Source organism: Oryctolagus cuniculus, chromosome 11 (assembly GCF_964237555.1).
Source record: "Oryctolagus cuniculus chromosome 11, mOryCun1.1, whole genome shotgun sequence".
In the NCBI taxonomy this organism is placed as follows: Eukaryota; Metazoa; Chordata; class Mammalia; order Lagomorpha; family Leporidae; genus Oryctolagus; species Oryctolagus cuniculus.
This window is the reverse complement of record NC_091442.1, coordinates 48,314,784-48,386,872: the sequence shown is the minus strand read 5'-3', so window position 1 is coordinate 48,386,872 and position 72,089 is coordinate 48,314,784. Positions and strand designations below refer to the sequence as shown.

General features: G+C 45.0%; 2 protein-coding genes, 1 non-coding gene and 1 pseudogene across 3 annotated transcripts; 2 read left to right on the top strand and 2 right to left on the bottom strand.

Annotated features, from left to right (window-relative positions):
• Nucleotides 1–24,391: 24,391 nt before the first annotated feature.
• On the bottom strand, nt 24,392–24,497 carry LOC138844499 (U6 spliceosomal RNA). Its single transcript, XR_011380376.1, has one exon. It is a non-coding gene; the product is annotated as a U6 spliceosomal RNA (small nuclear RNA).
• Nucleotides 24,498–31,761: 7,264 nt separating this feature from the next.
• LOC138843118 (uncharacterized) lies at nt 31,762–35,631 on the top strand. The gene is made up of 6 exons (XM_070053177.1): nt 31,762–31,995; nt 32,226–32,599; nt 33,190–33,237; nt 33,640–33,839; nt 34,103–34,427; nt 35,040–35,631. The coding sequence occupies exons 1-6, from the start codon at nt 31,762–31,764 to the stop codon at nt 35,089–35,091; spliced, it is 1,233 nt and encodes a 410-aa protein (XP_069909278.1). The 3' UTR covers nt 35,092–35,631.
• A 16,696-nt stretch (nt 35,632–52,327) lies between these two features.
• LOC138844210 (ral guanine nucleotide dissociation stimulator-like) lies at nt 52,328–54,633 on the top strand. The gene is made up of 4 exons (XM_070051444.1): nt 52,328–52,545; nt 52,776–53,149; nt 53,740–53,787; nt 54,196–54,633. Exons 1-4 carry the CDS (start codon nt 52,408–52,410, stop codon nt 54,434–54,436), a joined length of 801 nt encoding a protein of 266 aa, XP_069907545.1. The 5' UTR covers nt 52,328–52,407; the 3' UTR covers nt 54,437–54,633.
• Nucleotides 54,634–71,445: 16,812 nt separating this feature from the next.
• Nucleotides 71,446–72,089, bottom strand: part of LOC138844209 (folliculin-interacting protein 2-like) — a 5,353-nt pseudogene continuing 4,709 nt past the window's right edge.

Sequence of the window (72,089 nt, the reverse complement as noted above, 5' to 3'; positions counted from 1 at the left end):
GGGTGACAGCAGAAGATGGCTCAAGTACTTGGGTTCCTGACATGGGAGACTTGGATTGAGATTCAGGCCCATTCCTTTGGCTTCGCCCAGTCCTGGGGCTTTAGAGGCCCTCAGGGAGTAAATCAGCAGTTGGAAGGTATCTCTATCTATCTCCATCTCTGTCTCTCTGCCTCTCAAATAAAATGAAAATAAATAAAAATTTCAATGTAAAAACATGCAGTTTATTTATCTCAGTAAAGCTGTAAAACAAAATCTGTTATCCAGGAAAAAGAGAAAAATTGCTTTTCTCGACATTTTAAATGCTTGTGAAGAATACAATATTTGAAAATACCTCATAAAGGTGTAAACATTATCCTTGACAGCTGCAAGGTAAACATTTCATTTGGGAGGAAACTTTTGTTTAAAAACAAATATTTCATTTTACAACATACCAAATTAAAGATTGCCTTTATAAAATACTCTGTGATTTTTAATTGCATATTTCAAAGAATACATGATTTAACATATTTATGGAAAGTCGACAACTATTTTTCTATTTTTCTGGTTTTTTGAAATAGTCCTTTTTTAAAAGAATTTATTTTATTTCTTGATTTGAAAGGTGGAGCAAAAGAGGGAAAGAGGGAGAAAAAGAGAGAGATATGCCCTCCATCTAATGATTCACTCACCAAATTGCCACAACAGCCAGGTCTGAGCCAGACTGAAACCAGGAGCCGGGAACCCCATCTGGGTCTCCCACAAATGTGGTAAGGAGCCCAAACACTTGGGCCATCTTTGCTTCTCTTCTGCATTATTAGGAAGCTGGACTAGAAATGGAGTAGGCAAGACTCCACATGACATGTTTTTTGTTTGTTTTGTTTTGTTTTTGACAGGCAGAGTGGACAGTGAGAGAGAGAGACAGAGAGAGAGAGAGAGAAAGGTCTTCCTTTGCCTTTGGTTCACCCTCCAATGGCCGCCACGGCTAGTGCACCGCGCTCATCTGAAGGCAGGAGCCAGGTACTTATCCTGGTCTCTCATGTGGTGCAGGACCCAAGCATTTGGGCCATCCTCCACTGCACTCCCGGGCCATAGCAGAGAGCTGGCCTGGAAGAGGGGCAACTGGGACAGAATCTGGCACCCCGACCGGGACTAGAACCTGGTGTGCCAGCGCCGCAGGCGGAGGATTAGCCTAGTGAGCTGTGGCACCGGCCTCACATGACAGTTTACTACAATGTCACCACAACGCTGCCTCTGCCTCTTTTTTTTTTTTTAACATGTAGGGGAAAATAGGCATCAGTTACCGCAGAAATGTAGGATTAAAATCATCCTGCAATAAATTCTCCATTAAAAAAATTCCTACAACTTAAAAGGAAACTTCTCTGAAACTTTATATTTACTGATAAGATTTCTCTATTCAATTTATTTGCAAGCCAAAAAGACAAACAGAAGACAGACACCATTATATACTGGTTGACTCTGCAAATGTATGTAACAGCCTGGGCTGGGCCAGGCCAAAGCCAGGAGCAGGCAGCCAGGAGCTAGAAGGCTAATCCAGTTCTTCCACGTGGGTGGAAGGAACCCAACTACTTGAGCCATGCCATCACCAGCTGCCTCTCAGGGTGTGCATTAACAAGAATTTGGAATCAGGAGCAGAGCATAAGTTGGAACCCAGGCACCGCCATAAGAAATAAGAGTGTCCCAAGTGGCATCTTAACTGCTGTACCTAATGCACACCCCTATATTTCAAAACACACAATGTATGTAATCACTGTTTATTAAATATAACAAAACCAGAAAATCAAAGACACTTCTTCAGAACCAGTCTTATAAATCACAGTTAAATGTGAAAATCAGATGCTACTATCCAGAATAGTATGGGAAAACTCCTGGCTAGTCACTCTATCCATCCGGTAATTCTGAAAATTCAATTTTTAATGTACATGAAATTAAATTTCATTTATTAACCTAAAAACAGTATCATAATGACCAAATATAATGTCTTAATCTGTTTAGCTTTTCTACATTAATTTGACCTATTTTTTTATTTAAGTTTCTCATTACAAGTTGTAAAAGATCTAAATAAGAAATGCTATTTAGAAATTCCTCTGCTATCATTATCATGTTACTACTTCAGTATCAACAACAACACCACCACTGCCAGGGATAGAAAAGGAATCCATGAGGAAAAAAACAATATATGGATATTGAACACATCAATGAGAATTCTCAGAACAGTGAAAAATCTCTTCTTACTAATAAATAAAAGTTAACATCTGAATAGTCTGTACAAATGCCTGGAATTTATGTTTACAACAATCAATACTTTCCTTCTGTAAGGGTGTTTCCAATAAACATTGTGTAGGTTTCCTGGAGAATTTCATTAAAAACAAAAAAGGGAGCCAGTGTTATTGTACAGTAGGTTAAACCACTCTATGGGACACTGCCAGCTCATATCGGAGTGCCAGTTCAGGTCCTGGATGCTGTTTCCAATCCAGCTTCCTGCTAATGTGCCTGAGAAGGCAGTGGAGGATGACCAAGTCTTTGGGCCCCTGTACACACAGAAGAAGCTCCTGGCTCCTGACTTTGGATCAGCTCAGCTCCAGCTGTTGCAGCCATCTGGGGAGTGAACCGGTAGATGGAAGACCTTTCTCTCTGTGTCCCTACCTCTTTCTGTAACTCTTTCAAATAAATAAAATTTTAAAAAAAACACCAAAAATTACTGTAAATCGTGTTTTCAGCTTAAATAATTCCCGATGAAGAATGCTTCTTTGTCTTGATTGAGATGACTGCCCAAGACTGTGAACATACTAAACACCACTGCATTTCAATACACTTTAAATGATAAATTTTATATAATGTGAATTTCATGTATAAAAATGCTCCTATGCATAACTCAGGATCATGTAGCTAATTAAAAACTATGAATCCAGTTTTTCCAATATTCCTGGAGGGAACGTGTGTTCCTAATTGTTGCTGGTATACAGCTGGGGGCCCAACATGGGAGAGGACACAACTATGAGAATCACAAGAGAAAGCACAGTGCAGGCTCAGTCGTGGCAGAAGTCTGCATTCCCCTGGACTTCCAGCTGTGAAATCACTTCGAGATTGCACCAAGCCTGGGTGTAACAAAGAACGCAGACAGGTTACTAAATTCAATCTGCTTCAAGCTAATAACATTGAATGCTGGAATATACTGTTATACTAAATAAAGTGCAACTTTTTAATTCTTCTAAGCCCCTTGGAAATCTGGTCTCATCCTTACAGTTCACTGTTCTCCTGTAATTACTGTCTGATTCATGTGAAGTGTTCTACTGAATCTCCCCTAAATGTCTCATTTACTTGCAGTCCTTTGGTTTTGTCCTGTTACTTCTCTGTGCCTACAAAGCCGTCTACTTCAGCTATCGAAATATTAATTATGCTGCAAGACCTAATTCAAATTCCATCTCCTCCATTTATCACTCTCTTACAATTTCATTTATAAAGACTCTTTCTGGCTACAGTGAATTAACTGGTCCTTGAGGTACCCACTTAATACAAGTACACTGTGTTATTTTTATATTCTTAAAATATTCTCTCTGCTGTAAATTTATTTACCATATCAAGGTTAAGCCTTGGCCTGCAGCACCAGCACCCCATATGGGCATCGGTTCTAGTCCCAGCTGCTGCTCTTCTGATGCAGCTCTTTGCTATGGCCTGGAAAGCAACAGCAGATGGCCCAAGTGCTTGGCTTTGGCATGGACCTACTCAGGCTACTGTGGCCATCTGTGGAGTGAAACAGAAGACAGATCTCTCTCTCTCTCCCTCCTTCCCATTTCCCAACCTTTCCCCCCCCACACATATTCTCTCTCTCTCTCTTTCTCTCTCTGCTACTGCTCTCTGCATTTCAACTAAAGCAAATAACTCTTTTTTAAAAAAGGATGTTTAAAAATAGTTGGTTTAAGACACCATACTGACAAAACAACACTAACAGAAAAGCTACTTTCCAGTCACTGACCAGCCTTAAGTTAGCAAATTAAAATAATATGAAATACATTTATTTTTAGGTCATAAACTCATGTAACGAGTTTTTTTAAGCTCTGCTTCTTGGCTGGCCATGTGATATTTCCTCCATATACACTCTATCATTGTCATCCATCACCCTTACAAAAGCCAAACCAATAGGGACACCACCTTTGGACCTAAGCCTCCAAAACTGTGAGTTAAATAAGCATTTCTTTTTAAAATTGTTTACAGATAATGATGCAGGATAACAAAGTGAGAAACTGGAGGGAGAGAGCAAGATCACATTAACATGTTATGAATGCACAAACTGACAGTAATCCTTTACATTTAAAAACTGCTTCATGAATTTTAAAAATAACAATTCAGTATTCCATTCTGCAGAACTAAAAAGCAAGCTTTCATTTGCTAACACAACAAAGATCTGGGGACAGAGGTAAGATGGAAGAAGATGCCTGAAGTGGACCCTGTCCATTCAAGCATATAATCCAAATGAATAATTTACCAGCACACTTTCATCTTCAATGCCACTAAGAACTGAATTCTTTTTTTTTTTTTTTACAGGCAGAGTGGACAGTGAGAGAGAGAGAGAGAGAGAGAGAGAGAAAGGTCTTCCTTTGCCATTGGTTCACCCTCTAATGGCCACCACGGCCGGCGCATTGCGCTGTTCCAAAGCCAGGAGCCAGGTGCTTCTCCTGGTCTCCGATGCGGGTGCAGGGCCCCAGGACCTGGGCCATCCTCCACTGCACTCCCGGGCCCCAGCAGAGAGCTGGCATGGAAGAGGGGCAACTGGCACAGAATCCGGCACCCCGACCAGGACTAGAACCCAGCGTGCTGGCGCCGCTAGGTGGAGGATTAGCCTATTGAGCCGCGGCGCTGGCCAGAACTGAATTCTAAGGAGCTCAGGGAGACTCTGACACAGCTGTTAACCAACTAAAATAAGCAGAGACCCTAAACCAAAATCTTTCAACAAAACCTGCTTCAAAAGATTGGGGAGGTTACTGGGAGACTGAAAAAGAAAAGCAATAGTCAGTCATTGTTCTTAACTATCTCTATTCACTCGGTTTCAGAAAATCAGACAGCTGTATTAAGTTAGCTCAATCGGAGCCATACTGAGCTAACATTAGCTATGTATCAAGAGGAATGCATTACAGTAAGAGACAACAGGGAAACCAGCAAGCATTAGGTCTTTGCATTTTAATTCAAATAATTTTAAAAAGTATGTTCTACTGAGGAGACAACGCAAAAAAATTCTTCACCAGTTCACATATACCTTCTAATTTTTTTTTGACAGGCAGAGTGGACAGTGAGAGAGAGAGAGAGAGAGAGAGACAGAAAGGAAGGTCTTCCTTTTTTTGCCGTTGGTTCATCCGCCAATGGCCGCCACAGCACCGCGCTGATCCGATGGCAGGAGCCAGGTACTTATCCTGGTCTCCCATGGGGTACAGGGCCCAAGCACTTTGGCCATCTTCCACTGCACTCCCTGGCCACAGCAGAGAGCTGGCCTGGAAGAGGGGCAACCAGGACAGAATCCGGCGCCCAGACCGGGACTAGAACCCGGTGTGCCGGCGCCGCAGGTGGAGGATTAGCCTAGTGAGCCGGGGCGCCAGCCCACATATACCTTCTAAATCTATACCTATTTAATTTATCTGTAAAAAAAGGCACACCAAACATGTAAACCACAAAAAGAAGCTGTTTGGTATCTTGCAAAATACATATAGTATTCTCAGTAGTTTATAAAATATGATTTCTCAGCAGGACAACACTATGCCACAAAAATACATAATCTCCAAACTAGGATCTCATATCATCTGCTTCCCTGCTTCGTTTGAAGAATGCTATGTATATCACTTCAGACAGACTTTTACAAAACTATGACGACAGCAATGTAAAAACAACAATAAGCAGTATGTAAAATCATTTACCCAGCAGGTAAAGTTCTGTATCTAAAGATGAAAGATGAGGATAATTAAAAAACTTACATGTGTAGAAACACACACACACACACACACACACACACACACACACGAAGCATGCTAGGTTAATTTATTCCTTCTTTTCATTACTTTGGGTTCAAGGCAGATTTGAAGTAAAGATTCATTTTTATTCCTACTCATTGCTGTGCTCAGTAAATAAGCTGTGTGCCTGTTTTAGGTACTAGATATAAAACAGTACAAGAAAGACAAAATTCATGGTCTCAAGAGACTTAGAGAGAGAGAATTTAAAAATCAATTTTTTTTTGACAGGCAGAGTGGACAGTGAGAGAGAGAGAGAGAGAGAGAGAGAGAGAGAAAGGTCTTCCTTTGCCGTTGGTTCACCCTCCAATGGCCGCCGTGGCCAGTGTGTTGTGGCCAGTGCACGGCGCTGATCCGATGGCAGGAGCCAGGTACTTCTCCTGGTCTCCCATGGGGTGCAGGGCCCAAGGACCTGGGCCATCCTCCACTGCACTCCCTGGCCACAGAAGAGAGCTGGCCTGGAAGAGGGGCAACCGGGACAGAATCTGGCGCCCCGACCGGGACTAGAACCCGGTGTGCCGGCGCCGCAAGGCGGAGGATTAGCCTAGTGAGCCGCGGCGCTGGCCTAAAAATCAATTTTTTAAAACCACAAGATACCAGAAAGTAATCAAGGTTATACGAAGAAATAAATAAAACAGTGTGATTTAACATAAAATAACTGAGTGGCTACATTAGACTGAGTATTCAGTAGGCCACTTAAAAGTCAACAGCCATGGGGCCAGCCCTGTGGCTTAGTGGGCAAAGCTGCCATCTGCAACACCAATAACCCATATGTATACTGGTTCAAGTCCCAGCTGCTCCCCTTCCAATCCAGCTTCCTGCTAATGAATCTGGGAAAGCAGCAGAGGATGGCCCAAGTGTTTGGGCCCCTGTACCCTTGTGAGAGACCCAGAGGAGGCTCCTGGCTCCTGCCTTGGGTCCAGCTCAGCACTTGCCATTACCGCCATTTGGAGAGTGAACCAGCAGATGGAAGATCTATCTCTCTGTCTTTCCCTCTCTTTCTCTGTGGATCTATAAAATAAATATTTGGGGGAAAAATTTTCCAAATATAAATAGTAACACAAAATATGGTTTATATAAAAATTTTCTATTCATATACATTAAAGGAGATTAAACAGATAAGAAAAGGCAAACAATAAGTCTTTGAGTATTATCTACCTTATTTCTGAATATAGGCACTCCCTAGTTATATCAGGACACTTACTTTAAATAAAAATAAAGACTTCTGTACAAGGTGACAGAGTTGGATTTGGCTCCCCAAACATATACAGACATTTAAACCCCAAGTCTTATGTTAATCAGTTAATGCATTGATCTTCATGGCTGATGACCTTCACGGCTTATTTCACCCCTAACCAGGGTGTCGGAGGTGGACCTCGTGGGAGCCCTTTCAGTCACTGCAGGCTTGCCTTTGGAAGGCCTTGGAAGGGTTGATTATATCAACTGAGCTGTTTCCTGACTCTGCTTTCCTGGCTTGCCATGGAATCGTCCTTCCACTATCCTGCAGCCTCATCATTTGCTTGCACCCGTTGGTACACCTAATGTTGTACTGTGAACCTCCCCCAACCTATCTTAAGCCAAAATAAACCCTTTTCCTAAGAATTTTATCTCAAGTATTTGTTGCAACAATAAATAGCTAACTAATAAATGCAAAACTAATTCATGAAATTCACTCTTGAAGGATGAATGAAAATAATCATGGGTCTCAATGTGTTCTGGTAATAAGAATCAACTTAAACATTCCTAATTTCTCAATACATTGAAATTACTTAGTTTTATTGATTTACTACTAATTGAAAGTCCATTTTATCCATGAGCAAAAAGGTACCATCTTGAAATGTCCTACTAAGTTTAAAAAAAAAAAAACTAACTTGTGTAAAAAAAATTGTTGGGGCCAGCACTGTGGTGTAACAGGTTAAGCCACCACCTGCAAGGCTGGCATACCAAATATGGGCAACATTTCAAGTTCCTGGCTACTCCACTTCTGATCCAGCTCCCTTCTAATGAGCCTGGGAAAGTAGCAGAAGCAGACCTGGAAGATGCTCCTGGCTCCTAGTTTCAGCCTGACCCAGCCCTGGCCGTTGCAGCCATTTGGGGAGTAAACCAGCAGCTGAAGACCTCTTTTTCTCCCCCTCTCTTTCTCTATAACTCTTCCCTTCAAATAAATAAAATAGACTTTTTACATTGTCTATGTTCAACTTATCAATAAAAAAACTTGTACATATTGTGACTTTTATCTAATGTTTTTATTTTTTATTTTTCATTCCATTTGAAAGGCAGACAGAAATACAGCTCTCACATCTGCTGATTCACTTTACAACATCCAGGGCTCCAAGGATCGGCCAAGCCAAAAGCCAATGCTAAGGTACAACCAGGAAGTTAAAGGTTAGGCAAGCTGGCACTCTGGAACTCTTGTACCTCCTCAATGTAACCCTATCTCTTTAACTATTGGTTGGATATACCCACGCTCCAGGGATGCACCTGTGACATCCAGGAACAGGGCACATGCTCAGATTCCACACCAGTTGTACATTTGATTGGGAAACCACCACCTTCCTTATAAAAAGAGGCAGCAGGCAGGAGAGAGTTCTCTTTCCACAACGGCCATTCTTGGACAGACTACTTTCACTTTCACTTAAAGGTACTATTCTCAGGGTTCTTTGCTCTCTCTTTCTCTCCCTCTCTCTTTCTCTCCTGTTCATGGGCAACGATTTGGCCCACTCATGTTGGGTATTTTTCTGTGTGGGGTGGCCCACATGTTAATTCCTTCACTGTTAAATAATTCTGTTCCTATCTGCACAGGATATAAGTCTCTGCTTACAATTTTTTATCACTGTGGGAAACAAAAACTTGGATTGGAAATTAACATGCATTACCCACATCACCAAGAGTCCAAAATTCAATCTGGATTACCCACATGGGTGGCAGGGACCCAGTGATTTGAGCCACCATGTAATGCCTCTCCGGGTGTACATTAGCAGGAAGCTAGATCAGAAACAGAGGTACCTGCACTTAAACCATGCACTCCTGACATGGGATGCTGACGTACGAAGTGGTGGTTGAACCCACTGAAGCAAAACACTTATGTTTAATTTTCTGTTCATCATTGAATAGCCGGTAAGTTTACAGAGTTCTTAAGATCATTAATACGTTGATTATTTTATTACTAAAAGGAGAAGTTTCTTGTTTGCACTCAGATTATCTAGAGGTATTTATTTATTTGTTTGAAAGGCAGCGTTACAGAGAGGCAAAAGCACACAGAGAAAGACAGAGTGATCGATCTTCCAGCCACTGGTTTACTACCCAAATGGCCGCAACAGCCAGAGTTGGGCTGATAGGTAGCTAGGAGCCAGGAGTTTCTTCTGGGTCTCCCACGTGGGTGCAGGGGCCCAAGGACTTGGACCATCTTCCACTGCTTTCACAGGCACATAGCAGGGATTCGGATCAGAAGTGAAACAGCTAGGACTTGAACCAGCACCCATATGAGACTACCACTATTATTTAAGTACTATACCACAGCGCCGGCCCCAAGGTATTTTTTTTTTGAATGTTTATTGTACTGAACTGAATCTAAGTGACAACTATAAAAATTTATTTAAATTAATTAAGTGGTTATCATGTAACATCATTATTAGAATTTTTAAAAATATTTTTCTTCATTTGCTACTATTGATGCACCATGCTAAAATAAGTGTCTTCTTCATATTTCACACACTTGAAATGGATTCTCTGGACCTCTGCCACCCACATGGGAGACCAAGTTGGAGTTCTAGTCTTCTGGCATCAGAGCGTCCTAGACCTGGCTGTTTGCACTCATTTGGAGAGTGTATAAGTGGAAGGAAAGCTTCTCTTGCTTGCTCTCTCTCTCTCTCACTCTCTCTCATCCTTCAAATAAATACTTCTCAAAAAATCTTAAAATTTAAAACAAACATATGTGGCATTTGGTTCACTCCCCAAACGCCTTCAAAAGTCAGGGGGTAGGGCCAGGACAAAATCAGGAACCAGGAACTCCATCTGGGTAATGCACATGAGTGGAAGAGGCCCAAGCACTTGAACCATCAGCTGCTGCCTCCAAAGGTGTGCATTCGCAGGGAGCTGCATGCTTTATTATTATTTTGTGCTTATTTTCCCCAAAGAAACCATTTATTTAATGAGTACAAATTTTATAAGTACAAATTCAGGAATATAGTGATTCATCCCAACTCCACTCCCACCCCACCTCTTCCCCTCTCTCCCATTCCCAATATCATTCTCCATTAAGACATGAAAAAAAAAACTGTTCCTCAACAGGGAAGACAAGGGCTGTTCAAGTCATTGCTTCTCAAAGTTTCAATTTCACTTCTACAGATTTCCTTTTAGGCACTCTATTAGTTATGACAAATCAAGGAGAACATATGATATTTATCCCTTTGGGACTGGCTTATTTCAGAAAATATGTTTTCCAGATTCATCCATTTTCTTGCAAATGATGATTTCCTTTTTTATGGTTGTGTAGTATTCCATGGAGTACATATCCCATAATTTCTTTATCCAGTCTTCTGTTGACAGGCATTTAGGTTGCTTCCATGTCTTAGCTATTGTGAATTGAGCTGCCATAAACATGGGGGTGCAGATAACTGTTTTATTTGCTGATTTCATTTCCCTTGGGTAAATTCCTAAGAGTGGGATGGCTGGGTCATGTGGTAGGTCTATATTCAGATTTCTGAGGTATCTCCAAACTGTTTTTCCCCAGTGATTTTTTTTGACAGGCAAAGTTAGACAGTGAGAGAGTGAGACAGAGAGAAAGGTCTTCCTTCCATTGGCTCACCCCCCAGATGTCTGCTATGGCTGGTGCGCTGCGCCTATCCGAAGCCAGGAGCCAGGTACTTCCTCCTGGTCTCCCATGTGGATGCAGGCCCCAAGCACTTGGGCTATCCTCCACTGCCTTCCCGGGCCACAGCAGAGAGCTGGACTGGAAGAGAAGCAACTGGAACAGAATCCGGAGCCCCAACCGAGACTAGAACCTGGGGTGCTGGCGCTGCAGGCGGAGGATTAGCCTAGTGAGCCACAGCACTGGCCATTTCCATCGTGATTTTACCAGTTTATCTTTCCCACCAACAGTGGATTAGAGTATCCTTTTCCCCACATCCTCGCCAGCATCTGTTGTTTATTGATTTCTGTATGAAAGCCATTCAAACTGGGATGAGGTGAAACCTCATTGTGGTTTTAATTTGTATCTTCCTGATGGCTAGTGATCCTGAACATTTTTTCATGTGCCTCCTGGCCATTTGTATTTACTCTTTTAAAAAATGTCTGTTTAAGTCCTTTGTTCTGCTTCATACTCCTGCATGTGGAAATCCAGTTTTCCCACCACTAGGTGTTAAAAGAGACTATCCTTGATCCAGAAATTGGTTTTAGCTTCATGGTCAAATATAAGTTGCTTGTAGATGTGTGGACTGATTTCTGGTGTTTCTATTCTGCTCCATTGGTCTATCCATCTGTTTTGTACCAGTACCAGGCTGTTTTGATTATAACTGCCTTGTACCATGGCTTGAAATCTGGTATTGTGATGCCTCCGGCTTTGTTTGTGTTGTCTAAGATTGCTTGAGATATTCGAGGTCTCCTGTGCCTCCACATGAATTTCAGTATCATCTTTGCTAGATATGAGAAGAACATCTTTGGTATTTTGATTGGTATCACACTGAATCAGTAGACTGCTTTCAGAAGAACAGACATTTTGATGATATTGATTCTTCCAATCCATGAACATGGAAACATTTTTCATTTTTTTTGTATCTTCTTCTATTTCTTTCTTTAATGTTTTTAATTCTCATTGTAGAGATCTTTGACATCCTTGGTTAAATTTCTTCCAAGCTATTTGATTTTTTTGTAGTTATTGTGAATGATACTGATCTTAGAAGTTCTTTTTCAGCCATGGCATTGACTGTGTATACAACAGCTGTTGATTTTTGTGTTTTGATTTTACATCCTGCTACTTTACCAACCTCTTCTATGAGTTCCAATTGTCTCTTGATGGAGTTTTTTTGGATCCCCTATATATAGAATCATGACATCTGCAATTAGGGATACTTTGACTTCCTCATTCCCAATTCAAATCCCTTTTATTTCTTTTTCTTGTCTAACAGCTCTAGCAAAAACTTCCAGGGCTCTATTGAATAGCAAAGGTAAGAGTGGGCATCCTTGTCTGGTTCCAGATCTCAATGGGAATGCTTCCAACTTTTTGCCATTCAATAGGATGCTGGCTGTGGGTTTGTCATATAAATTGCCTTGACTGTGTTGAGGAATGTTCCTTCTGAAACCAGTTGCTTAGAGTTTGCATCATGAAAGGGTGTTGTATTTTATCAAATGCTTTCTCTGCATCTATTGAGATAATCATATGGTTTTTGTTCTTCAGTTTGTTAATGTGATGTATCACATTGATTGATTTGTGACTGTGGAATCATCCTGGCATACTAGGGATAAATCCTATGTGGTCCGGGTGAATGATCTTTCTGATGTGTTGTTGGATTTGATTGGCCAGAATTTTGTTGAGGATTTTTACATCTATGTTCACCAGAGAAATTGGTCTGTAGTCCCCTTTGTTGTATAATTTTCAGGTCTAGGAATTAAGGTGATGCTGGCTTTACAGAAAGAATTTGGGAAGATTTCTTCTCTTTCAATTGTTTTGAACAACCCCAGAAATGTCTCTTGCCAGGTAACCAAGGAGCCCTGATCATGTGGAGCCTCCCACAGTGTCCCAGCCACACCCTGAGTCCTCCCACACAACCTCAGTGTGTTTTCACAGTCCTGGAACACAAACCTCCCACAGTCATGAGCATTCAGCCCCTTGTCTGTTCTCTCTACCAGACTCAGGAGTCTGCACTTAGCTGGTTGCAGATACAAGCTAGCACAGCTGTTACATATGACCAAAATGGCACCTTCTCTCTGTCACCTTGTTATAGGACTCTTTTGCAGGATGATTGGAGAGAGAGAAAATATGAACACCCTTTGTTTTTTCTACTCTAGTTTGGTGGGTACACTATCCCCCATGGGGATACAAGCCAGATTCTCTCTAGGATCCCCCCGCAGCTTTGTCACCAGTGGCTTGGGCTGCTGCAGTCTGGTCTCACCTTGCTCTCCAACGCTGGTGCCAAGGCTCTTGGCTGGTGGGTACCAAAGCTGTACGTGTGATTGCCCTCCATGTAATCCACTGCATTCCTCCTTAGAGGCTCCTCTGCTCTTTTCTCCCTAACTCTTCCCTGAGACTGCACTCTTCCCTCTTTCGTTAAACTATCTTCTCCTAGACTCCAGCAGCAAGCTCCCTCCTTACTCTGCCATCTTAATCCACTCCCCCATAACGCGGAGCTGAATGTTTAATGGAATAATTCTACCTTGGTAAAAGTTCACTGGTTTGTGGGTTTTTTCTTTTTTTAGTGTTGTTTGTTTTTTGAGAAACTTAACTGTCCTCTTTTCCCAGGATACTTCTGAAATGTGATATATAGTATTCATACACTATAATTAATTGGCCCATTTTATTTTTTAGTTGTGAATTAATTTCAAGGGAAGCTTCAAACTTCATTTTTTTTAACTTTTATTTAATGAATATAGATTTCCAAAGTACAGCTTATGGACTACATTGGCTTCCCCTCCCCCCCCGATGACTTTCCTCCCACTCGCAACCCTCCCCTTTCCCGCTCTCTCTCCCCTTCCATTCATATCAAGATTCATTTTCAATTTTCTATATATACAGAAGATCAGTTTAGTATACATTAAGTAAAGATTTCAACAGTTTGCACCCACTTAGAAACACAAAGTGAACTGAAATTAATCACTTGGACTAGTGAGATGGCATTGGTACATGCCACCTTGATGGGATTGAATTGGAGTCCCCTGGTATGTTTCTAACTCTACCATTTGGGGCAAGTCAGCTTGAGCATGTCCCAAATCGTACATCTCTTCCCTCTCTTATTCCCACTCTTATGTTTAACAGGGATCACATTTCAGTTAAATTTCAACACTTAAGAATAACTGTGTATTAATTACAGAATTAAACCAGTCATATTAAGTAGAACAGACAAAAAAAAACTACTAAGAGGGATAATGTATTAAGTTGTTCATTAACAGTCAGGGTGTAGTCCAAGTGATCAATTTCAGTTCACAATTGATCATAATGAAAGGACTAAGAGTCAAAGGGAGCACATAAACAAGTATAGTACCTGCTAATACTAACCGATAGAATAAATAAAGGGGAGAGTGATCCAACATGGGAAGCGAGATACTCAGCAGACTCATTGAATGGCGGATCATACAGAATTTCAAAAGAACTTCCAGCCTCAGAGGCAATATTCCCTCAGGAATAACTGGTAAAGAAAGCTGAGATAACAGAAAAGGTAAGATCAATAAAGATAATTGAAGAGATAACAACTGCCCCCAGGTCACTGCTTTAAGATGGTCAAACTGTGCGCACGCACACATAAACATTCTTAGATGGGTGCACACACACGCCCACACACACAAACATGCTCCACTGAATTCTAAAGAAATGACAAATAGAAAGGAAAAGCTATGCTAAGCAAGGAAGGAAGGGAGAAAATAAAAATACGTCAGAGGGGCGGGGCCGCGGCTCACTAGGCTAATCCTCCGCCTTGCGGCGCCGGCACACCAGGTTCTAGTCCCGGTCGGGGCGCCAGATTCTGTCCCGGTTGCCCCTCTTCCAGGCCAGCTCTCTGCTGTGGCCAGGGAGTGCAGTGGAGGATGGCCCAAGTGCTTGGGCCCTGCATCCCATGGGAGACCAAGATAAGTACCTGGCTCCTGCCATCGGATCAGCGTGGTGCTCCGGCTGCAGCAAGCCGGCCGTGGCGGCCATTGGAGGGTGAACCAACGGCAAAGGAAGACCTTTCTCTCTGTCTCTCTCTCTCACTGTCCACTCTGCCTGTCAAAAAAAAAAATCTGACTTTTGAATAAATAAATAAATAAATCTTTAAAAAAATACATCAGAGGAAGAAAGCAAGTCGCAGAAAGAAATCTGACTGTATCAGTATGTGTGATTCACAGTCTTCAAGTGACAGTAACACATAATAAAAGATGTATTATAGGATAAATGCAAGCTAGACAAAGGAAAACTATGAATTTAAATATAAAATAATTGGGGCCAGCGCTGTGGCACAGTGGGTTAACGTCCTGGCCTGAAGCACCGGCATCCCCTATGGGCACCGGTTCTAGTCCCAGCTGCTCCACTTCCCTTCCAGCTCTCTGCTGTGGCCTGGGAAAGCAGAAGATGGCCCAAGTCCTTGGTCCCCTGCACCCACATGGGAGCCCTGGAAGAAGCTCCTGGCTCCTGGCTTCGGATCGGCGCAGCTCAGTCTGTTGTGGCCAATTGGGGAGAGTATCACCAGATGGAAGACCTCTCTCTCTCTCTCTTTCTGCCTCTCCTCTCTCTGTGTTACTCTTTCAAATAAATAAATACATCTTTAAAAAATTCTTTATATACATAATAATTGTAATACATATTATCTACTATGGCACAGTGCTAGCCCTCATGTAACATATATTATCAAAAGCAAGAAAGACCCATATAATATGGCAGGTATTCATAACAGTTTTATACTGTGCAGTTTAAAATATCTTTCCTTAAAAAGTGGTTTTCTGTGACTAAACTTAGGAGTTAATTCATCTTGCCTTCCACAGAAGGTGCCTGGTCCTGAGCTGAATACAGCATATCCTTGAAAGCCTATTTAAAAAGAAAGAAAAGCAATACATATAATCCTAAGTAAACTTTATATTGATGGTATTTGAAGTTAAACAATTCCATTTTAATATCCAATGACCACGTATTGCATCCTACATTGAAAATTTAATGAAATACTTTAGCTTTAAGAAGCTAAAATCCAAATATACTTTCACATCAATCCAGTACCATCTAAGATGGGAGCTATAGGGCAGTCAATTGGCACGGTGGTTAAGCAGCTGCTAGGGACACACACAACCCATATATAAGTGCCTGGTTCGATACTCACTCTGCTTTCAACCCAGCCTCCTGCTAATATGCAGAAGGTGACAGCTCTGGTGATTAGGTCCTTGCCACCCAAATGACAGACCCAGATAGAGTTCTGGGCTCCTAGTTTCAGTCTGGCCCAGCACAGGCTCTTGCAGGCCTTTAAGGAATGAGCTAGAAGAGGGGATAACTCTCTTTCAAATAAATAAAAATAAATTATAAATTTTTAAATGGGGGATAATCTGTATACTTTAAAAATTAAAGGGCACTTGGAAAAGGATGAGATATCATAAACTCTTGACTAATAGAAAAATGGTGCAAGCAAATGAGAACAAAGTTCTAGAGAAATTTCAACGGCACTTTTAAAAATTCACAGAAAAGGAAATTGAAAATAAATTCATTTTCATGCAAAAAATTGAGAACCATGCATAGTTTTGTCATAATATGCATTTCCATGACCTTTTTGGAAGTATAATCCTATATCAGAATCCTGCATTTACAAAAATGAAGAACTGAATATATGATTTAAGTATAGTTTTACCATTATAGTGACATATATAGATAACATAAAATTCACATCTTAATTATTTGTAGGTGTATGTAGTTTCTGTAGTGTTAAGTACTTTCACACTGTGCAAGCAAGTTCCAAAAATCTTTTGCATCTTGAATACAAACACAGGTTAAGTTATATCTCATTCAGTATGCTTAGAAAGTGTTTCACATTTGAGTTATTCAGATTTTTTCGTATATTTTCAGACTTTAACAGCTGCGTAACCCTAAACTAAAAATCCAAAATCCAAATGTCCCAAAATCTAAAACATCATGATGATCATCATGTAGAAGTACTGTGGATTTTAGATTTTCAGATTAGGGATACTCTATCTGTACTTCTCAACAGACATCTGGAAAGTGTAAGAGTTTAAGATGAAAAAGAATCCAAATTTTATTTCTCCCTCACCTAACCCACATAGATTAGCTAATAACACATATTTAGGTCATTTGGATTGTTGGAGTCTGATTATCAATAAGCAGTTGGAGACAGGATGAGAACAATTCTTCATATCAATAAAAATAACACCCCTACCTCCTAAAGAAAAGGATTCAACCTATGTATTTAAGAGGCAAAGAGAGAGAGAACAGGCTTCCACACACTGACTCACTCCCAAAATGACAGCAACAGCCAGGGCAGTGCAGGGCACAGAAGTCAGAAGCCAGGAGGCAGAAATAAAACCTAGCTTTATCACATAGGTGCAGGAACCTAACCACTTGAGTCATCACTGTTGCCTCCAGGAACTGCATTGGCAGGAAGCTGGAGGTGGGAATTGAATGTAGGCTCTCTGATGTGGGATGCAGATGTCTTAACTACTCACTGCTCCTCAACTCAATTTTTTTAAGATTTATTTTATTTATTTGAAAGACAGAGTTACAGAGAGAGGTAGAGACAGAGAGATAGAGAGGTCTTCCACCCACTGGTTCACTCCTCAGATGGCCGCAACAGCCAGAGCTGGGCCAGTCTGAAGCCAGGAGCCAAGAGCTTCTTTTGGGTCTCCCCCATGGGTGCGGGGGCCCAAGGACTTGGGCCATCTTCCACTGCTATCCCAGGCCACAGCAGAGAGCTGGATCAGAAGAGGAGCAGCCAGGACTAGAACCGGAGCCCATATGGGATGCCGGCACTGCAGGCTGTGGCTTTAACCCACTGCGCCACAGAGCCAGCCCCTCCTCAACTAATTTTAATCCTAGTTAACGGGGTTGGCACTGTGGTGTAGTGGGTAAAGCTGGCGCCTGCAGTGCCAGCATCCCATATGGGCACCAGTTCGAGTCCTGGCTGCTCTCATTCTGATCCAGCTCTCTGCTATGACCTGGGAAAGCAGTAGAAGATGGCCCAAGTCGTTGGGTCGCTACACCCACGTGGGAAACCCGGAAGAAGCTCCTGGCTTTGGATCAGCAAGAATCTAGGGACCCTAAGGTAATTAAAGACGGACTGTATTCAGAATGGTAGTTTCTTGATTAAGTTGATTCAATACAATCAACAAACACATGTAGGCTTTCGAAGTGTTTATATGTTGTGGTATGTGTGTGTGCATCTGTGTGTGCATGTGGGTACGTGTCTAATGAAGTCTGCAGTGCTGCTCCTGGGTCTGCCATGCTCGAGGCCGCTCAGATGTGTCCCCCCCAGGGTGCCCCAGTAGAGGCCCATGTTCCCCATCACCGGGAGGAAGTGGGGTCCCAAGGGCCCGGGTTCCCCAGCTGGCGCCATAGCAGCAGACGGGATACCAAAGGGCTGCGCAGTACCGCCTGCCGTCGTCAGGTGCCGCCCCTGTGCCTGAGTGAAGGTGGGAAAGTTGCTTTTAGAGAGTACTCCCAGTCTCATCAAGGTTACACAAAGAGTTCTCTAGAGCACTGCTGCCCCACCCCAGCCATAGGCATCAGAGGGTAGAGGCACCTGCCTTGATGTTTGCTGATTTTCCTCTAAACCCCTGAGCCTGGATGAGGAAGTGGTCATGGGAGTTCCAATGCATCTTACAGGGTGGGATCTCCATTCCTCCTTGAAATTTAGTAGACCTTGGTACCTGGAAGCCAGCCAACTCGTGTCCAGGGGTGTGACATTTGTGCAAGGGCGCTGGAGACCAAGGTCTCACACACACGCAATCAGAGGCTTCTGGTGTCAGTATTCATGAATTATCCTCGGGGAAAGGAGATGGGGATCGACACATCAGAACTCTGCCTTTGTACAGGGGCATGTCTATATAGTTCTGATCTGGTTTACAATCATGTTTATTATTTGGATTTATCTGCTGTCTTTCTTTTATGTAGAATTACTATGAATTAACCTTGAGGTCAATGCAGAGTTCACCACTTAGGAAAAAGAAAAACATTCTAAGGTGAAGGAAAAGTAAAATAAAACTTTTCACTAGTAAGCTTATCTTTAATGGCAGTTTTTCAAGAAGAAAGAACAATAAATGTGTCAATAATCACCATAAATAGAAATAATCTAAATGCCAATTAAAAGGGATTGGCAGAGTAGATGTAAAAATATCCAACTACAGACACACAAAACTTACTTTCTAACAACTACATTGGTAGATTTAAAGTACTTAGTGGGAAAAATACAATCCAGTAATTTTTAAAAAGAGTGATGGCAACAATAATATTGGATAAAATTACTTTGGGAAGAGGCATAATTAGAAATGAAGAAGGACATCTATAATGATAAGCGGATCAAATCCATCAAGAACAACAAACAAATCTAACTATTAACCCATCAAGTAACATTTTGCAAATACATGGATCAAAACTGCTTGAGCTGAATAGACAAATGTACAGTTACAGTTTCTGTCTTCAACAGTCTCAACTTCAGCAAGTGGTAGGACAGCAAGGCAAAATATCAGGAAGAATGTCGCAGATATGAATAATATAATCAACGCAGAGGATGCAAGTGATATATAAAAATACCGTACCCAACAACAAGTCCAACGGAGCCTGGCATCCAGCTGACAGACACCTCCTGCCCTTTACACAGCTGAACACCTCTGTGAGGCCACATGGTCATGTAAGTCACTCAAGGTGGGCTGGGAACAGATGAACGGACAGGTGACGCTATGACTCAGTAAGAAATACATGAGTACAGTTTCACCACATAAAGAGTACGGCATGTTCCGAGAAATGCCTCGGTAGGTGATTTTACTGCCGTTCCCACATCATAGAGTCTACAAACACAAACCTAGGTGATGCGGCACTGCACAGGTTACCTGGACAGCACATTGCTATACCCAGCACTGCAGGCAGTTGTCAAACACGGTAGGTATTTGTGCATCTAAACATAGACAGGCCCCATACAGATAGGATACAAACATAGCACCTGCACAGGGCACCTACTGTGATTGGAGCTTGCAAGGTTTTAAGCTGCTTTCTGTGAGCCAGTGAGTGAGGAGTGAGCTTGAAGTTCTCAGCACCAAAGTACACTACTCTACTCTTCTTCACACTGCACACTCAGGCCACACTGAATGAGCTCAACATTTGTTCTTCAATAATAAATAAACATATAGTACTCCATAGATTTGTACAAATTGTGTATGTCTGTTAAATTGTTTTAAAATAAAAGTGTTTTTAAAATAGAGACAAACACACTCAGTTCTTCCAGTGGGTGGTTGATTAGTTCTGAGGGATGATGACTAATGATAATAACAATAATAATAAAGTAACAGCCAGTGCCGCGGCCTACTAGGCTAATCCTCCACCTGTGGCACCGGCACTCCAGGTTCTAGTCCCGGTTGGGGCACCAGATTCTGTCCCGGATGCTCCTCTTTCAGTCCAGCTCTCTGCTCTGGTTCGGGAAGGCAGTGGAGGATGGCCCAAGTGCTTGGGCCCTGCACCCGCATGGGAGACCAGGAGGAAGCACCTGGCTCCTGGCTTTGGATCGGCGCAATGCGCCAGCCGTAGTGGGCATTTGAGGGGTGAACCAATGGAAGGAAGACCTTTCTCTCTCCCTCTCTCTCACTGTCTAACTCTGCCTGTCAAAATATAAATAAATAAATAACAGCTTATTGCAACTTCTTTACATTCTGAACTTTCTAATTTTTAAAGACATTTGATTCTTCTAGTAACTCTTAGCTTAAAACAGACACAACTGTATTAAAATTTTTGTTATTTCATTTTTTCTATTTAAAAATTTTCTTTTTGACATTGTAAACTTTGTTACAAGTGAAGAAACAGTCACACACACACACACACACACACACACCCGTCTCAGCATCCTGGAGGCCATGCACTTGCACACCAGAGCTCATATCCCTTGCCCTCCCTCAGCACCTTGAACTTCCAGCCTGCATGAACTGCACAGTCAGCATCCCCAGGCAGATGCCCTCTCCTGTCCTCCTGAGCACCACTGAGCCTGTCTGATCCTGGGATGCTCTCGACCTGCAGCCTCGCCTGGAGGCCACAGAGATCCTGCACTGGGGTTGAGCACCCTTCCCTCAGGGGCCGCTGGGAACCACTCAGGCTGGCCAGGATGTTGGGACAGAGTGGCCCATGGTACAGCAGCAATACAATGTCACAGCTGGGATGGGTTACACGGGGGTCACTCATGGGCCACACTCACAGTTGTCTGCTGCTGCCCAGAGCACTGAGATGCACTGGAGCTCATCAATGGTCCTGAGTCAAGGGCCTTCAGCTGCCACCTGTCACCTGACACCTGCCCCCGACATAGCCAAGGCCATGGACAGCAACACATCCCCTGCAAGCTGCAGCTTCTAGAATATGAGTAACTTCACAGGCATTCCACACTCTTTTTCCCACACTGGCATTTGCTCTGAGATCCACCTGGGCAGTCAGTGTCACTTCTCACTGCGCTTACCCATGAAGGAGCACTTTTCTTCCACATGCAGAGGCTTAAACCACAGGGCCAGCCACAGTTACTGCCTTTTTTATATATGGCTTTTCTTTCTTCTTGATGAGATTTGCCTCTAGGATCACCAAATTAATAGATGGTTAAAAAAATTATACATCCCTTCACTGAAAGATCTTTGAATGCACACATAAAGTCATGCATAATTATGGTATACCATGTGATGTTCCAATATGTCTGTATGTTTTATAACAGACAAAGCAAATGGGGTACCCATGAGATGCTACTCATCCATTACAAACAGGGGGAAATTTTTTTTGACAGGCAGTTAGATAATGAGAGAGAGAGAGAGACAGAGAGAAAGGTCTTCCTTTACCATTGGTTCACCCTCCAAATGGCCACTATGGCCGGCGCGCTGTGCCAATCCGAAGCCAGGAGCCAGGTGCTTCCTCCTGGTCTCCCATGCGAGTGCAGGGCCCAAGAACTTGGGCCATCCTCCACTGCCTTTCTTGGCCAGAGCAGAGAGCCTGACCGGAAGAGGAGCAACCAGGACAGAACCTAGCACCCCAACCGGGACTAGAACCGGAGTGCCCATGACGCAGGCAGAGGATTAGCCTAGTGAGCCGTGGTGCCGGCCTGGAAATCTTGTCATAGGTATCAGCGTGCATGGATGTGGTCATTATTTCCTGTGAAGTAAACTAGACTTAGAAATGCAAGTGTTGCATGATTTCACTCATATGTGACGGCTAAAAAATGCATGACTATGCAAAAGCTAAAAATATAAGGATGATGTACAGAGGCTGAGCAGGAAAGAGGCAGGGAGGGATGGAGATGGGTTGATTCCTGGGTACTCAATTGTAGCTGGGGAGGTGTAAGTGCTTGGTTTCTGTTGCACAATAGAGTGACTACAGAGAATCTCATCCATTGTTATTTCCTTTCTCCTGGTTTCCCCCCAAATTGCATAATGTTTTATTCTTAACATCCTTAGCTATAAAGTATGGACATTTGTTGATTATTTATTTTGTCTGTACATTTATAAACAATCTATGATTAACTCAATTTCAATAGAGTATTCTAATGACCTATATATAAAATTTTATTTCTCATTTGATTCATAAGTTTCATACAAGTATTTTTAAAAATCTTGTAATATTTCGCAAGTTTTTTTTCACATTCATTTTTTGTATCATTGTAGATTGATATGGAGAGTGAGAAGTGCTTTGGATATACAAGTTTGTGGAGATTCTATTTGATTTTGCTAAGTGATTTATATTTTCAAGTGTTTCCTGTAACAAAAGGGAATTAAATTACCTTTACTCCTACTTCCATTCTCTGTGTCTTCATTGGCTACAACTTTGCTGGGTCCCTAACTGATGTGGACAGCTCCAATGCTGAATCCCATGAATCCCTTTCTCAGTCAATTGTGATAGTTTATTTTCTATATTCGATGCAGTTTTAACTAATATGTACATGTTCAGATGTTATAATACCACTGTGATATTTTCAGTTTTCTATTAAATTTTTCTAGCTTGAATTTCATTTCTTTGAAAACACTGCCTTCTTTCTTATTTTTGAAGATATTATTTATTTATACAAGAGGCAGAGTTATAGACAGGAGAGCGAGAGAGACAGAGAGAGAGAGAAAGAGAGAGAGAAAGATTTAGAGAGAGATATTTTCCATCTACTAGCTTACTCCCCACATGGCCGCAATGGCCAGAGCTGGGCTGATCCAAATCCAGGAGCCTGGAGCTTCCTCCCGGTCTCTCACATGGGTGCAGGGGTCAAGCACTTGCAGTGTCTTCCACGGCCTTCACAGGCAATAGCAGAGAGCTGTATCAGAAGAGGAGCAACTGGGACTAGAACCAGTGCCCATATGAAATGCCAGCACTGCAGGCTGAGGCTTAGTCTACTATGCCACAGAGCTGGTCCTGTCTTACCTTTTTGATATGTACATTTATGTTTTCTTTGTCAGACTATGTTGAAGGTTTTTATTTAATGAATATGAATTTCGTACATACAGATTTTAGGGATATAGTGTTTCTTCCCCCCATTCCCACCTCCCACCCCCTCTCCCATTCCATTTTCCATTAAGATTCATTTTTAATTGACTTTATATACTGAAGACCAACTCTATACTAAGTAGAGATTTCAATTATATGCACCCACACGGACACACAAAGTATCAAGAACAGTTTGAAGGCAAGTTTTACCATTGATTCTCAAAGTACACCTCATTAAGGACAGAGGTCCAACACGGGGAGCAAGTGTTGTTGATTTAACAAATGGCACTCTTATTTATGACGTCAGTGATCACCCAAGGCTCACCATGAGCTGAAAAGGCTATGGAAGTCTTAGGAGTCCACAAACTCCATCCATTTTTAGACAAGACCCTATGCAGAGTGGAACTTCTCTCCTCCCTTCAGAGGAAAGTACATCCTTCTTTGATGGCTCTTTCTTTCCACTGGGGTCTCACTCACAGAGATCTTTGATGAAGAACCGTGTTTGCCACTATGTCTTGGCTTTCCATGCCTGAAATGCTCTCATAGTATTTTCAGTCAGACCTGAATGCCTTAGGGGCTGATTCTGAGGTCAGAGTGCTGTTTAGGGTGTTTGTCATTCTATGAGTCTGCTGTGTGCACTGCTTCCCATGTTGGAACTTTCTCTCCTTTGTAATTCTATCTATTGTTATTACCAGGCACTTGGTCTTATTTATGTGATCCCTTTGACTTAGGGTCTAACTATATGACCAATCCCATACTTAATATGATCACTTTATCCCATAAGATGGGATTAGTGCCAGGAATTTGGAGCCCCATGGCAAGTTTTTAGCTTCACCCTTAGGGTAAGTCTGTGGGAATGTGTGAGGATCTGTATGGCTCCTCACCCTTTCTTTCCTACACTGTTTATAACTGGGATCTATTTTCAATCTATGATTAATTATACGTTAAGTAAGGAGTTCAACCAATGGTATTAAGCAGAGAAAAAATAGAACAAAAAATAAGTAAATAAAATGAAATAATTAACTGTTAAACAAAAGTCAAGATAAGGGCTGTTTAAGTAATTGCGTCTCATAATGTCCGTTTCAAAACTATGGAACGTTTCACAAATTTGCATGTCATCCTTGGGCACGGGCCATGCTAATCTTCTCTGAATTGTCCAGTTTTAGCAGATGTGCTGCTGAAGTGAGCATTCTCTCTAACTTTTTAAATGCACTTTAGATACCAGGGTACTTCAAGAAGCTTGCAGAAAGTAATAGAAGTAAAATGTAAGCTTATTTTGCCAGAAAAATACTGAAATGTATGCAGAGTTTTTTGTCATAATATTCATGTTCAAGAGCATTGTTAAGACCATATTTATGCATGGATATTTCTTGGCACCAAAATGAACTTACCCATTTTTTTAAAGATTCATTTATATATTTAAAGGCAGAGTGAGTGACCTCCCCAGATGGCCACAATGGCTGGACCTGGGCAAATCTGAAGCCAGGAGCTTCTTCTGGGTCTCCCACATGGGCATCAGCAGGGAACTGGATGGCAAGTGGAGCAGCCAGGTCTCGAACCAATGCCCACATGGCAAGCAAGAATCACAAGCTGCAGCTGTACCTGCTACGCCACAGTCTTGGTCACATGAACCTGTCTTTTAATGCTGCTTTCCAAAACGTTCTCAAGTGCCCTAAAATATATATATATATATATATATATACACACACACACACACACACACACACACACACTTATATACTGACCTGGTCATCTTTCTATGGGGATAGATATCCTGTGTGATCATCTCTCCCCCACAAGAATCAAAGCTCTGAAATACAATTTCAGCCATATGCGTAAGTCTTGGCTTGAGTCCTGGGTTGCTGGCTTCTTTTCCGTTTGGAGAAGGGGCTTGGTATCGTCCTTCCTCTAATGGAATTGCTCCAGACATCCAAAGCTTACTCCTGGGGATCTCTGTGTACACACACAGAATCCTGTGAGTCTGCACACTCAGATGTGCTGTTTCAAAGTGCAGGGGCTCCTGCTTCCTTGGCTTGCAGCTCCTCTTCCTCACCCTTCCTTTCTGAAGTTCGCCCTATTTGTCTATACTTTATGCATTCTCCAGAGGCTTCCCTGAGCCCCTCCCCAGCAGCAGTTTTCCGTCTGTGGTTCTGGGCATGCTCTTAACCATGAAAGGGCTTCTCGCAACAAGCTCTTCTTTGTTTGCTTGTTTAAAATATCTTTTCTCAAACAGTATTTTATACTTTATGTTCTGTGTGGGTGCAAACTGATGAAATCTTTATTTAATACATACTAAATTGATCTTCTGTATATAAAGATAATTGAAAATGAATCTTGATGTGAATGGAATTGGAGAGGGAGCGGGAGATGGGAGGGGTGTGGGTGGGAGGGAAATTATGGGGGGGAAGCCATTGTAATCCATAAACTGTACTTTGGAAATTATATTTACAAATAAAAGTTTTAAAAAACTCTTTTCTTTTCTCAAAGCTAATAAGTGCTTTACAGGAAACTTAAAAACACAAGACACGAAGAAAAAAGTCATCTGCAATCACAAGCAGTTGAGTTTAACATGTCCGTTTGGGTCCCGTGCATGCACACACAACACCCACATTTATGTGACTGAGATACAGAATGTACCCATCATGCTTTTTGACATTTCAAGAATATTTACCAATTCCAAATGCCAAAAATGTATGAGGATTTTAATAACTAAGAATATACTACATCAACTCAATCTTTTAGGAAAAACTGTAATTGATTTTCTTGGAAACAACACTTTTGTAAAAGACAAAAATAGCAACAGGCCTCTAAATACAAGTTTTCGCCAAGTTGCAATTAAGATGCTGCATTCCCTTCCTGCCCTACACTGACACCCACAGCAACGTGTTCTGTGTGTTCTGTTTCTAAGAGAATTGTTCTAAGAGAATTCATGACCACATTGGTATTATAAAAATATTATAAAGAAAGCATGTTTGCATTCACTTTCTTAATGTATTCCTACAGAAATTTAAAAAAATGCACATTCATCAATGGTTACAATCAAAATGCAAATAGGGAACCTCTCACTTTGAACTTCTTTCTGCCTCTCTGGTGCCAGCCCAGGGAGGAAGTTCTGATGCACACTGACTCCTCAGAGGTGGTTTAATGATTCCAGATCCAGGATGCATCTATTCTATCACTTATCACAAAAAGATACAAACTGCCTAATTCACCAGCACTACTTTTATCATACATTGCCCCCTCAACACGTGTTATGTATAAGGTGTAGCTGTTGTAAAGAATGAACCATGCCCACAATAACCATGGGTACTTACCAAAAAATGCACATAGACACCTACTGGTCTAATCTAAAAGCATCTTCTACATATGAAGGTACTGGTGACGATCCCTTCCCTTCACCGTCCCCAAACACCATTGCAGTGACTATGCCCAGGACTGTGATATCTCCCTCCCAGAGGAGGGCTAGCAAGGTCACTGCCAGAAGATATCCTTCCTAAAAACTACCAAGAGGGGTGTCTGTACAGGCATTATTTTATTACCTCTACTTTGAAAATACTTTGGAGGCTGGCGCCGCGGCTCAATAGCCTAATCCTCTGCCTGCAGCGTCAGCACACCGGGTTCTAGTCCCAGCTGGGGCGCCGGATTCTGTACCGGTTGCCCCTCTTCCAGGACAGCTCTCTGCTGTGCCTCGGGAGTGCAGTGGAGGATGGCCCAAGTCCTTGGGCCCTGCACACCATGGGAGACCAGGAGAAGCACCTGGCTCCTGCCTTCGGATCAGCGCACCGGCCGCGGCGGCCATTGGAGGGTGAACCAACAGCAAAGGAAGACCTTTTCTCTGTCTCTCTCTCTCACTGTCCACTCTGCCTGTTAAAAAAAAAAAGAAAAAAGAAAATACTCTGGGCATTAGTTCATATTTATCTTTACTACACAGCAATATCAACTAAAATGCACCTAAATGACAACAGATAGAAAATCGGAACAATCTAACAGAAAGGTAATCCTTCTATGCTACTTCGTCATGACCCCACCCCCAATGTCCACCACCCAGTGACTTTAGCATTCTCTCCAAGACATCAAGTTCAATGCCATTCCCAAAATGTAACCACTCCTATGAAATAACAAACTACTTAACCAGGTGTTACTTTTAAACACCTAGAGACCAGATGTTTCCAGTAAGAACCTCAGTTTCCCACTAAACACACAAGAGCCCCTCAAATACCCACACACGTAACAAAGGCTCTAAAGGGAGTGTCTTCTCAACAAGGACATTCTGGGCTAGGAAACCTTTCCCTTTCCAACTATACCAACCCAGTGGACAGGTAGAAGCACCTGTAATGCTTACAGGGAATGTTAACAATATCACTTCCATAAGTGGCTGTTAGAACAGTCTTTCCTATGAGTTTTAACACAAAGCAAACTCCACGTACTCCTTTATTAACGCTACATTTGTCATACACCAGCAACCCATTTAACATCTAGAAGACTAGATGTTTTAAAGTGGGACTTGTTTGCCCTTTACGTATACCTCATGTACACAGCATGACAAACAGCCTGGACAATGGTTCACCTTGTCCCACTGCACACACTCTGGGGAAAAGCCCTGTAGACTTTCACCCGCTGCTTCCTCCCTGAAGCAGCACAAACACCACAGTGTGTACTGCTCAGACCAGGAGTTCATCATTCCACTTCCAAGAGACAGTATTCCGTATGAACTTAACAACAGGATACCCTCCAAATGTATTATTTACCACCTCTAATTCCAACATACTTTTGCATCTAGAATTAGATGCTTCAAAGAAGGACTTAAATGTGTCCTACACATACACAGCAGTGTTGAATAAACTACACACAGGGAACTGCTCATATCAGAAGGTGTCTTCTAAATAGGAGCATTCACGGAGGTCGAGAGAAGTCTTCACTTCTTCCACTCCTTCCCCCTCACACCCACAGGCAGACGTGGGCAAACGTGTCACCGCAATGTGAAGTGACAATTTCACTTCCAAAAGTCCTTTTCAGAAGACAGTTTTTGTATAAATTTTAACACAAAAATACCAAATGTGTTAGTCTATTAACTCTACTTTTGTCATACATTGGCAACCTCTTTAATATCTACAGACCAGATCTTGTAAAATTAGGACTCTTTGTCCCATACATACACAAAATATAAAAAACAGCAAAGTTAAGTCAAATGCATGTAACATATAGGGAAGTACCAAGCTCTAATTTTTAAGCACACAGTAGCAAAAACACGATTTGTAATCTCTTCCCACCCACCTCCCTCAACCCAACCAACAGTACAACAGAGCGTACTGTTCACAAAACTTGCTCATCAATTCCACTTCCACACGTTCCCTACCACTTTTTTTTTTTTAAAAGCTATTTAGGAAAGTGCTAACCTACTGTTCCTACTTTAAATACACCAAGCACTTCTAAACATCTCGATCACTAGATAGTTCATATGCAGATTTTCAAAAAGCTCATGGAAAATACTTGTTACACAAAAAGCCTTATAGGCTTTGATACTTTAGCACCAAAATAAACATCTTTTTGACTTCATTTTCCATGAACTTTCTGAAGTACCCACGGGTAAGGGCCTGCCCACTAAGAACACAACATCGTTAAAACAAAATTAAACGAAAGTAAACAATGGCTATGATCTCAGGTATCTTCTAAATATGATTATTTTGGTCTGCAACTTCTCCAACAGCCTTCTCCCTGGCCACACTGGCGACCAGCAGCACCCAGCCCACCCGCTCCAGCCCATGGTCACTCACCGCTCCACTGCTGTCATCATCCGGGGCTCTGCTCCCTTCCTGGTCATTCCGCTCACCTCCCTTCACCAAGGCCTCAGTCTGGTCCATCTTCCGGGGCCTGCTGAGGTGTCGGCCAGCTGGGACACTGTGCTCACCCCGGGCCCCACATCCGCGAGGCCCCAAGGCCGGAGGACCAGGCCGCACTTGGACAGTAGAGCCCGCCACACCTGCTGGGCCCTGGAGCTGCCAATGGCCTCCGGCCCGGCTGTACAGCGTCCCTTGCGTAGGCTCCTTGGGGTTGGTCCAGAAGCCCTGGCCATGGGCAGTGTAAGGGTGGGGGCTCTGGGAGGTGCACTGCATGCATTAAATCACTGAGCTTGGGGCAGGTGTAATTCACCCTGCTTCAGTGCCTGGGCCAGGGCAGTGCAGCAGGCACAGCGAGGGCTCCGGGTGTCCACAGTTGCAGAGGACATAGTTCGTCCCAGGACCGCCAGCCCACCCACAGGTCCTGGGCCAGAAGGACAGGAGGTCCCCAGGGTGGCAAACTGCATCCTGCTTCTCTGCCAGAATGCTTTTCTTTTTTTTTGTACATTTTTATTCCACCCAGGTTGTTGTCATCCACACGGCTGCTCTACAACATTGTCTTGTGCCTGGACAAGTCTTCGGGATGCAATGTTCTGGTTTCTATCATGTGCTGATTCTTTTCTCAACAACAGACTCCTGCCAAAGGGGACCCGCCATCTACAAAGTTCTAGATGGACACCAGCAAGAGGGAGAATCTGCATCCAGAATCGTGGCTCACGAACGTGACCATCGCCTGGGATCCACCAGGGATTTAAAAGCCTCACTGCACATTTCGACATGGTAGGTAAAGAGAATTATTTTTCAGATGTAATTTATTGATTTGAAAGGTGGAATTAGAGAGAGGGAGAGAAAGAGGGCGACACAGAGATAGAGAGATCTTCCATCTGCTACTTCACTCCCCAAATGGCAATGGTTGGGCTTGGTCAGATTGAAGTCAGGAGCCTGGAATTCCATGGAAGTCTCCCAATTGGGTGGCAGGGGCTCAAGCACTTGATCCATCTTCTGCTGCTTTCTCAGGCACATTAGAAGGAAGCTTGACCAGAAGCAGAGCAGCTGGGACTGGAACTGGTGCCCATATGGGATGCTAGTGTTGCAGGCAGCAGCTTAACCCCCTACACAGAAGTGCCAGCTCCATGGTAAAGAGAATTTGAATGTCCTCCATTCAATAAAATAACCTATGTGTGAAGTGCTGGATATGCTAAGTATCCCGACTTAGCATATATTCATGACACACTGTACACATCTAACACCACATTGCATCTGGTAAGGATGTGCACTTACGATGCATCAACTGTTAAAGGCACACAGTAAAATAGCAATATGATAATGACATTGTGTGCCTAAGAGTCATTCCCAGAATAGCTTACGTAACTCTGCCTTTCAAGTAAATAAATAAATCTTATCAAAAAAGTATCTGCCCTTCAGAATCTACTTTGAAAGGAATAATTCAAGGAAAAAAATTTCTGTAGTTTTTTAAAATACATTTTTCAACTGAAAAGCCAAAGTGCCTCCATTTTAAAACAATAAAAAAAAGGCAGCCTCTGTTTCCCACAGCAGACCTGGGTCCTTGTAAAAGCAGGCATTCAGGCATTTCAGATATACCGAAGATTACCAGGGACGTCTAGCTCAGTAGAGCAAGAACAGCACAGTGGAGACTGATAAACAAAGTAACTCCCTGCGCCCAAAGATTCCTTGTTGTAAGCCCCTGCTGTAACTCCCTGTACCCAAAGCTTCCATACTGTATGTAACTCTTTTCCTGCTGATGTAGCCCTTTTTTCCTTTAAAAGCTCTCCCAAACAAAGACAGGGGCCTCACTCCTTCCTCTGCTGTGCCGGTTGGTTGGATGGGGTACCTGTCGCGGCTTGTACTCCCAAATAAACCTTGCTTTTGCAATTCGGTGTGATCGACTCTCTGGGGGTCTCTGCGGGGATCTAACAATCTGGGCATAACACAACCAACTGACCATGACAACTCACCAGAAAAGACATGAAAGCAAGACTTTGTGCAGTATTTTACAACATTCCTCATTGGGTGGGGTTCAAAATACTGGAACACTGGCTTTGAAACACGCCAAGATCAGAACAATTTCAGACATGTTCTATGGCTATGAGTCACATCCTCATTTGTTTATGAGAGCAGATGATGCTATATTACAATAAATCACCCTAAGGTGGTGACAGCATGGTCCACTGTTTGTCCCAGCCTTTCTTGGGGTCCTCCCATCTCTAGGTCATGCATTAGACACCGGTGATACCAGGCCTCAGGTTTCACAGCTCACACAAGTGCTTAGTGTTCCACACCCTGAGGGCATCCCTTGGAAGCAGATGCCAGAATAATCCCAGGGCTGCAGAGAGGGGACAGGGGAGGCCCTGAGAGGCACAAGACTTGCCCAGGGACACAGGCCTGGAGGAAGGAGATGCTGGGGCTGACCCTGGTCTATGACCTCCCAGTGGAGAGTGCGGCTGGCCCAGGCCTCCCTCAGGGAGCTGGGGGGGGTGCTGGTGTAACTGGGTGCAGGTGTGCACACGGCATCTGTTCCGGGGGGCTGTCAGCAGCAGAGGAACCCTAGGGGAGGTCTGCTGAGAGGAACTCAGGAAGTGACCTCACTTCCTTGACAATGGCCACAACAGAACCTGGAACCCGGGTACCAGGCGCCCACAATGTGGTGCTGGTGACCCAGCCAGTTCAGTTGGTCAGAGGCCATCGAGCAGATATGTTCTCGTGTTGTCTCCCAACATCCCATGGCCCAGGCCGGGGCCAGCCCCAGGCTGCGGATATTCTCCAGAGCTATAGACATTGGGTCAGCCCTCGCCCACAGCAGCTCTGGCAATTCTCTCAGAGGGAAACCAAGGTGATCTCAGCCAGCCAGGCCAGGACCCCTGGGAAGACCTCCCTTCTGATCCTCCTGGGTGGCCCTGCATCTACCTTGGGTGGTGTGGAGGGGGTAGTTTGGGGAGCTCCGTGACCCATGGGAAGGGACCGGGGGTGGGATGGGGACCTGGTGGTCCCATGACAACTGCAGGAGAGTGGGGGCAGAACATCAGGGCTAGGATTACAACCACCCTCCTTGTCTCACCCCAGAATGACAGTGACATTGCCACACCCCTGGAGGACACCAGCAGAGTGGGGACCATGGTGGCAGGCAGGCTGGAGGGGGAGCCCTCGCCAAGAGCAGGTGATTCAGCTCCGGTGGAGCCGGCCCCAGCCGAGATGGCAGCAGCTAAAATGGGGCCAGGACCAAACCTGGAACCTGAGGATCCAGCAACAGTGGAACCTGTGCCATCCCTGTCACCTGCCAGCAGCGTGGGGAGCCAGGAGTCAGGCAAGGTGGAGAAGCTGGTGAGTCAGCTGGTGCCTGCCCAGCAGAGAGGGGACTGCTTCATCGTCCCTGCATTCCTGCTCATCTATCACAAGTTCACCATCACCCAGCAGGTGCTGCATCTGCTGTTCCAAAGGTGAGGGCCTGCACCTGCAGGCGTAGGGGGGACGCGCCACCCTTGGCTGGAACTTGGTGACACCCTGCTCCCCTTCAGGGCCTCAGTGTGTTCTTGCAGCATCTTGGTGATCGGGGGAGTGTCTCCCAGAGTGATAAAGTTCTTTCTAAGCCTGGTAATGAGGGATAGGCTGCCCAGGAGGTCTGATTTAGAGATTTCCTCCCATGGCTCATGAAACAGCCCGGGACCTAAGACTTCATCTCTCATGGCCATAGGCAAAGCTGCTTTGCTGTTCACAAAGAACCTTCCAGATTCCCTCTGGGGGTCCCTGTCCTGATAATGGCCTGAACAGGACCCCTAGGGGCTGCTGGAGGGGATTCAGACCTCTCAACACCTTAGAAGGAACTCAATTCACCCACAGAGCAAACATAAGAAGGTGCCCACTGTGTGCAGGCACATACCCAGGAACTTAGCAAACGACATCCCACAGCACAGACCACTCTATCTGCCCTGCTTTGCTTCCCCTGTAGTCAGGGAGTCAGCCCCTCCCCCAGACCTCCTGGCAGGTGGCACACAGGACACCACAGGTGACACCTCCTGTCCTCCTCTAGGTATGCATCCTTTCAGCCTCACTGTGAAGAGGACGACCGCACTAAGGAGTGAGTGGGCCTTGGGTCAGGAGGGAGGTTTCTACTATCCACAGCAGGGACATGGGGTGCAACTGGGGGGCTGACCTTGACCCAGGATTGCACCCTTCCTGTGTTTTCCACTTGAAGTCTGAGGTCAGGCGTGGTACCTGAAGAACCTGAGAGACACACGAGGTTCCTGGGCATCCTGAGAGCAGTGGGAATCTCCCTACCACAACCCTTCTCAGAAGGGCTGGCCCAATCCTTCCCATCTCAAGAACCCGAGAGGAGGTGGGAGCATCGGCCTACACATGACCCCTCTCTGTCCACCTGCACAAGGGCTGAGCATCCTCTGCCCAGATCTCAGAGTCACAGGGGCGAGGGTGGGTGTGGACAGGAGACGTCTGACTCTGCTGCCCGCCTGCCTGTCCCCAGTGCCCTGTGCTCCCTCCTGGGAACCTGGCTGGACCGTTATCCCGAGCACTTCTGTCAGCCTCAGGACCTGACCTGTCTGCATCAGCTGCTGGCCTACGTCCAGCTCCATATGCCCTTCTCGGACCTGCCACTCCGAGCCCAACGGCTCCTGACCCAGCTGGAGGACCCCGAGCCCAAGGAGGCTGAGGCTGAGCCCAAAGGTGAGGAGGCTTGAGTACGTGGGAGATTGGAGGGCACTGGGGCAGAGCCACACTGGGACGAGGCTCCAAGCCTGGAGTTGTCTGGGAGCAAAGACCAGGCTCAGAGCCCTCAGGGCTCACCACATCTGGGCAGGGTCCTGTTGTGGGCAGGGCTAGGGCTTCCCTGGAAGGCAGGAAAACTCCTGGTTGACCACAAGGAGCAGGAAAGCCTGTGGTGTTGATATTTTCTCCCTCTGCATTTGCTCCTGCCTTTCTGTGCTTAGATCTAGCGCCAACTACAGCAGCGGCACCCCAACCAGAGTTGGCTGAACCATCGCTGCCCCGCGCAGTCCATCTTTCAGCTGCAGAGGCGCTGGAGGCCCCTGAGGGTCCAAGTGCAGGTCCCCACCAGGAACAAGACGTTGGAACGGTGCCCTCCTTGTCGGCTGCCAGCAGGGTCGGGACCCTGGACACAGGCATGGTGGAGAAGCTGGTGAATCAGCTGGTGCCTGCCCAGCAGAGAGGGGACCCCTTCTTCGTCCCCACATTCCTGAACATCTATCAAAGGTTCGCCACCACCCAACAGGTGCTGCACCTGCTGTTCCAAAGGTGAGGGCCGGAACATGCAAGAATGGGATGACTCAGTACCTCTCGACTGGGTCTTGGTGATGTCCCAGACCCTGCGTGGTCTCAAATCATTCACACAGAGTTTTGGTGCTCAGAGGAAAAGCCCCTTGGTGATTTCGGGACCAATGGGATGAGCTCCAGAAAGTGCTTCCCGGAGGAGTGGGCTGCCAAGGACAGGGGTCTCATTTAGCATTATGTTCACCCTCCAATGAGGCTCTGCGCCCTCAGGCCTCACCACCCATGGCCTCAGGAAAAGCAGTCTTCCTATTCACAAAGAAGCTTCCAGATTCTATGTGTGGTTCTCTGTCCCGGTAGTGACCCAAACTGAGACACCAGAGGGTGATAAAGGGGCCCAGGCCCACTTAGACCCCTGGGGACAAACAGGCTGACTCACAAGCTCACACTGCAAACACTGTGAAGTGCCCACTGTGTGGGGCCACATGTCTAGGAGCTTAATAAAATTCAGTGCACAGCACAGACCACTGTCTCTACCCTGCTTTTCTTCCCTTGTAGTCAGGGGCTCAGCCCCTCCCCCAGACCTCCTGGCAGGTGGCACACAGGACACCACAGGTGACACCTCCTGTCCTCCTCTAGGTATGCATCCTTTCAGCCTCACTGTGAAGAGGACGACCGCACTAAGGAGTGAGTGGGCCTTGGGTCAGGAGGGAGGTTCCATTCTCCACATCAGGGACACGGGGGTGCAACTAGGGGGCTGACCATAACCCCATCTCCTACATTTCTGTGATTAATGCTATAGGGCTGATGAGGTCAGTGACGTTGCCTACAGCAGGGAACAGAATTGTCTGGGTTCCTGGGCATCTGGGGAACGGTGAGAATTCATCCACAGCACAACTCAAACAGGCTGGCCCACCCCTTCCCATTTCAGGGGCCTGCCTGGAGGCAGGCAGCAGCCGGCTCACACATGCGCCGCCACTCAATGCCCACCTGCAAACAAGGCCGTGTATCCTCAGCCCAGAACCCAGAGTCACAGGGGTGAGGGAGAGTGTGGGCAGAAGGTGTCTGACTCTGCTGACCTCCTGCTACCCCTAGTGCCCTTTGCTCCTTCCTCGGTACCTGGCGGGACCACTACCCGGAGCACTTCTGTCAGCCTCAGGACCTGGCCAGCCTGAATCAGCTGCTGGCCTACATCCAGCTCCAGATGCCCAGCTCAGACCTGGCACGCCGAGCCCAGCTGCTCCTGATGCAGCTAGAGGATCCAGAGCCCAAAGAGGCTGAGGCTGAAGTGGAGCCTGAGGGTGAGGACGACTGGGGTGGGTGCGTGGGAGTCTGAGAGGGTCTCAGGGCTGCCCCACTCTGGGAGGAGGCTCCAAGGCTGGTGTTGGCTGGAGTGAAGACCAGGCTCAGAGTCCCAGGGCTGCAGCACATTCCACCCAGGGCTCTGCTGTGGGCACAGGGCTGGGGCTCATCTCCTCTTGGCAAGGACAGCAGGAACGGGCAGTGGTGTTCATGACATGTTCTCCTCCTGCAGCTCCAGCACCAGGAGGAGACCTGGAGGTGCCTCCCGCAGAGGCTGCTGCACTTCTGGGGTCAGATTTGGTGGCAACCCCGGCATCTGCTCCCCAGCCAGAGCCACCTGAAGCCTGTCTGTCCCTGGCAACTGTGCCAGCTGTGGAGGCCCTGGAGCCCCCTGCATCTCCAGAAGCCAAACCAGAGCCAGAGCATCCCCAGCCCTGGTTCACGAAGCGGCGCTGGCCCTGGGGCCGCCGGCGTGGGCAGCGCACAATCTCCAATCAGGACCGTCCCCACCTTCGTTCACCCAGCTGGGTGCGCACCCTTCTAAGCTGTTTCCCCATCCGCTCATCGGGGCCCCGCTCTGGCCCCAGCCACGAGTGAAACAACTGTGGTGGCAGCAAACCCGGCTCTGCACAGCTCAGCTCCTGGGTCCTCCCAGGGCCACCTCCAGCCAGAGCCGTCCTGCCCTTGGCATCATAGTTTTTTGTAGCTCCCTCTCCTGCCCTCTGAGACAGTTTATTTAAGTCCCCCTCTGTATGTAGTCCAATATAGCTCTCTTCATGCTCCTGTGTGGATGCCAGTGCATTGAGTCCCCACCCGTGCTGTGCAGCCACCTTCTCCCTGCTGCACAAGGGAGCCCCACGCCGAGCACGCGGGGACCTGGGGGGCCCCCGCCGCTGTCCTGGGGCAGGGAGGAGGAAGCCCCTGTGTGTCCAGGGTTCACTGACTGCCCAGAAGAGTGAGGAATCCAGGGGAACCATGGGTGCAGCCATGGGCTGGGTCAGTGCTCCCTCATGGTTAGGGACGCAGGTTCTGAGGGTAGGCAGAGTGGCTGGTGTCCTCACTGGAGCCTCAGTGTTCTCATCTGTGACGTGGGCTCACAGCCCTCCCCACAGGGTGCCACGGAGCCAGGTGAAATGAGATGCATGTGGTTCCCTGTGCACTCCACGAGCTCCCACCTCCTCAGCTCCTGGCTCCTGGGTGAGGACTCACACAGGTTCTGTATGGACAGGGTGGCCTTTTTCCCAGCGGGTTAAACTTCGTTGTCTGGGGAACCATGTCACCATCTGTCACTGTGATCTGAGCTGTGACAGCCCATAACCCAGTGCCCACGTTTGGGGCTGTGACAGGAGGAGCCCAGGTGTGTTTGGCCTGGATGGTGAAGGCAGTGGTGTCCACAACACAGGAGAGAAACCAGGCCAGGCCAGGAACCACCCCCACCAACAAGACTGCCCAGGGTTCAAGCTGAGATGCACTGAGGTGCAAATGGGAGTCTGTGCAGTGTCCCTGACTGGGGGGACTACTCCCTGCATGGACTGCTGCTCTGTACCTGACACCTGGCCGAGCATTGGGCTCCCTCTTGCCTGAGAGAGAGTGGCCGTGGACACCTACACTTTACAGATGTGCAAACAGCTCTGAGAGGAGCCCCTGCCCACCATGGGTCTATCAATTCATGGGTGGTTCCCGTCTCCCTGCTGCACTTAGCAAATGGCATGCAAACTCACAGTTCAGAGCCTGAAGGCTCAGGGAGGTCAACGGCCAGGGGTTTTTGTCTTTCTGAAGATGGTGAAAGCTGTGGAGAGTTTCTTCATGGAATCTGAACTTTTCACAAGGCTTCGCGGTGGCCTATGGAGCAAACAGTGGAGACAGTGGGAATTGGGCAGGTGCGTGCTTTGTGGGAGTTCCTGGGCCACACCATGGTGTCCCCACCCACACAGGACTATCTCTGGGGAAAACCAGGGATCTCTTCCCACCCACCCCGCGCCAGGTCCCCAGGCTCTGCCACCTGTGCCGGAGGTCTGGGAGGGTGCACCTGTCTTGGGGGCACAGGGCAGCTCCATTTGGTCATTGTAGGGGGCAGGGAGCCCACCCAGAAGATCACCCTGACATCTGGCCCATGGTGTGGAGCACTCAGAATGGTTCATGTCTGCAGACACACAGAAAGAACCAGGGGTCATTTCCTGTCCCAGAACTAAGGGGTCAGGTTGGAGCAATGGTAGCTCAGGCTAGTGAACCCCCAACTGGGGTGCACATTGGGTCACCTGAGGACCAGAGCAGGTGGAGTGAGTTGGCCTGCATGGTGAGGGGACAGAGTGACAGTGGCTGGTGGTGAAGGCAGCTGCAGGTCAGTGACAACAGCTGGGGGTGTCTGAGTCCCTGCAGGGCCTTCTATCCTCCCTATGGTCTCCCACTGCCTCCTCCTGGGCACTTGGGGATGGGATGGCAGGGGTGGTCATCTCATGGGAGCTGTTTCCCACTGCTCTCTGTAAATACCCAAGAGCAGCCTTCAGATGTGGGAGAAAAGCTCTGTACTTCCTCTTTGTAGCTATGACCACAGATAAGCTCTGGGCCTCAGTTCCCATCCCGGGAACAAGAAAGATGCAGACCTGCCTGGTGGGTTGTCAGAAGACCTCCCTGAGATGGGGCTGATGGGATCCTCTCCCTGAAGTGGGGCCCCTTAGGGGCTGCCTGCTGGCAGGGCACAGGGTCTGGGAAGCACCTCGCATGTGGCTTCTCCTGCAGCCTGGCCACCAGGCCGTGAGCATCACTGAGGAGCAGTGAAGCAGGTCGAGAGCCACAGTCTGTCCCAGGTCAGGAGGCTCAGCAGGACAGGCGGACGTGCTCTGTGCCTCTGGGCAGGGCCTGTACAGGGACCCCAGACGTCCACCGACAAGGAAAGGAGCACGGCTTTCTTCACTCATTCACTCACTGAGCCAGTGTCCCCCAGTCCTTGCTGTGTGTCCCTCTCCTGTCTTCCCTACACAGCCAGGTCAGCCCTTAGGAGGCTGCGGACTGCAGTGTCGGGCGGAAGGGGGGATTCTCCCTGGAGTCCTTCAGACTTCAGTCTACAGTCAGTGCCTCCTAGTCAGAGTCTCCTCTAGTTCCCCAGCACATCTCTCAGAGGTCCCCGCGTCCCACTGCCTCTGCTTCCTGGGAAAACCAGACTACCATATCAATTATAAAGAACAAACGACAATCATAAAGATGTGTTAAATGGGCTTATAATTTATAAAGATGCAATGTTAATCAAAATAGCAACACCAAGTAGTAGGGACAATAGTACAGGAACCAAGTTTTTATATGCTATTTTTTATTATATATATATTACACATTAGGTTGGTATCAATCCAAGCTAGATTGTTAGAAACTTGTTAATCCTAATATGCAAGACAATCATTAACAAACTCTACTTAGAGTAAAAGAAGCAACGTGAACATTAAATTCATACAATACCTATTTAGTGCAACAAAATAGGAACAGATGAAGAGAGGAAAAAAAGCAGCAGACCAGATAACAGTCCAGGCTTCAAACATACCTCAGCATCAGGCCAGCCCACGCAGACCAGACATGAGCCCAGTACCCACACACCAGACATCAGCCCAGCACCCACACACCAGAATCAGCCCAGCCCCAACACACCAGACATCAGCCCAGCACCTACAGACCAGACATCAGCCCAGCACCCACAGACCATATATCGGCCCAGCAACTATAGACCAGACATCAGCCCAGCACTCACACACCAGACATCCACCCAGCACCCCACACACCAGACATCAGCCCAGCACCCACACACCAGACATCAGGCCAGCCCCACACACCAGACATCATCCCCGTACCCACAGAACAGACATCAGTCCAGCACCCACAGGAGCAGCCTCCCGGCCTGCCCTGTAACCCCAACCTCCAGGCTGACCAAGGGCCCCATGCTCTGTGCCTGCTGAAGGAGACCCCTGGTAGAAAGCCTCCTAGTAGAATCCAGTCCAAGGCCTTCCTCCAACCTGTTGCACCTAGGCTCCAGGACACTCCACCCCACATGTATTCAGCTTCTAAACAGTTCCTCAAAGCCCCAAGGCTTAAACCCATCCTCATGGACCCAGCCTCCAAAATGACCCCTGTGGATTCAGGCTCTGGGCCTCTCCCCATTTCCCCATACTACAGATCACCCCTCATGGCCCCGGCAGCTGGCCACACCTGTGACCACAGACCTTACACTGGTTTGCACAAGCTCAAGCTCCATGCCTGCCCCAGCACCTGTGTGTGCCCAGGATACAGCCAGTCCCTGTGACCACAGTTGCCAGTAATCTATGTCCATGTCTGGTCTTACAGACCCAGGACCCAGGGCCAGCACGGAAGATTTTGGTGCTGAGTCAGTCACTACGCACCAGTGCTCCAGGGCCCAACCCTGCGCACCCAAGCTCTAGGCCACAATCAATAATAGAAGGAATATTGGAAAACACTCAACAGGGAAAAGATTTTTCAATGAGTCAAAGACAAAATAAATGGTGATTTTTTATTTTTCCTGGCAGGCAGAGTTAGAGAGTGAGAGAGAGAGAGAGACAGACAGAGACAGAGACAGAGAGAAAGGTCTTCCATTTGTTTACCCCCCACAAATGGCCACTACAGGCAGCGCAGTATGCTGATCCCAAGCCAAGAGCCAGGTGCTCCCTCCTGGTCTCCCATGCGGATGCAGGGCCCAAGCACTTGGACCATCCTCCACTGCACTCCCAGGCCACAGCAGAGAGCTAGACTGGAAAGGGAGCAACCGGGACAGAATCCGGCGCCCCAACCGGGACTAGAACCCGGGTGCCAGTGCCGCAGGCAGAGGATTGCCCAAGTGAGCCGCGGTGCCGTCCAATAAATGGTGATTTTAAAATGTCTTCAGAATAAGAATGCACACACCACAGAACCACAAGTAAGGGGACTGAATCACTAATAAATTCTACTGTCAAAGAAAAGTGCAAGATGTGATGATTTCCCTGTGGAATTCTATCAACCATTTGAAAACTGATACCGAGTTTTCCCAAATTCTTCCAACAATTTGAGGAAGGATCAGCACTCCAAAACTCAGTTTACATGGTTAACATTACTCTGATTCTAAAACTAGACAAGGATGCCAAAGGAAAGATTACAGGTTAGTATTCATACTGAGCATAGATTTTAAAAATCCTTAACAAAATACTATCCAGCAAAATTCAACAGCATACCATATGACTCAACATATGAAAATCAATAAATACAATTCATCCACCACATTAACAGAATGAAAATTGTCATGTGGAAAATAAATGTGGTATACCACACTACCAGACTGAAGGTCAAAACCCATATGATCTCCTCAATGGACCCATAGAAAGTATTTTACAAAAGCCAGTACGCTTTCATGAGAAAATCTAAACAAACTATCTAGACAAGGAAAGTCCCCCAAAACAATGCAGGTTATATGACAATCCCACACCTAACATCACATTCAATGAAAAGCTGAAAGCTTTTACCCTAAGATCAGGACAAGACAAGGATGAACCCTTCCAACACTTGTATTCAATCTAGCACTAAATGTCCCAGTAAGAGCAATGAGGCATGAGAAAGAAAAACAGATATCCACATTAGATAGGAAGAATTTAGTTGCAGCTGACATGATCTTATATATGGAATACCCTAAAGATTCGAATAAAAAACTGTTGAAACTAATAAACATTCAATAAAGTTGCAGGATAGAAATCAACAACACACAAAAATCAGGAGAGTTGGGCCCCACATTGTGGCATAGCAGGTAAACACCACTCCAGTATCCCATATGGGCGCCAGTTTGAGTCCCAGCTGCTCTACTTCCAGCTCCAAATTGGCCCAGCTTAGGCCATTGCAGCCATATGGCAAGTGAACAAGCAGATGGAAGACCGCTCTCTCTCTCTCTCTCTCTCTCTCTCTTTCTCTTTCTCTCTCCCTCTCCTTCTCTATCTGTGTAACTCACTCAAATAATCTTTAACACACACACACACACACACACACACACACACACACAATGAAATAGTGCCTCACTCACGTCAGAATGGCCAGTTTGCAAACCAAGAGAAAAAGGAAACAAGTACTGGTGAGGACGTAGAGAGAAGGGAACACTCCTTCCCTGTTGGTGGGAATGCAAATTCGTATAATGATTATGGAAAGCAGTATGGATGGTCCTCAAAAAATTAAAAGTAGATCTACCGTACGATCCAGGAACCCTACTCCTGAGGCCTCACGAGTAGATGAGTGCTCTCCTGGGAGCCAGTTCTCACCCTGGCAGGATTCCTTTCCAAAAGACAGGGCTGGTCCTATTGTTCCCGCCTCCCTTACACATGTACTCCTCTTCTTCATGCAGCCGTTTCTTCTTTCTGCTTCTCCACCATGAACTGATGCAGCATGTGGTCCTCACCAGAGGGGACAAGGGATCTCAGACTTTCCACCTTCCACCACTTGAGCCAAAATAACTCCCTTTTCTTTAGGCAGTGCAGTCTGGGGGGATTTTGTTACAGCAATACAAAATGGCCTGAGACAACATCCAAACAAATTAGAACATTATGCCGAGGAGGTATCTGCACTCTGATGTAGCAGCAGTATCACAACAGCCAAGAAATGGAAACAACCTAGGCATCCTTTGATGGATCAATGTTTAAAGAAAATATGGCAGGGGCTAGCATTCTGGTCTACTGGTCAAAGCTGACACCTGCAACGCCGGCATCTCATATGGGCTCTGGCTTGATCTCTAGGGCTCCACTTCCAGTGCAGCTCCCTGACAATGTGCCTGGGAAAGCAGTGGAAGGTGGTCCAAGTCCTTGGGCCCAGGCACCCACATGTCAAGAACAGAAAGAAGCTCCTGGCTCTTGTCTTCAGATCGGTACACCTGCAGCCATTGTGACCATCTAGGGAGTGAACCACTGGATGGAATCTCTCTCTCTCTTTCTCTCACTCTCAGTAACTGCCTTTCAAATAAATAAGTAAATCATTAGAATAAACAATATCCTTTGTAAACACAGACAATGCCATTGCTGAAACAGAACTTCTAAGACCAATCCTACTCACATTAGTTACAAAAAAGCTAAATATCATAGAATAAATTTGCAAGATGGCGGGATAGTGAGGGCACGCACCGATAGTCCGGGAAAATTTAGTTTAATAAAAGGGGAGTTACGGTAGCCTCAGAAAAAGAACCAGGAAAATATTGCAGAGGAAACTCTTCTGGATCGAGTGGCTGTGAATCGGAGGACCTACTGGGAGAACAAGGTCGCCCACTGCGTGGAAGCCGAGCCGCGGGAGCCGCGGGAGCTGCAGGGTCTGCGCGCCAGTGCAGGAAGGGGAGTGCATGTCACACAGACTCCAGCGGGGGGAGTTGGGACGTCCAGGGCTCCGAGTCCACACATCGGCGCTGGAAGGGGAGGTGAGCTCAATAACCCAAGACATTGGCGGGGAAACGGGGGTCAGAATCTAGAGGGGAGCCGGAAAGTGCAGCAGACTCACTACCGGAGAGAAGGAAAAAAAAAGTTTGGGGGTTTCTCTCACTGCCAACCTTGCAAAGGTTGCAAGGCTGCAAGGCTTGAAGAGTTTGTAAGAGACAAAGAGCAGGCCCCCTCTCTGGATTTACATAACAGGGGAGAGCTAAGGAACTGAGTCACTGCAATTCAGTAGCCTGGGCAACCCAGTGGGAGTCCAGAGGAGAAACGGAGCCTATACAGACTCTTTGGGTAGAAGCCAGAGACTGGAAGCTAAATACCATCAATTCTGCACAGCCGTGCCATGCGGTATTACTTACCCCCTGAATAAATAAAATAAATAAATAAATAAATAGAGAGAGAGAGATTTACCACGCATAACCTGAGGGTGTCACCTTTGCACACCCGTAACAAGGAAGAACCAAGCAGAGCTCTCAGGCCACACCCATCTCAAGCCTCCAAGGCTCCTCCAACAGCAGGCAGTCCACTTAACACGGACATAGTATAAAATAAAAAAAAAATAAAAAAAAAACCCGCACATGACGAAAGAAGAATTAACTATGCCAAGCAACAAACACAGAAATCGAGGGAACAAGATCAACGATGACACTATGATGCCTCCAAATAAACAAAACACCCCAAGCCAAGATTATGAAGATGATGAGATAGAAGAAATGCAAGATACGGATTTCAAAAAATTTATGATAAGATCATTTAGAAGTTTTCAAAAACAAATCCTTGAACTACAGAAATCCTTATTGGACAGGATTGAAAATCTCTCTCGTGAAAATGAAATTTTAAGGAAGAATCAAAATGAAACGCAGAAACTAGTAGAACATGAAAGTGTGATAGTGAAGAGAAATCAAAATGAAATGAAGAGCTCAATAGATCAAATGACAAACACATTAGAAAGCCTTCAAAACAGAATGGGTGAAGGAGAAGAGAGAATATTGGACTTAGAAGGCAGAGCACAGGGAAACATACAGTCAAACCAAAGAAAAGAAGAGGAAATTAGAAATCTAAAAAATAATGTTGGGAATCTACAGGATACTATTAAAAAAACCAACATTCGAGTTCTAGGAGTTCCTGAAGGCATGGAGAGAGAGAAAGGATTAAAAGGCCTTTTTAGTGAGATACTAGCAGAGAACTTTCCAGGTTTGGAGAAGGACAGAGACATCCTAGGACAGGAAGCTCATAGAACCCCCAATAAACATGACCAAAAGAGATCCTCACCATGACACGTGGTAAATAAACTTACCCAGTGAAGCATAAAGAAAAGATCCTAAAATGTGCAAGAGAGAAACTTCAGATTACTCTCAGAGGATCTCCAATCAGACTCACAGCAGACTTCTCATCAGAAACACTACAGGCTAGGAGGGAATGGCGAGACATAGCACAGGTGCTAAGAGAGAAAAATTGCCAGCCCAGAATATTATATCCTGCCAAGCTCTCATTTGTGAATGAAGGTGAAATAAAGACCTTTCATAGCAAACAGAAATTGAAAGACTTGTGGCCACTCGTCCGGCCCTGCAAAAGATACTTAAAGATGTGCTACACTCAGAAACACAGAAACATGGCCATCAATATGAAAGAAGGTAAAGGAAGAACACCTACCAGTAAAAGAGCATGGGAAGCTCAAAGCATATACTAGAAAATATATCCGGGAAAATGGCAGGGCAAAGTCACTATGTATCAATACTCACATTAAACATTAATGGTCTGAATTCTTCAGTTAAAAGATACCGATTGGCTGATTGGCTCAAAGAACACAACCCAACTATTTGTTGCCTACAAGAAACACATCCCTCTAACAAAGATGCATGCAGACTGAAAGTGAAAGGTTGGAAAAAGATATTCCATGCCAACAGAAACCAAAAAAAAGCAGGTGTAGCCATATTAATATCAGACAAAATAAACTTTAATACAAAAACTGTTAAGAGAGACAAAGAGGGACACTATATAATGATTAAGGGTTCAATTCAACAGGAAGATGTAACTATTATAAATGTATATGCAACTAATTACAGGGCACCGGTCTATTTAAAAGATATGTTAAGGGACTTAAAGGGAGATTTAGATTCCAATACAATAGTACTGGGGGACTTCAATACTCCACTCTCAGAAATAGACAGATCATCCGGACAGAAGATCAACAAGGAAACAGCAGATTTATTTGACACTATTGCCCAAATGGATCTAACAGATATCTACAGAACTTTCAATCCTACAGCTAAAGACTTCACATTCTTCTCAGCAGTGCATGGAACCTTCTCTAGGATTGATCACATACTAGGCCATAAAGCAAGTCTCAGCAAATTTAAAAGAATTAGAATCATACCATGCAGCTTCTCAGACCACAGCGGAATGAAGCTGGAAATTAGCAACTCAGGAAACCCCAGAAAGTATGCAAACACAAGGAGACTGAACAACATGCTCCTGAATGAACACTGGGTCATTCAAGAAATCAAAAGAGAAATCAAAAACTTTCTGGAAGTAAATGAAGATAACAACACAACATATCAAAACTTATGGGATACAGAAAAAGCAGTATTGAGAGGCAAATTTATAGCAATAGGTGCCTATATCAAGAAATTGGAAAGGTACCAAATAAATGAGCTTTCAGCGCATCTCAAGGACCTAGAAAAACTAGAGCAAACCAAACCCAAATCTAGTACGAGAAGAGAAATAATTAAAATCAGAGAAGAAATTAACAGGACTGAATCCAAAAAAAACACTACAAAAAATCAGCCAAGCGAGAAGCTGGTTTTTTGAAAAAATAAAAAAAATTGACACCCCACTGGCCCAACTAACTAAAAAAAGAAGAGAAAAGACCCAAATCAATAAAACCAGAGATGAAAAAGGAAACGTAACAACAGACACCACAGAAATAAAAAGAATCATCAGAAATTACTGCAAGGACCTGTATGCCAGCAAACAGGAAAATCTATCAGAAATGGATAGATTCCTGGACACATGCAACCTACCTAAATTGAACCATGAAGACATAGAAAACCTAAACAGACCCATAACTGAAACAGAAATTGAAACAGTAATAAAGGCCCTCCCAACAAAGAAAAGCCCAGGACCAGATGGATTCACTGCTGAATTCTACCAGACATTTAAAGAAGAACTAATCCCATTTCTTCTCAAACTATTCAGAACAATCGAAAAAGAGGGAATCCTCCCAAATTCTTTCTATGAAGCCAGCATCACCTTAATCCCTAAGCCAGAGAAAGATGCAGCACTGAAAGAAAATTATAGACCAATATCCCTGATGAACATAGACGCAAAAATCCTCAATAAAATTCTGGCCAATAGAATACAACAACACATCAGGAAAATCATCCACCCAGACCAAGTGGGATTCATCCCTGGTATGCAGGGATGGTTCAACATTCGCAAATCAATCAATGTGATTCACCACATTAACAGACTGCAGAAGAAAAACCATATGATTATCTCAATTGATGCAGAGAAAGCATTTGATAAGATTCAACACCCTTTCATGATGAAAACTCTAAGCAAATTGGGTATAGAAGGAACATTCCTCAATATAATCAAAGCAATTTATGAAAAACCCACAGCCAGCATCCTATTGAATGGGGAAAAGCTGGGAGCATTTCCACTGAGATCTGGCACCAGACAGGGATGCCCACTCTCACCACTGCTATTTAACATAGTTCTGGAAGTTTTAGCCAGAGCCATCAGACTAGAAAAAGAAATCAAAGGAATACAAATTGAGAAGGAAGAAGTCAAACTATCCCTCTTTGCAGACGATATGATTCTTTACTTAGAGGATCCAAAGAACTCTACTAAGAGACTATTGGAACTCATAGAGGAGTTTGGCAAAGTGGCAGGATACAAAATCAACGCACAAAAATCAACAGCCTTTGTATACACAAGCAATGCCATGACTGAGAAAGAACTGCTAAGATCACTCCCATTCACAATAGCTACAAAAACAATCAAATACCTTGGAATAATCTTAACCAAGGACGTTAAAGATCTCTACGATGAGAATTACAAAATCTTAAAGAAAGAAATAGAAGAGGATCTCCCAAAATGAAAAAATCTTCCATGCTCATGGATTGGAAGAATCAACATCATCAAAATGTCCATTCCCCCAAAAGCAATTTATAGATTCAATGCAATTCCAATCAGGATACCAAAGACATTCTTCTCAGATCTAGAAAAAATGATGCTGAAATTCACATGGAGGCAAAAGAGACCTTGAATAGCTAAAGCAATCTTGTACAACAAAAACAAAGCCGGAGGCATCTCAATACCAGATTGCAGGACATACTACAGGGCAGTTGTAATCAAAACAGCATGGTACTGGTACAGAAACAGATGGATAGACCAATGGAACAGAATTGAAACACCAGAAATCAACCCAAACATCTACAGCCAACTTATATTTGATCAAGGATCTAAAACCAATTCCTGGAGCAAGGACAGTCTATTCAATAAATGGTGCTGGGAAAACTGGATTTCCACGTGCAGAAGCATGAAGCAAGACCCCTACCTTACGCCTTACACAAAAATACACTCAACATGGATTAAAGACCTAAATCTACGACCTGACACCATCAAGTTACTAGAGAACATTGGAGAAACCCTTCAAGATATTGGCACAGGCAAAGAGTTTCTGGAAAAGACCCGGGAGGCACAGGCAGTCAAAGCCAAAATCAACTATTGGGATTGCATCAAATTGAGAAGTTTCTGTACTGCAAAAGAAACAGTCAGGAGAGTGAAGAGACAACCGACAGAATGGGAAAAAATATTTGCAAACTATGCAACAGATAAAGGGTTAATAACCAGAATCTACAAAGAGATCAAGAAACTCCACAAAAACAAAACCAACAACCCACTTAAGAGATGGGCCAAGGACCTCAATAGACATTTTTCAAAAGAGGAAATCCAAATGGCCAACAGGCACATGAAAAAATGTTCAAGATCACTAGCAATCAGGGAAATGCAAATCAAAACCACAATGAGATTTCACCTCACCCCGGTTAGAATGGCTCACATACAGAGATCTACCAATAACAGATGCTGGCGAGGATGTGGGGAAAAAGGAACACTAACCCACTGTTGGTGGGAATGCAAACTGGTCAAGCCACTATGGAAGTCAGTCTGGAGATTCCTCAGAAACCTGAATATAACCCTACCATTCGACCCAGCCATCCCACTCCTTGGAATTTATCCAAAGGAATTTAAATTGGCAAACAAAAAAGCGGTCTGCACCCTAATGTTTATTGCAGCACAATTCACAATAGCCAAGACCTGGAACCAACCTAAATGCCCATCAACGGTAGACTGGATAAAGAAATTATGGGATATGTACTCTTTAGAATACTATACCGCAGTAAGAAACAACGAAATCCAGTCATTTGCAACAAAATGGAGGAATCTGGAAAACATCATGCTGAGTGAAGTAAGCCAGTTCCAAAGGGACAAATACCATATGTTCTCCCTGATCGGTGACAACTGACTGAACACCAAAAAGGAAACCTCCTGAAGTGAAATGGACACTATGAGAAACGGTGACTTGATCAGCATAGCCCTGACTATTGATGAACAACTTAATACATTATGCCTCTTAGTAGTTTTTTTTGTCTGTTCTACTTAATATGACTGGTTTAATTCTGTAATTATCACACAGTTATTCTTAAGTGTTGAAAATTAACTGAAATGTGATCCCTGTTAAACATAAGAGTGGGAATAAGAGAGGGAAGAGATGTATAATTTGGGACATGCTCAAGCTGACTTGCCCCAAATGGTAGAGTTAGAAACATACCAGGGGATTCCAATTCAATCCCATCAAGGTGGCATGTACCAATGCCATCTCACTAGTCCAAGTGATCAATTTCAGTTCACAATTGATCATAATGAAAGGACCAAGAGTCAAAGGGAGCACATAAACAAGTCTAGTACCTGCTAACACTAACCGATAGAATAAATAAAGGGGAGAGTGATCCAACATGGGAAGCGAGATACTCAGCAGACTCAAAGAATGGCAGATGTCCTAAATAGCACTCTGGCCTCAGAATCAGCCCTAAGGCCATTCAGATCTGGCTGAAAAGCCCATGAGAGTATTTCAGGCATGGAAAGCCAAGACACTCTGGCAAAAAGATTTGTGAGTGAGATCCCAGTGGAAAGAACAGGTCTTCAAAGAAGGAGGTACCTTTCTCTGAAGGGAGGAGAGAACCTCCACTTTGACTATGACCTTGTCTAAACAAGATAAGAGTCGGAGAACTCAGAGGGCTTCCATAGCCTTGGAAACTCATGACTGGAGCATAGGGAGATTACTGATGCCATAGACAGGAGTGTCAATTGGTAAAGTCAACAACAGGAGTCACTGTGCACTTACTCCTCGTGTAGGATCTCTGTCCTTAATGTGCTGTACATTGAGATTTAATGCTATAACGAGTACTCAAACAGTATATTTCACTTTGTGTTTCTATTGGGGTGAAAACTGTTGAAATCTTTACTTAATGTATACTAAACTGATCTTCTGTATATTAAGATAATCGAAAATGAATCTTGATGTGAATGGAAGGGTAGAGGGAGTGGGAAGGGGGAGGGTTGCGGGTGGGAGGGACGGTATGGGGGGAAGCCATTGTAATATATAAGTCGTACTTTGGAAATTTATATTCATTAAATAAAAGTTAAAAAAAAAAGGTACTGAGGGGAGTCCATAACCAGATAATCAAGCCCTAAGTGATCAGGCATTGTCTGTCATTTTAAAGGTAAAAACCTCAAAAACCTATAGGTTCCTGCTGGGAAGCCTATGAATTATTTTCTTCTTCTCCACACTGTGTCTGCTGTGGTCTGCATGTGTCCCCCAAAGTGCATATGTTGCAGCTTAATGGCCAATGTGATAACATTAAGAAGTTGGGCCTATGTGAGGTGACTTAGGGGATTAGTAGCCTTATGGGAGGGTTGGAGGGAACCAGCTGGGCCCTTTTTTGCCCCCTGCCCTTTCTGCGTTGTGAGGACACAGTGATCATCGTGGGAAACTCAACAGGAAGGCACCAACTTGGAACCAGCCACCAGACCCTCAGCAGACACCAAACTTGCTGACACCTTGATCTTGAACCTCTCGGCCTCCAGCTCTGTGAGAAATAAATTCCTGTTGTTTATAAGTTAAAAAAAAATCATAGAATAAATTTAAACAAGGACATCAAAGAACTTTACGATGAAAATTACAAAACATTAAACACAGAAATAGAAGAAGGCATTAAAAAGTGGAAAATCTTTCATATTCATGAATTGGAAGAATAAATAACATCAAAATGTCCATTCTACTGAAAGCTGGGGCAGGCGATGTGGGGTAGAGGTAAAGCCACTGCCTGCAGTGCTTGCATCCCATACTGATGCCAGTTCAAGTCCCAGTGCTCCACTTCCAATCCAGCTCTCTGATATGGCCTGGGAAAGAAATACAAGATGGCCTAAATCCTTGGGTCCCTGCACTCACATGGGAGATCTGGAAGAAGCTCCTGGATCCTGGTTTTCCTTCAGCCCTGCTTCAGCCATTGCAGCCATCTGGGGAGTGAACCAGCAGGTGGACGATCTCTCTCTCTCTCTCTCTCTCTCTCTCTCTCTCTCTCTCTCTCCATCTCTCTCTCCATCTCTCTCTCTCACTCTTTCACTCTCTCTCTCTGCCTTTAAAATAAATATATAAATCTTTTTTCAAAAGTGAAGTGTAGACTAAATGCAATTCCAAACAAGATAGCAACAACATTCTTCTCAGATCTAGAAAAAAAATGATGCACAAATTCATATGGAAACACAAGAGACTCCAAATAGCTAAAGCAATCTGAAACAACACAAACAAAGCTGGAGGCACCATAATACCAGTGCTCAAGACATACCACAGGGCAATAATAATCAAAAGAGCCTGTAATGGCACAAAATCAAATGTGCAGACCAATGAAACAGAAAAGAAACTCCAGAAATCAATCCACACATCTATAACCAACTGATCTTTGACAAAGGAGCTAAAATCAATCCCTGAAGGAAGCAAACACAATCTCTTCAAAAAGTGGTGCTGGGAATACTGGATCTCCACATGCAGAAGTAGGAAGCAAGACCCCTTCTTTACACTTTACACAAAATCCACTCAAAGTGGATCAAAGACCTAAAGCTATGACCCAATACCTTCAGATTACTAGAAACATTGGGGAAACCCTGCAGCACATTGATATAGTCAAAGAGTGCTTGAAAAAGACCCAGAGACACAGGCAAGCAAAGCCAAAATTAACAAATGGGATTATACCAAATTGAGAAGCTTCTGCACTGCAAAAAGATGCTCAGCAAAGTGAGGAGGCAACCTATAGAGTGGGAGAAATGGTTTGCAAACTATGCAACTGATAAAAGATTAATTTCTAGAATGGCTAGAGAACTCAAGAAACTCAGAAACAACAAAACAATTCACTTACGAAATGGGCAAAAATCTGAACAGACATTTTTCAGGAGAGGGACATCAAATGGCCAACAGACACATACAAAATGCTTAGGATCACTAGCCACAGACAACTGCAAATCAAACCCATCGTTGGGTTTCACCTCATCCCAGTTAGAATGGCTTTCATACAGAAATCATCAAACAACAAACGCTGGCAAGGATGTGGTTGAAAGGGTATTCTAATCCATTATTTGTGAAAATGTAACTTGGTGCAGCCACTGTTGAAGACACATACCTCAGAAATCTGAATATATACCTACCATATGACCCAGCCATCCCACTCTTGGGAGTTTATCCAAAGGAAAAGGAATTCAGAACATGAAAGAGTGGTCTGCACCCCAATGTTCACTGTGGCTCAATGCCCAATGGCTAAGATATGGACTCAACCCAGATGTTCATCAACTGTTGACTGGATAAAGAAATTCTGGTGTATTTACACTGTGGAACACTACTTAGCTTAAAAAGCAATCCTGTACTTTGCAACAGCACTATGACTTCCCAGTGAGGGCTCTGGCTGGCCCAACTGCCTCAGGGAGCTGATGGGTGAACTGGTATAAATGTGTGCAGCTGTGCACATGGTATCTGTGCCGCAGACGGGGTAGAAGTCAGCAGCCCACAGAACATTAGCGAAGGTCTGCTGAGAGGACCTCAGGAAGTGACCTCACTTCCTTGACGATGGCCACAACAGAACCTGGAACCCCGGTTACCAGGCACCCACAATGTGGTGCTGGTGACCCAGCCAGTTCAGTTGGTCAGAGGCCATCGAGCAGATATGTTCTCGTGTTGTCTCCCAACATCCCAAGGCCCAGGCCGGGGCCAGCCCCAGGCTGCGGATATTCTCCAGAGCTACAGACATTGGGTCAGCCCTCGCCCACAGCAGCTCTGGCAATTCTCTCAGAGGGAAACCAAGGTGATCTCAGCCAGCCAGGCCAGGACCCCTGGGCAGACCTCCCCTTTGATCCTCCTGGGTGGCCCTGCATCCACCTTGGGTGGTGTGGAGGGGGTAGTTTGGGGAGCTCCGTGACCCATGGGAAGGGACCGGAGGTGGGATAGGGACCTGGTGGTCCCATGACAATTGCAGGAGAGTGGGGGCAGAACATCAGGGCCAGGATTGCAACCACCCTCCTTGTCTCACCCCAGAATGACAGTGACATTGCCACACCCCTGGAGGACACCAGCGGAGTGGGGACCATGGTGGCAGGCAGGCTGGAGGGGGAGCCCTCGCCAAGAGCAGGTGATTCAGCTCCGGTGGAGCCGGCCCCAGCTGAGATGGCAGCAGCTAAGATGGGGCCAGGACCAAACCTGGAACCTGAGGATCCAGCAACAGTGGAAACTCTGCCATCCCTGTCGCCTGCCAGCAGCGTGGGGACCCAGGAGTCAGGCAAGGTGGAGAAGCTGGTGAATCAGCTGGTGCCTGCCCAGCAGAGAAGGGACCGCTTCATCGTCCCTGCATTCCTGCTCATCTATCACAAGTTCACCATCACCCAGCAGGTGCTGCATCTGCTGTTCCAAAGGTGAGGGCCTGCACCTGCAGGCGTAGGGGGGACGCGCCACCCTTGGCTGGAACTTGGTGACACCCTGCTCCCCTTCAGGGCCTCAGTGTGTTCTTGCAGCATCTTGGTGATCAAGGGAGTGTCTCCCAGGGTGATAAAGTTCTTTCTAAGCCTGGTCCTGAGGGATAGGCTGCCCAGGAGATCTGATTTAGAGATTTCCTCCCATGGCTCATGAAACAGCCTGGGACCTAAGGCTTCATCTCTCATGGCCATAGGCAAAGCTGCTTTGCTGTTCACAAAGAACCTTCCAGATTCCCTCTGGGGGTCCCTGTCCTGATAATGGCCTGAATAGGACCCCTAGGGGCTGCTGGAGGGGATTCAGACCTCTCAACACCTTAGAAGGAGCTCAATTCACCCACAGAGCAAACATAAGAAAGTGCCCACTGTGTGCAGGCACATACCCAGGAACTTAGCAAACGACATCCCACAGCACAGACCACTCTATCTGCCCTGCTTTGCTTCCCCTGTAGTCAGGGAGTCAGCCCCTCCCCAAGACCTCCTGGCAGGTGGCACACAGGACACCACAGGTGACACCTCCTGTCCTCCTCTAGGTATGCATCCTTTCAGCCTCACTGTGAAGAGGACGACCGCACTAAGGAGTGAGTGGGCCTTGGGTCAGGAGGGAGGTTCCATTCTCCACAGCAGGGACACGGGGGTGCAACTAGGGGGCTGACCATAACCCCATCTCCTACATTTCTGTGATTAATGCTATAGGGCTGATGAGGTCAGTGACGTTGCCTACAGCAGGGAACAGAATTGTCTGGGTTCCTGGGCATCTGGGGAATGGTGAGAATTCATCCACAGCACAACTCAAACAGGCTGGCCCACCCCTTCCCATTTCAGGGGCCTGCCTGGAGGCAGGCAGCAGCCGGCTCACACATGCGCCGCCGCTCAATGCCCACCTGCAAACAAGGCCGTGTATCCTCAGCCCAGAACCCAGAGTCACAGGGGTGAGGGAGAGTGTGGGCAGAAGGTGTCTGACTCTGCTGACCTCCTGCTACCCCTAGTGCCCTCTGCTCCTTCCTCGGTACCTGGCGGGACCGCTACCCGGAGCACTTCTGTCAGCCTCAGGACCTGGCCAGCCTGAATCAGCTGCTGGCCTACGTCCAGCTCCATATGCCCAGCTCAGACCTGGCACGCCGAGCCCAGCTGCTCCTGATGCAGCTGGAGGATCCAGAGCCCCAGGAGGCTGAGGCTGAAGCGGAGCCCAAGGGTGAGGACGACTGGGGTGGGTGCGTGGGAGCCTGAGAGGGTCTCAGCGCTGCCCCACACTGGGAGGAGGCTCCAAGGCTGGTGTTGGCTGGAGTGAAGACCAGGCTCAGAGTCCCAGGGCTGCAGCACATTCCACCCAGGGCTCTGCTGTGGGCACAGGGCTGGGGCTCTTCTGGAAGCCAGCGACATCTCCCTCTTGGCAAGGACAGCAGGAAGGGGCAGTGGTGTTCATGACATGTTCTCCTCCTGCAGCTCCAGCACCAGGGGGAGACCTGGAGGTGCCTCCCGCAGAGGCTGCTGCAATTCTGGGGTCAGATTTGGTGGCAACCCCGGCATCTGCTCCCCAGCCAGAGCCACCTGAAGACTGTCTGTCCCTGGCAACTGTGCCAGCTGTGGAGGCCCTGGAGCCCCCTGCATCTCCAGAAGCCAAACCAGAGCCAGAGCATCCCCAGCCCTGGTTCACAAAGCGGCGCTGGCCCTGGGGCCGCCGGTGTGGGCAGTGCACAATCTCCAATCAGGACCGTCCCCACCGTCGTTCACCCAGCTGGGTGCGCACCCTTCTAAGCTATTTCCCCATCCGCTCCTCGGGGCCCCGCTCTGGCCCCAGCCACGAGTGAAACATCTGTGGTGGCAGCAAACCCGGCTCTGCACAGCTCAGCTTCTGGGTCCTCCCAGGGCCACCTCCAGTCAGAGCCATTGTTCCCCTCACCATCAGTTTACTTATAGCTCCCTCTCCTGCTCTCTCAGACAGTTTATTTAAATCCCCCTCTGTATGTAGTCCAATATAGCTCTCTTCATGCTCCTGTGTGGATGGCAGTGCATTGAGTCCCCACCCGTGCTGTGCAGCCACCTTCTCCCTGCTGCACAAGGGAGCCCCACACTGAGCACACAGGGACCTGGGGGGAACCCGCCGCTGTCCTGGGGCAGGGAGGAGGAAGCCCCTGTGTGTCCAGGGTTCACTGACTGCCCAGAAGAGTGAGGAATCCAGGGGAACCATGGGCGCGGCCCTGGGCTGGTCAGTGCTCCCTCATGGTTAGGGACATGGGTTCTGAGGCTAGGCAGAGTAGCTGGTGTCCTCACTGGAGCCCCAGTGTTCTCGTCTGTGACGTGGACTCACAGCCCTCCCCACCGGGTGCCATGGATCCAGGTGAAATGAGATGCATGTGGTTCCCTGTGCACTCCACGAGCTCCCACCTCCTCAGCTCCTGGCTCCTGGGTGAAGACTCACACAGGTTCTGCATGGACAGGGCGGCCTTTCTCCCAGCGGGTTAAACCTTGTTGACTGGGGAACCGTGTCACCATCTCTCATTGTGATCTGAGCTGTGCCAGCCCATATCCCAGTGCCCACGGATGGGGCTGTGACAGGAGGAGCCCAGGTGTGTTTGGCCTGGATGGTGCAGGCAGTGGTGTCCACAACACAGGAGAGAAACCAGGCCAGGCCAGGCCAGGAACCACCCCCACTGACAAGACTGCCCATGGTTTAGGCTGAGACGCACTGTGGCTGCAAATGGGAGTCTGTGCAGTGTCCCTGGTTTTGGGGATGACTCCCTGCATGGACTGCTGCTCTGTGCCTGACACCTGGCCGAGCATTGGGCCCCTCCTTGCCTGAAATCCAGTGGCCATGGTCGCTGACACAATACTGAGTCCCTGCCCATCGTGGGACTGGGAACCTCGGGGTGGATCCCCTCTGCTGCTGCACCGAGACCATGGCAAGCACCAGGCCAACCATGTGCAGAATCACAGCTCAGAGCCAGAAGCTGCAGGGAGGTGAGTGGTTAGGGGAATTAGTTTTTTGGAAGACTTTGAAACCCATGGTGATTTTCTTTAAGGTTTTCTCAACTTTTCCACAGGGTTTGGGCTGGGGTGGGCACGTTGCCTATGGGACTTGAGGGAGGCAGCTGAGTCAGCGGGAATTGGGCAGGTTCTTGTGTTTGTGGAGGTGTCCAGGACCACACCACACTGTCCCTACCCACAGTGGGCACTCTGGGAAAATCCATGGATCATCCCCCCTCCCCAAGCTACCTGGCATCTGGGAGCCCTAGGTGCTAACTGTGCAGGATCTGAGGAGGGTGCAACTGTATGCAGGCCCAGGCTGTGAGACTGGACGGTGACAGGGCTATGGAACAAGTCAGAACAGAGAGGAGAGGTGAGTGGCTCACTGCCACAGAGGGACATAGCACAGTGTGTCCAGGTGTGTCGCCAACAGAAGAAAATGAAACAACCCCAAATAACAACAATATAGAAAGACCAAGCAACAACCATGACCTCAGTGAGGAAAATCAGAATCCCAAGTTGCGACAACACAGAATTAGAAACATCTGCTCTACTTTCCAATCCCCCCAAAGCCCCCACAACGAAAACCATCAGACAAGTGGGGGAAAGACAAACAGAAATACATGACCAATACTCATGGGAAACAAACTGACAACAAAAATGACCTCTGAGGTAGCTTCTAAATGTGACCATTTTGGTCTGGAACCATTCCCTCCTCACTTCCCTCCCTGCCCTCCATCCTGTGGACAAGTATTAGCACATGCAATGTTTACAGATGGCGTAACAAACTTTCATCCAAAAGTCATTTACAGAGGACATGCTTTCCCATGAATGTCAACAGCAATTATATAAAATATGTGAATTTTACTACCTTGTCATACACTGGCAACCTCTTGAACATCTAGAAACTAGGTGTCACAAAATTAGGAGTCATTTGTCCACTATATACACTATATAAATAGTAAAACGAAAGGACCCAAACACAGAAAAATGGCTGAAAGTAGCCCAAGCAGCAACACATCATCATATTACCTCTTACAATTCCTCTCCTCCCACCTTCTCCAAACCACAGAACACTCAGGATGATCAAGGCTCCCAGACAAGGCCAACAATTCCATTCCCCAGAGACGCATTTCATGAGTTTTACTGAAAAGATATAGAGGTATGTCACTACTTCTGCATTTAACCTAGGATTGTTCAAGAACCAAGGGGCATCACGCACAAGACCTGCGGTGTTTCTAACTCTCCCCTATGGTACTTCGGCGGCCTCTGTCCATCCATCCAGGAACCCTGGATGCAACCACAGCCTTTGGTTTGGAAAGGCCGTGCGTAAAGCAGAGAGCAGCTTCCGCATCTGACACACGCAGGCCTCCCAACAATGGCTGGCGCATCCTCCTGAGGGTGGCTGGCCTCTCAGATGGCCTTCTCCCTGCACACACCAGCGTCCAGCGGCGCCCAGCCTGCCCACCCTGGCCCATGGCCGCTCACCGCTCCGCCGCCATCGTCCCGCGGGTCTCTGTTTCCTTCCTGGCCACTCCCCGCACTTCCCTTCACCGAGGCCTCGGTCCAGTCACTCTTCTGGGGCCTGCTGTAGTGTCTGCCAGCTGCAACACCGTGCTCAGCCCAGGCCCCGCCTCTGCGAGGCTCCAAGGCTGGAGGACCAGGCCACACTTGTGTACTGGAGCCCGCCTCACCTGCTAGACCCTGGAGCTGCCAATGGCCTCTGCGGCCTGCCAGTGCCTGCCAGGCTCCTCGCCTCACCGCACGCGCACACCAAGGGCCATGCTCCCTGCACAGCACCCAGGAGGACTGGAGCAGTCATTTGCAAATGCTGCCAAACTGCCAAGTGCAGCATCACTCTTTACTCTAACCACACATGCACACACAGGAATACACTACACATGCAAACACAACACGTGCACCCCACACACATCACATACTCACACCCATGCACAGACAACACACAGACACCATACATAACCCCCCCCACAGACTCAGAGACACCACACAAACACATGTGCACACATGCACTTACACACTGCACTGACACACACAAACATGAACACATGCACATACACATACCCTCCCACACACACAGACTCATTTGCACACACAGGCACACATGCACACAACCCACACAGACTCACAGACATCACACATACCCACAAGCACACAGAGATGCACAGACACAGGCACACACAGATGCACACACACACAGCACAACCTACACACTCTTGGAAAGCCTACATGTGTTCATTGATTGTACTGAATCAACTTAATAAACTACCATTCTGAATAGGGCCCATCTTTAATTAGCTTAGAGTCACTAGCTTCTTCGTTGGGCAATAATATTATAGCTTTTACTTTGGTTAGGTACACTTATTCTGGTAGGTACCAAACTGACAGCTTGTTCCTGGGAAGTTGCAGCTTTATTTGTCAACATCATTGTGATACACGACTTGGAATCATCTTGGGGGAACACGCAGGGCAATTTGATCTGTGAAACAGTTTCTGAAGCATCCTTCATCCGTGTCATGGAAGATTAATTCTCTGTGCAGGAGGAGGTCAGCCACCAAGACAAGGCGCCACCTGTAGCAGCCTCACCTGCTTGCAGGAGGAGGGCAGATTGCACAGTGCAGTTTTTCCTGCTAACCAGATCTACAATCGCCCCCCTGGAGCAGTGAGGCATGCTTAGCTGCTGGCGCGGCTTCCAAGAAATCCAGGATCTGGGGAGAGATTTGCCCCAGGCTAAAGAGATCTCTCACACCCACCCCAGGAGGCACTGTTGCCCACTCCAGTCCTTTCAGAAAATTATATTCCATGAGTTTCGGCTCCCTCTAAATCTTCCACCAAACCAGTAGAGTACTTTCATTCTTACTAAGGAAAATGTAAATGAGAAAATATAAAAATGAGAGCTATTATGCACTGAATGTGTCAACCATTTAACAGTGAAATGTACTAAAGAGTTCTGAGTTGATTATCCTAGAGCTGCCGCCACACTGTGACTGGATTTTGGTGTGATAGGTCAGCTGTCCCCAAAAGTCTATTCAGTAGCTGCCAAGAAATGGGCAGGGTGCTACTAGTTAAGGGACTGGCTTCTGTTCTTGGAAACTTCATCATCTGAAAATTATTGCTAGAATTCTTGGTAAAAATGGCAGTATGCCTAGACATTTCTTAGAAAAGAATATAAATTTAAGGTAGAAATGCTTGGTGTTCTAGGAAAATTCCAAGTATCAATAACTTTCAATTTTTAAATTTTATGCCAACAAACTGTCTTCATTTAATGATGTATTTCTGTGTCCTTGGGTTATAAGGTTTCCTTTATATAGGAAATACACACACACACACACACACACACACATATTGGGAGATGAAGAGGATCCTTGTTTAATCCAATAAAAAAGAATAGGCTATATAAAATCTACCTACAGTGTGGTCATTTGGCAAACTGAAAAAAAAAAAAAAAAACAACTAGCTGAGGATTTAGAAAAATCAATAAAAATTGAGAAAGAAAGTTGTAGCCTGAATAAGTGACCCACATGGAGACGGGTTTCCTCTTTCTCCCCCACCCACTCACATTGCTCCCTCCACCTCTCAACCCCTGGCTTCCCTCCTCTTCCTCCAAATCCCCAGTCATGGGGTCAATAGCTAAAACCCAAACAGGATGTCCAAATTTCTGGCCCAAAGGACATGAAAAAGGACACTGAGGGTTCTGCTATGAGATGCCCAGCCATTTGGCTCAAGGTTCTTTCTGGGTGTGTCCTGAGAATGTTTCTGGGTGATTTATATTTGAATCAGTGAACTGAGTAAAGAAGACTGCCCCCACCAACGCAGGGGTTGGGGGCACCCAATCCACAGAAGTCCCAGATGGAACCAAAGGCAGAGGAAGGGAAATTCGCTCTTCTGGCTGTCCTCCTTTGCTCTCCACCAGACTCGGCTGCTGTACCATTGGCCCGCCTGAGTCTCTGGCTTGCTGAGCTTGCTGGTTACAGACCTGGGGGAATTTTCTGAACACCAAAACCCAGGAATGACTTCACTGGGCCTGTGGAGGCACCGACGCACAGAAGCAATTGTTTTGTTTATTAGGTACTCCATGAGACTAAATGGAGCAATTGCCACCTCTCTAATGAAAAGCAGAGCTTCTCAATGTTTCTACCTTGCTTGGGTCTCATTAGTTTAAGTGCCTGTATTAAATATGCACATGTAGTTCTATCACAATATTCCAAGGAGGCTCTGAATCATTGGAAGCACTGCAGATCCCCCTGGTGGCATTGCTTGGAGTAGGCAGCACCTAAGAATGGCAGCTGAGGGAATGCCATCGTGTCCTCCCGCTGGGTGTGCATTCATTCAATTTCCCAGCAGCAGAATGGGAACTGAATGGCACATCACTGGGCTTTGCTCCTAGCATTTTAGAAGATCAGCAAGCTTTAGTGTGCTGGCACTCACATATTTTTCTAGAACTGGATTTAAGTGTAAAAGGAAAAAGTCTTGCCCTCAACATTTAAAGGACTTTCAAATACTACATCACAGATTTCAGTTCTAAAAACATCATTTTCCAAACTTGATGTGACTGTCATAGTTTGTAATTCATGTGACTCCAATTTCCATGGCTGTGCCATGACCAACTCCAACAATAATCTCTGTTAACAATGAGCATCAATGTGCAACTCAGTCTTTCCATTTACAGCTGATTCTATCATTCACCAGTCTGCAAACTTTGTAAGGAATTTAATCTCTTTTGCCACTGTTTCCTCAGAGTATTGACTATCAATTCATATAAAACAATTTGGTCAGTGTCTGGTATATAATAAATACTTCATAAACTTTATTCATTCTAATTGTTTCGAGCTAAGCAGTTTCAATGCACCACCTCAACCTGAAAATACAAATTGAATTGCAGAAAAAGAACTAGCTTTAATTTTAGGATAGAAAAAACTACTCAGAAGGAATGACTTTATTCACTAAGACCCATTTCGTCTCTATCTCTGAGAAAATATGAGAAAATGCATGTACTATTACTGAATTCAGAAGTGATGGAAACTCATGAAAGATAACAGAGCTTTTGTGTAGACTGATCTGGTTAGCTGCTTTCTTAAGTCTTTTTTACAGACTCTTTTGTTCATATATTTATTTGAAAGGCAGAGCAACAGAGAGGTAGGGTGAGACAAAGAAAGAGATCATCTATTGGCTGACTCACTTCCCAAATGGCCCCAACAGCCAGGTCTGGGCCCAGCCCAAGTCATCTCCAGCAGTGGCTTCACTGCTGCAATACAATGCTGGCTCCAACAAGCGATTTCTCATAGGTCATAGAGTGACAGAGACAAAGAGAGACATACAGAGAGAAATCTCCCATCCACTAATTCACTCCCCAAATGCCTGCAACAGCCAGGCTGGGCCAAACTGAAGCCAGGAGCTAGGAACTCAGTCTGGGTATCTTATAAGAGGAGCAGGGGCCCAACCATTTGAACCACCACCTGCTGTACCCCAGGGTATGCAGTAGCAGAAAACTGGGATTGGGAGCAAACCTAGGACTCAAACCCAGGCAGCAGAATATGGGATGCAGGCATCCCAAGCAAAGTCTTAATCACTGTGGCAAACACCCACTCCTTGAACTTTTCATTAGTATAGAAATATTTAAAGACCTGTCTTTGACCATGCATATAAATAAAACAGAATTCCACTTCAAACGGCTTTAATACTCAATTTTGAAATTTAAATTAAGTAAATTTCTTGTATGTACATAGAACATTGAGTAATTGAATTTTTCTTTTTTTAAATATTCTTTTTCCATTTTTTAAAATCTTATTTAGGGCACACAAATTTCATGTATTTCCTATATACAGATCAAAAGCATAATGATATTTCCTAAGCTGCCCTTCCTCCCTGCAATGTACCCACCCTTCTTCCTCCTCCCTCTCCTATTTCCACACTTTATTTTTTTATAAAGACGTATTTTCAGTTAACCTTATCATCATAAGATTAACCCTGGGGCCAGTGCTGTGGTGTAGCAGGTAATGCCACTGCATGCTGTACAGGCAACCCATATGGGCACCGGTTCAAGTCTCAGCTGCTCCACTTCCGATCCAGCTCTCTAATATAGCCTGGGAAAGCAGTGGAAGAACGGCCCAAGTCCTTGGGCCATTGAACCCGTGTCGGAAGACCTGGAGGAGGCTCCTGGCTTCTGATTGGAATAGTGCTGGCAGTTGCGGCCAACTGGGGAGTGAACCAGTAGGTGGAAAACCTCTCTCTCTCTCTCTGCCCCTCCTCTATCTGTGTGTAACTCTGATATTCAAATAAATAAATAAATCTGTTAAAAATCATTGCATCTCATTTGATAAAGTGCAACACCCTTTCAAGATGAAAACTCTAAACAAATTCGGTCTAGAAGGAACATTCCTCAAAAAATCAAGGCAATTTATGACAAACCCATGGCCAGCATCATACTGAATGTGGAAATGTTGGAAGATCTGGTACCAGACAGCGATGCCTATTCTCATCATTGCTATTCAATATAGTACTGAAAATTTTAGCCAGAGCCATTAGGCAAGAAACAGAAATCAAAGGGATACAAATTTGGAAGGAAGAAGTCAAACTATCCCTCTTTGCAGACAATATGATTCTTTATTTAGAGGATTCCAAGAACTCCACTAAGAGACTATTGGAACTCATAGGAGAGTTTGGTAAAATAGCAGATTATAAAATGAACACACAAAAAATCAACAGCCTTTGTATACACAGATAATGCCATGGCTGAGAAAGAACTTCTAAAATCAATAGCGTTCAGAACAGCTACAAAAATATGAAATATCTTGGAATAAATTTAACCAAGGTGGTCAAAGATCTCTATGACGAGAATTACACAACTCTAAAGAAAGAAATAGAAAAAGACATAATAGATGGAAAAAAATTTCATGTTCATGGATTGGAAGAGTCAATATTGTCAAAATGCCCACTCTTCCAAAAGCAACTTATAGATTCAATGTGATACCAAATAAATACCAAAGACGTTCTTCTCAGACGTGGCAAAAATGATACTGAAATTCATATGGAGGCACGGGAGACCTCAAATAGCTAAAGCAACTGTATATAACAAAAACAGAGCTGTAGGCATCACAATATCAGATATCAAGAGATACTACAGGGCAGTTAAAATCAAAACAGTCTGGTGCTAGTACAAAACAGATGGATAGACCAATGTAACAGAATAGAAACACCAGAAATCAATCCAAACATCTACAACCAACTTATTTTTGATCAAGGAGCTAAATCCAATTCCTGGAGCAAGGACAACCTATTCAAAAATGGTGCTGGGGAAAATGGTTTACCACGAGCAGAAGTATGAAGCAAGACCCCTATCTTACACCTTACACATTCAACATGGATTAAACATCTAAATCTAAGACCTGCCACCATTAAATTATTAGAGAACATTGGAGAAACCCTGCAAGATATTGGAACAGGCAAACACATCTTGGGAAAGATCCCAGAGGCACAGGCAGCCAAAGGCAAAATTATCAACTGGGATGACACCAAATTGAGAAGTTTCTGTACCAACAGAATGGGAGAAAATGTTTGCAAATTATGCAGCTAATAAAGAATTAATGACCAGGATCTACAATGCATTCAAGAAACTTCACCACAACAAAACAAACAACCCATTTAAGAGATGGGCCAAGCACCTAAACAGACAGTTTTCAAAAGAGGAAATCCAGACAGCCAACAGACACATGAAAAAATGTTCAGGATCACTAGCCATCAGAGACATGCAAATCAAAACTACAATGAAGGTTTCACCACACCCCGGTTAGAATGCCTTACATACAGAAATCAACTAACATCAGATGCTGGCGAGGATGTGGGGAAAAAAGGCACACAAATCCACTGTTGGTGAGAATGCAAACTGGTGAAGCCACTATGGAAGACAGTTTGGAGGTACCTCAGAAATCTGAATGTAGCCCTACCACAGGACCCAGCCATTCCACTCTTCACAATTTGCCCAAGGGAAGTTAAATTGGCAAATAAAAGAGCTGTCTGCACCTCAATGTTTATTACAGTTCAATTCACAAGACCTAAGGCATGGAGTCAACCTAAATGCCCATCAACAGAAGACTGGATAAAGAAATTATGGGATATGTACTCTATGGAATACTACACAGTGGTTAAAAATGAAATCTGGTCATTTGCAACAAAATGGAGGAATGGAAAACATCATGCTTGAGTGAAATAAGCCAGTCCCAAAGAGACAAATATCATATGTTCTCCGGGATCTGTAACAACTAACTGAGCAACTAAAAGGAAACCTGTAGAAGTGAAACTGACACTGTGAGAAGCAATGACTTGATCAGCCTTTATCCTGACTGTCAAGGAACAGCTTACCATTTTATTCTTTTTAGTATTTTCTTTTTCTACTTAATACTATTCGTTGAAGTTTTCACTTAACACAGAATTATTCTTAGGTGTTTAAATTTAACTGAAAATTGATCTCTGTTAAAAATAAGAGTGGAAATAAGAGAGGAAGGAGATGTACAATTTGGCACACGTTCCCTAGGACTTACTCCTATGGTAAAGCTAAAAATGTGCCATAGGACTCCAAATCCCATTAAGTTGACAGGTCCCATTGCCATCTTCCTAGTTAAAGTGATCAGTTTAAGTTCATAACTGATCATAAAGATTCAATTAAGTGTCAGAGAGATCACATAAATAAGACCAAGTGTCTGCTAAGAATAATTGATAGAATTTAAAAGGAAAGAACAATCCAACATGGGAAGCAGGATACACAGCAGACTCATCGAATGACAAGTGTCCTAAACAGCACTCCAGCCTCAGAATCAGCCCTTAAGGCATCTAGATCTGGTAAAAAGCCCATGAGAGTTTCTCAGGCATTGAAAGCCAAAACACTCTGGCAAAAAATGACCTACATGAAAGATCTCTGTGAGTGAGAACTCAGTGGAAAGAATGGGCCATCAAAGAAGGAGGTACCTTGCTCTAAAGGGAGGAGAGAACTCTGACTTTGATCATGGCATTGTCTAAATAATGTCAGAGTTTGTGGACTTAAGAGGCTTCCAAGCTTGGCAGCTCATGACAAGAGCCTCAGGTGATCAGTGACGTCATAAATAAGAGTGTCAATTGTTAAATCAACAACAGCAGTCACTGTGCCCTTATTCCCCATGTAGGACCTCTGTCCTTAATGTGTTGTACTATGAGAATTAATGGTAAAACTAGTCTTCAAACAGTACTTTATACTTTATTGTCTGTGTGGGTGCAAACTGTTGAAGTCTTTACTTAGTATAGAGTTGATCTTCTGTGTATAAAGATAATTAAAAATGAATCTTAATGAAGAATGGGATGGGAGAGGGAGTAGGAGGTGAGATGTTTAGGGATGAGAGGGCAGGTATGGGGGGAAGAACCGCTATAATCCAGAAGTTGTACTTTGGAAATTTATATTTATTAAATAAATCTTTCTATAAAAAACTGCATCTCAAAGTGTCAATTTCACTCATATAGATTATCTTTCAGGTACTTTATTAATTGCTAGAGATCAGGGAGATCATTTGGTATTTGTCGTTTTGGGACTGGCTCATTTCACTAAGTATTATGGTTTCCAGTTGCATCCATTTTGTCGCAAAAGACAGGATTTCATTTTGTATCACTGATTGGTGGGATTCCATATTGTCTATATCATAATTTCTTTATCTAATCTAGTTTTAACTTTGATAAGTACATGGTTTGTTTCCATGAGGAACAGCTGAATCTATCTGGAGAGCCAGGCTTACATCATGTGTCTGCTGTTCAACAATCACATGTGTTTTACGTTGGTTATGTGATCACCTATCTTGACAGAATATTCCAGTCTCCCTTGGTAAGCATGCTTCATAATCTGAGTGCTTTTAAATACTGATTCTATCTGAATTTATTTCTTAAATAATATTTATGAGAAGTAGAAAATATAGAAACATTAATACTTCTTTTTTTTATCTTTTATTTAATGAATATAAATTTCCAAAGTACGACTCATGGGTTACAATGGCTTCCCCCCCCATACCGTCCCTCCCACCCACAACCCTCCCCTTTCCCACTCCCTCTCCCCTTCCATTCACATCAAGATTCATTTTCGATTATCTTAATATACAGAAGATCAGCTTAGTATACCTTAAGTAAGTATTTCAACAGTTTGCTCCCACACAGAAACATAAAGTGAAAAATAATAGATGATTTTTTTAAATGATGATGAAATCAGATCAGACCTATTGTCATGTTTAATCCCAGTGAGAGTCAAGTTGGGAATTGAAAATTTCTTTCTTTCTTTCTTTTTTTTTTTTTTTTTACAGAAGATCAGTTTAGTGTACATTAAGTAAAGATTTCAGTCGTTTGCACCCCCATAGAAACACAAAGTGAAATATGCTGTTTGAGTACTCGTTATAGCATTAAGCCTCAGTTTACAGCACGTTAAGGACAGAGATCCTACATGAGGAGTAAGTGCACAGTGACTCCTGTTGTTGACTTTACCAATTGACACTCCTGTCTATGGCATCAGTAATCTCCCTATGCACCAGTTATGAGTTTCCAAGGCTATGGAAGCCCCTTGAGTTCTCCGACTCTTATCTTGTTTAGACACGGTCATAGTCAAAGTGGAGGTTCTCTCCTCCCTTCAGAGAAAGGCACCTCCCTCTTTGAAGACCTGTTCTTTCCACTGGGATCTCACTCACAGAGATCTTTTTGCCAGAGTGTCTTGGCTTTCCATGCCTGAAATACTCTCATGGGCTTTTCAGCCAGATCCGAGTGCCTTTAGGGCTGATTCTGAGGCCAGAGTGCTATTTAGGACATCCGCCATTCTATGAGTCTGCTGAGTATCTTACTTCCCATGTTGGATCACTCTCCCCTTTATTTATTCTATCGGTTGGTGTTAGCAGATACTAGACTTGTTTATGTGCTCCCTTTGACTCTTAGTCCTTTCAATACTTCTTAATCATGATTTTTCCAGAAAACATATTTAAATAAGTAACAGCTGAAGCCAGTACTCTCTGAAGTACAGAGGTATCAACCAATTCTACCCAAAAATATAAGAGCAGAAGAGATAAGAAGCTCATTACATACAAAGGAGTATTGATATGACTATATAAAAATATGAAGGCCAGGAGACAGTGGAATATGTTCAAAGTGCTGAAGGAAAAACCTGACAACCAAGGAAAAGCTTTCTTTCATAAGCCAGGGACAGATTAATCTGCTTCCATCACTGTCACAAAACACCTGCGGCTGGCTACCCCATAAAGTAAACAGGGTTATGTAACTCACCACTTTGGAAGCTTGGAGACCAGGAAGATCCACTGATCTGACCCCTACAGAGGTCCCCATTCAACACTCACATCACGGCAGCAGCATATGCAAGAGGGAGCAGTCACATGGTGAGAAGGGGAGCCAGAGCAGGGGCAGCCTCACTCATGAACTACCTGGACCCCATGGAAACTCTGAATCCCTTCTCAGGGCAGCACTCTCTGTAACTTAATTATCTGGCATCAGGCCCCACTTCTTCAGAGTCACACCCCCTCCTCCAATTTTGCCACATCGAGAATCATGCCTCCAACACATGGGCCCTTGGGGTAACACTCAAACCATATCCAAACCAAAGCGAAGGGGAATTTTTTAAATTTCTCAGGCAACCTAAATCGAAAGGAGTCCATCGCCACTAGACCTGTCTTTCAAGGACTGCTGATGGGAGTTCTTTAAGCTGAAATAAAAGACCGTTAGTTGATAACATGAAATATACGGCAGCACAGAACTTGATGGTACAAGTAAAACAGAATTCTAAGACTGAAATGATGATGTATACGACAATTTTATCCCTTAAACAAAAGTTAAAAGTCAAAACTATGAATAACAACTATAGCTATAATAAATCGTAAGGGACACACATTACAAAATGTTATAAATTCTAACATCAAATACATAAAAACGTGAGGTGGAGTAAAAGTGTAGAATTATTTGATGCAATCAATTTATTATCAGTTTTAAACAGGTTTTATATGTACAAGATGCACTGTGTCAGCCTGAAGGTAAACATGAATCAAAAATCTTTAGTAAAATTATAAAAGACTGTTAGAGGCTGGTGCCGCGGCTCACTAGGATAATCCTCTGCCTTGCAGCGCCAGCACACCGGGTTCTATTCCCGGTCGGGGCGCCAGATTCTGTCCCGGTTGCCCCTCTTTCAGGCCAGCTCTCTGCTATGGCCAGGGAGTGCAGTGGAGGATGGCCCAAGCGCTTGGGCCCTGCACCCCATGGGAGACCAGGATAAGTACCTGGCTCCTGCCTTCGGATCACTGCAGTGCGCCGGCTGCAGCGTGCCAGCTGCGGCAGCCATTGGAGGGTGAACCAATGGCAAAGGAAGTTCTTTCTCTCTGTCTCTCTCTCTCTCACTGTCCACTCTGCCTGTCAAAAAAAAAAAAAAGACTTTTAGAAAGGATTCAAAGCACACAAATACAGAAGGCCATCAAACCACAAGGGAAGAAGACAGCAAGGGGTGAAGAAAGAAATACTGTCTATAAAACAAGAAAATGACCAATAAAATGTAAGTAGTGAGTCCTTGCCCATCAATAACTACCTGAGTATAGCTGGAATAAATTCTCCAATAGAAAGACCCAAAGTGCGTGAGTAGGTTTTCTTTGCACTTCTATCAATAGACAGATGAACAGGCAAAAATCAACAAAGAAACAACAGAGCAAAGCTATACCATTGGCCAAATGGATCCAATTGATACCTATAGAACATTTCATCCCAAAACCACAGAACACACATTCTTTTCATCAGTGCATGGAACATTCTCTAGGATAGACTATATACCAGGCCATCAAACAAGTCTGAACAAATTCAAAACAATGAAAATCATACCATGAATCTTTTCTGACCACAATGGAATGAAGTTGGAAATGAACATAATAAGAAAGTCAGGAAAATACAGAAACACATAGAGACCGATCAGCATGCTCCTGAATGAACAGTGAATCATAGAAGAAATCAAAAAGATAAATTAAAAAGTTCCTTGAAACAAAGGAAGATGACAACACAACATATCAAAATTTATGAAATGTATGAAAGTAGATCTTTGTAAAATTTAAGAGTGGGAAAAGAACAGAGAGGAGGATAAAGGGTGGGAGCATGGGCAGGAAGGGGGGCAGAATGGGAGGTATCACTATATCTGTATATATCTCTACATGAAATACAGGAAACTTGTATAACTTAAATGACATTTTAAAACAGAAAAAAGAAAGAAAAAAATAATGCCAACATCTCCCAAAATTTCTTGAAAAACTTTCACCTACACATTGAAGAAGCTCAACAAACTCCAAGTAGGATAAACCCTGAGATCAACATCACGATAGTTAAATCATAGTTAACTTGTCAAACTAAAGGATTCTTGAAAGTGATGAAACAATGACGCATCAACATCAACATCAACATCAAAGGATCCTCAACCAGGGTAGCAGATGACTTTTCAGCAGAAACCATGGAGACTAGGAAGCAGTGGGATGACATTGTCAGGTACTGTAAGGGAAAGACTCTCAACCGGGAATTCTATACCCCCTCCCTTCAAACAACAGCCTTTCCAAAAATGAGAGGGATGGAGTAAAACAAACCCTCACTCATTCCTGAGGAGAATGACAATAGCACAGCTATTTTAGAAGATAGGTTGGCAGTTTTAATAAAGCTGAAAATAATCTCAACATAACATCTTGCAGAGAGGGGTGAGCATTTGGTCTAGTGGTGCAGATGCTGGTTAGGGCACCTGTGTCCCATATCTGGGTGCCTGGATTCAAAACCTACCATTGTCATCTAACCGGCTTCCCAATACATATCTCCCCTGTGAAGCGGTGTTGATGTCTGAAGCACATGGACTCTGTCCTTACACCTTTGGACTCAGCCCACCCCAGCTGCAGGGGTAATCTGGGGAGTGATCTAGCAAAAGAGAGCTCACTCTCTCTCCCTCTTTCTGTCTTTCCTGATCTGTTTCTCCATCTCTCTCTCCCTCTCTCTCTACTCTCTCTCTCCCTCCCTCTTGCATCTCACAAACATAAAATATAATCTAACGGTGACATTCCTGTGCATTATGTCTACACATGTAACTGTTTATGAATGTTTTTAGCATCTGTATTTGCCCAATATTGCAAACAACCAAGTTGTTCTTAAATATATGAATGGAAAAACAAAAAGATGTGATGTATTTACACAGTAAATTTTTTTTAAATAAAAAGAAACAAACTACTATGCCACATAAAGGCATAGAGTTAAATGGATATTGTTAAGTGAAACAAAAGCCAATTTCGAATTATATATTATATCTTATCTAATTATATGAGATTCTACAAAGGCAGAACTATAACGACAGTAGAAAGATCAGTAGTTTCCAGAAGTTTCGGGGAGGAGGAGGGCTGAAGGGATGAAGCACAGGGCAAGTTTTAGGGCAGTGCACTTTTGTGCCTAATCCTAAATTTGTGGAGATATAACATTATGCATTTGTCAAAACCCACTGAATGTTAGAGCAAAGCAAGTCAACACTAATATATGTAAATAAAGTGATTATTTAGGCAGTTTGTGGAATGCCAGCATGAAAGGCAACAAGTGAAAAAACACTGTAACCATATTACAAATGTATGAAATGACTTCATTGAGAAGGATGGGGAAAAGACGTCAACACAAGTAACTCTGGAAAGGACTGAAGTCTGTGACAGTCAAGGCAAAGGAAACTGCCAAACACGTTGCTCTAGTTAATAATGTTTTCTAGGATGATGCGGGTTCTATATTCTCTTTTTCTTTAAATTCAAAAGGCTTATTGCAAGTAATGCCACAGAGAAATGAATCAGAATATTACATGAAGAAGTTTTCAGTTTCCCATACATCGACATTGGTATCCATTGAACTGATCAAAAGTATACAGTCCCATCCATTTCTGTCCTTGGGGCTTGAATAATAACAAATCCCCAAATTTTCTCCATTTCCAAACACCATTTAAATTTAGCTATATGTCTATGTTGCTTCCAAGATTTACGGTTGAACAAATTTTGACATCTAAAAATTAACATTTGGAGGTGGGTAGCTGTTTGATTTATGAAAAAAAATTAAAATATTCTCTCTCAAAAGCCCAGTTTAAAAAATGGCTCACATTAATCAAGAGAAGCGGGCCGGCGCCACAGCTTACTAGGCTAATCCTCTGACTTGCAGCGCCGGCACACAGGGTTCTAGTCCCGGTCGGGGCACCGGATTCTGTCCCGGTTGCCCCTCTTCCAGGACAGCTCTCTGCTGTGGCCAGGGAGTGCAGTGGAGGATGGCCCAAGTCCTTGGGCCCTGCACCCCATGGGAGACCAGGATAAGCACCTGGCTCCTGCCTTCGGATCAGCGCGCCGGCCGCGGCGGCCATTGGAGGGTGAACCAACAGCAAAGGAAGACCTTTCTCTCTCTCTCTTTCTCTCTCACTGTCCACTCTGCCTGTCAAAAAATAAAAATAAATAAATAAATAAATAAAATCAATAGAAGCTAAAGACTTTATTAATTTGATGGTGAAAGCATGCATGAACAAACTATTCCTCAAAGTAGACCTTAGTGAAAAACAGACATTTACAAAAAATTGGGGCTTACCTTTTATTTCTTTTTTTTTTAAATGTACAACCAACTCAAGTTAAGAACCTAAAAGGCTACATACTGAATTGTTATAAAATCTCAGGATCTAATTTTAAGAGCCCAAGCAGTGGTTTAATATCATTTAGCAAGTAGGGATTTTTCCTCCCTCCAAAGGTTAATTTTCCAAAAAATATGGTTAAGTTTAAAAAGTTGCAGTGTGTGAACAGCAGTTCCATGGGAAGTGAGATTATAGTTGCTGTCATTAAAAAACAGCACACTTCAGAAAAATGGATTGACGCCTGTACAAAAA

Excerpts from the sequence above, each read along its gene's own strand:
- LOC138843118 (XM_070053177.1), top strand. The coding sequence starts at position 31,762 with ATGGCCACAACAGAACCTGGAACCCGGGTACCAGGCGCCCACAATGTG. Across the intron at positions 33,840-34,102 it reads GGCTGAGGCTGAGCCCAAAG|ATCTAGCGCCAACTACAGCA; the intron begins GTGAGGAGGCTT and ends TTCTGTGCTTAG. Across the intron at positions 34,428-35,039 it reads CTGCACCTGCTGTTCCAAAG|GTATGCATCCTTTCAGCCTC; the intron begins GTGAGGGCCGGA and ends GTCCTCCTCTAG.
- LOC138844210 (XM_070051444.1), top strand. The coding sequence starts at position 52,408 with ATGTTCTCGTGTTGTCTCCCAACATCCCAAGGCCCAGGCCGGGGCCAG. Across the intron at positions 52,546-52,775 it reads TCTCTCAGAGGGAAACCAAG|AATGACAGTGACATTGCCAC; the intron begins GTGATCTCAGCC and ends GTCTCACCCCAG. Across the intron at positions 53,788-54,195 it reads GAGGACGACCGCACTAAGGA|TGCCCTCTGCTCCTTCCTCG; the intron begins GTGAGTGGGCCT and ends TGCTACCCCTAG.